Source organism: Strix aluco, chromosome 6 (genome assembly GCF_031877795.1).
Source record: "Strix aluco isolate bStrAlu1 chromosome 6, bStrAlu1.hap1, whole genome shotgun sequence".
Classification (NCBI taxonomy): Eukaryota; Metazoa; Chordata; class Aves; order Strigiformes; family Strigidae; genus Strix; species Strix aluco.
This window is the reverse complement of record NC_133936.1, coordinates 21,147,841-21,206,339: the sequence shown is the minus strand read 5'-3', so window position 1 is coordinate 21,206,339 and position 58,499 is coordinate 21,147,841. Positions and strand designations below refer to the sequence as shown.

The following is a 58,499-nucleotide window of genomic DNA, read 5'->3' as shown; positions in this document are numbered from 1 at the left end:
TTATTTCGCAGGGAAAAGAAGATCAGCAGAATATCTCTTTTGGGTCACCTCTCACTTCCAGCGTAGTTGATTTGGAGGAGGGGGTGGGATGGGCCAATATAATACTATGCTTGATTTAATGATGACATTAAATATTTTCATGGCAGACTAGCCTGGTAGCCTGATGAGTCAAAATTCTGCCTTACCTCCACAAAAAAATTATTATATCTATCAGGTCAAAAATGAGAATGTGTTTTTCCACTTTTAAAAAGAAAGTGCTATAAGAGATATACAAATTCAGAAATGACACAGATACAGCAAAAAATGTATAATTTTGTAATTTATTTATACAATCCACCTGGATTGTTTCTGCTACATTTAATGAGTGTTGTATCAGTTACATCATGGGGCATTGCTTAATTTCAGTTAAATATCATCAAAAATGGAAGTCTGCCACAAATCTAAGACATGGATTTTGAGCTACTAATCTTTCAGGGAAATTACTGCCAAGACTTCGGTTCAGTTCACTTTAAAATTAAGTATTGTTTGCAAATCCAAATTCTAGATATGGGATGTGATTTTTGAATAAAAATTCTTACCATATCTCTGTACCAGTCATGGCATCCTACACTGATTTTGGTGTGATATCTGAATATAAATATAGTCTAAAAATGCTTCACACAATGACACTGAATATCAAATGAAATCAATTTCTTCAGTTATCTATAACTTTGTCTTTCCTTATTATGTGCATGCATTATACATACATATACAAAATGCAGTTCAGAGAATGTCATATACAAGGATTCAGCAGTATTGCACAGACAAAGGTGACAACAATGTCTCATTTATAGGTACTAGAGATTATATGGATGTCTTCCCATGGTCAAAACAGACATTAAATCTGAATCTGTAACCTGAATGTAGGGACTCTGCTCTCCTTGCCACCTACATGTGAGCATGCCTCATGCCTACCCATCAGAGAGTGTAAGGATGTTTCTACACCATTTAGGACAAGTCAGATCACACCTGTCAAGAGTGATCATACCGATAAGGCAACAGGTTTGTCAGAGAGATAGTTGCCATGGCAAACAGGTAGTGAGTTCAGTTTTGTATGAATCAAAAGAAGAGAAATAGCCTCCAAAATAGCTAGGCACTGTCTTCAGTACACTATGCTGGTTTTTAATTCTGCAAATATTATTGAGCCAGTGCTACACAAATCACAGTCATACTGTACACTTCACAGATGCATTTTGATCAAGAGATACTGCAGTTTCAGTAAGTTCTAATATTGATGAGCTACAAAAATACCACATCCTTCTCTAAGCACTTTTCTTAAATATTGCAGACATGTTCTAGAGACAGAGTGCTTGACAACATCTGGAACATAGAATTGGCAAACTATTTAGAAAAAATCATTCTTTTAATTTTATTTTTCTTAAAAAGGAGAAAAGGTATGAAACTGATGCCAAAAAAAAAATTTGAAACAAAATCAGCCATGAACAAGCCAGGTAACAACACTAGTAAAATGCAAACAGCAGTATCAAAACAGGACACTGTAAATTACTTTTTGTGGTGGTGCAACTCCCCTCACCTCCTGGGCCACTGGGCGCTTGGTGCAATTCTCCCTCCGTGGGCCATATACCAACCTAAAATGGATTGTGAAAGGCAACTGATCAGACCTTTAATGCATCCCCTTCGAGCACCCAGCTCCTTCCTCCTCTATCGCTTCGGAACAGTAATGACAATCAATCACCTCCTGACAGCCTAATACATCTATACCCGGGTCATGACCCAAAAGGGGTGATACCAGAACTTCAAAATCTAGCAAGTTCCAGACCTGCACAAATGGTGGAAAGTACCAGAGTGTTTCATCATCCCAGTTGGGCTGAAATGGAAAAGTAGTACCTGATGAAAGTCAGTTATCTTGGACCCTATAGATAGTGACCTTAAGTGAGACCCTTTGAGCTCTCTTGGATCTCCTGAGTTGGGACGCCTCTAAAGACCACCTGCCAACTAAGCCAGCGAAGGGCCAGGGTGAAGTCAGAGTTCTCAAGGCTCAATTATCACCCACTGAGGAATGTTGCTGCATTGTATTTACTCTAAACTCAAGAAGAGGAAAATTTTAACTATAGGCCAGCCTCTTCCAACCACCTCTCTACCTATGTGTTTGACTATGCACATTTGCCTTCAAGAGTGTGTCTACATACTTCACTGGATCCAAACACTTTTGTCTCTGTGTGTGTATATGTTTTGTGTTTATACATATGTACATATATATACACTCTGATTTAGGGTACCTTATAGTAAGTTAGTGTGAATCCTGTCATTCTCGAATCTGAATTAAGTTGCTGTTTTAATTATAACACATTCTATCGAACCATCTTGTTAATCTTTACATTAGTCAATCATTAAGTGCTGCTAAAATTCAACCTTTTGATCCACCTCACACCATTAATAAATCTTGAATTGCTGCTAAATCATAACAGTGACAAACATTTAATCTACAACACTTTTCTAATTTAATGCCTTTTACAGTACATCATAAATATCCGAGAATAGGAATAATACCACTATAGCTGGAAAGAGAAAACCAAGATGGTTCATGCAGTTAGCTACTTTTAGCCCAAACCCCTGATATTCTGCAAACAGAATAGGAATTAAGAATTACAGTACAACACATAAATACACTGTCATTAACTATTAACTACTTTGATTTCAAAGGACATCAGGGGGTCTGTATGTGATACACATACTCGAGATACATAGTCTCTAAAGCAAGTCAACTATATCATAAGGGACAGATGCCATCAAGAGTATCTGTCAGAATAGTAAAAAAAACCAAAAACCCCAGTCTATTCAACAGTCTTGTATTATATTTGCAAAAAATTAACACACAATCCACAAAAAGATGTTTCTGATCAACTCAAACAACTGCAAACCTCCTCTGAAGAAAATGCCTTTTAAATTGCACTAAAATAGTATTGTTGCTTCAGTACTTCTCACATATATTACATTTACTTGGATTACAGATCAAGTAAACTTAAGTAAATAATTCCATAATTTGTGTTGTTCTGTTTGTTTCCCTTCCAAATTCAAATTCCAGAAACAGAATTTGAAGGTCGAACTAACTATTTCTGGCTTCTCTACTGACACTGATTGAAACATGTTCTTGTCCCACAGACTATAATTTACCCATCACTCTCCCCAAGTAAATGATCACCTTGGCACCTCTCTTCCCTGCTTATATCCTCCCTTCCCGCTTCACTCCATAGGAACCAGCTATCTCCTTTCTCATATAATCTGAGACCAATTATTCTCAATGGTATTTAATTTTGAAGTTTGTTGTTTCTATTTCAGATCCAAAGAAGGGGCTTCTGTGACCAAATGACACTTTGCCAACTGTACTAACTGTTCAAAGAAAAGATATCACCTGTACCTACAATTCCAAACTACTACCTGGTAGGTAAGACAGAGTCAGTATTATCAGCAACTTCTGCCTAGTTGCTTCAATAATTCAGAATGAGACAATGAGATGAAGAGATTATTGACCCACTTTACACATCCTATCCAATTACTCTGTGGCATTTGTACAGCCTGCATTGCATAGTTACTTAAGTGATGCCACTGAGATTTGTGCGTAAATAAGTAAAAGACATCACAGGTTAAAACTAATAAAATGCTAGCAAGGGTTAAATTCTGTTTTAATCCTTGGACAGTCGAATCACATGACTGCTACTGAACGTGCTCTTTGCCTCAAGCCTTAAGCTTTGCTTTGTAATATGTTGTGATCTGTAAAGGAATGATGAATAAAATAACTAGGAAATGTTATTTCTTCCCTCATGGTGAAGCAAAGGAAAGAAGGGAGAGTAAGATTCAGTATGCATAGCAGACTATGTAGTGAAGTCAAAGAAGCCAGTGTACAAAGAAGAGTGAAAGCAGTGGCATAAAAAATGCTAATTATTTACTTACTACAGTACTACTCACATTGAAACAGTGAAAATTTCAGATGAAAACAGGACCTTTTTCAGTTTTTAGTTATTTAGTTTTAAAGAAGCTAGCCATTTTCCACAAAGAAAAGCTTTTGTTAAAAATCCAGTCATCCATGAAAACCAGAACACTATCAACCTAGCCTAGTCATTTTTGCAAATTTAATCTTAAATAACAAAATAAATTTTCCAAGTGAAACAATGTTCTAAATAACAAAGCCAACTTCCTCAATTTCTGTTCTATCACTCCACTGAGTTCAAAATGCTAATGTTTTGAGTAAACCCCACATGTGACCAGAAAGTGAGGAAATCACTAAATACATCACAAATTGTACAAGATCATCTATTTACACATATTTATGTGTTTCTAAAACAGAAGCAGATGAGAAGATAGCAGGCAGAACTGGAGGAGGCAGGGAAACAGAAAGTGATAATAAGCCTTTCATGTGGACAGTATGCTCGACCTAACAAGACCTGCAGTAAGATTCTAGTATATCCATTCCTATACTATTTCTGAGTAATAAAAAGGTAACAAATGCAAAAGAAAGGTATGTCACAGAGACAAATGCTCAGTCTCATAAGTTGGCGGTCATACAGATTTTAGCATCATATGGATTTTAGCATCAGCACTCTACTCATTTACAAAGTCAGATAAAAAATATGGAAAACTTAAGACTAATAAAACATCAATTTTCTGTCTTCCAGTTCTCATGAAACTTTGCATTTTTGTTCTGAACAAGACTGGAAACTAGCAGGAGTAAATGAAGCACTACTCGTGTTATTTATCAAGCTGACACAAAAAGCACTGAAATCTGATAAAATTTTCTTAGTATCTTTCTTATTACTGCCATAGAGAGGCAAGAGATTCAGAAAAAGAAAACAAAACTGAACTGCAAGTAGGTCTTCATTAGGAAACCAGGTTGCATTTTAACTCACTAGAATCACTGATGACACTAGCTGTGAACAGGCAGCATAGGTAGGGGGGAGTAAAATTTTCAAAGATCTCACCATGTCTTTTGAGTTTACCCTGGTTTACCATGTGATCCTGAAATTTTTATTCTCTGTCAGCAAAGGACAGCTCAAATCTAGAAAACAGTACAAGCTAAGTATAAACCGCTGCCATGACACTAAACATCATTTTCATGTTTAGTCTCCATATTACCAGTTGTGATGTCAGCATTTTACCACTTACCCTCATAGTTCTGACTAAGGGTTAAATAATAACGTTTTGAGATGAAGACAGGAACTACTAGCCTGTTTATGCATCACTTTAGCAAACTGAATGGCTTACTGGAGACATGGTATGACTAACATGAGGTGAAGGAAGGAAACAGCTTTATGTCACCACATTTCAAATGAATCTCATGGTTAAAAAGATGGCATGATCCTGTTCTTTTCATGGTGACCAATCCTGTGTAAAGTTACCCTACAAAGGAGACCAAATTATGGAAACCACTAGGTCAATCCTCGTTAAATATCAGTCTTATTTTGATTCCATGGGTTACATTTTCAGTGAAGAATCTCCTTAAAAATTACTCATCCAGAGTCTGAGAGTAAAATTAAATCAAAGGAAAAATAGAATTATAATAGGTGAATAACTAATAAAAAAAAATTGTTACTTCATGGCAAGATACAATAAGGATACTCTAACATTCTTTTTGACTTGCCTAATCCTAGGAAAATCCTGCTAATTTGTTTTTATAGACCATCACTCTGCAGTACAGCAAGCAGAGTTTGTGCATAAACAAGATGACCTAGTTTTCAACATCTGCAAGTCTTAGCTTGAAGCTTGTTTGTTACTCGAAAAGGCAATTAAAATTTAAACAAGTGTGAAAGAACAAACTTATTTTCCTTCAATTTCTCTGAAGGAACAGTTATGCATTAACTAATATTCAGTACAAAGTCACATCAGAATTCAAAATAACAGAGGATAATTAACAGTCACATTCTTTAAGAATAAAACAAATCACAGATACTAAAATATATGCAGAAATATACAATAACAGTAGAGGTAAACATTTCAGGAGACTTGACTGGGTAATTCTTTTCAAATCATAAACGGTGTAAAGGAAGTGTAATTCCACAGAATATCCTTCAAGTAAGAAGTAAGCTCTAAGCTGATGAACAAAGTGACCTATATATTTTTGTATGGAATTCATTAAAAATCCAGGCACTAGACTTGCAACAGAGAAACACTTCACGTGAAAGGTGACTTTTAAACATCAGTAAGTATTTACAATGGCAAACTTATTCCTGATTTCTTCTATTTGTAATTTTTTTTTCATTGCATTTACATCTGTTATTATTTAGCTATGCATTTCAGGATGGATTTACTGCTACTTATTGAACATGTTATTTATTACAAGCTGAAAAGCGATACACAAACCAAAACAATTTCTGTTCCAAAGAGCTTGTAAACCAGGCAAACACAGGGAAAAACTGTCAAAGGATCAAGGGGCACTACAGCACCCATTTTTCATGGAAGCTAAAGAACCCAAGTAATTTATACCTCTCAGTGTCCTGAAAAAAGTTCTGAAGACAAAGGTGCCAGAACATGTTGTATGTTATACTAACAAACTATTCTGAGTAAATTCAGCTCCATTCCTGTCACTGCTCCCAAGGATGGCTTTTTAGTTAAATCACAAATGCTGAAGTCTGAAGAACTGTATTCTGTTACCAGCTCCTCTACAGAACTTCAGACCTCTGGCCAAGGCTGTTACATATTTTCTTTACTTCATTCTACATTAAGAATCCAAAAGTCACCACTTACACAAATGTACTTTAACATCTACATAAACAAGTGTTTTAGACTTGTCCCATGAATCTACTTTTTTTATCTCAGGCAAACAAAGTAATCTGATGACAAAATCTGGCATCGTACAGACAAGTGCATGTGACTATAAACACTTGAGATTTCTGCTTCCATAGACTATGGCATTCATAAAAGAAATAATGGATAAATTAAAGATGAAGAATGGGAAATAGAGTAGTCACAGGAAATTAATTCTCCTCTAAAATGAAGTATATGTTGCCATTCTTTGTGAACTTACATTTAAAAGCTCAAAGATTATTCAAGATACAAATAAATTATCTGACTATATGAATATCTGATCTCATGTGCATTAAAAGAACAAAGAAGAATAGAACTAAGGTTGCCATTAGTGCAGAAATGTCAGTAGTAGTATTTCCTCACTGTACATTTGTGTAGCTTCTGATCCTTATATTTCTCTTAAATTCACTCTTCAAATTGTCCCGATTTCTTTATTTTAATTACAAACTTCTTTGACCTTTTTCTCTTACCAATATAAAGTATTTTCAAAGGATGAAAGAGAACAGCCATGTAAATATATGCTGGTTACTTCAACACTGATCCTGGGTAAAATCACAGAATGGAAGGTAAAGACTGCAATAAGTTTAGAATTAGAGATGCTAGAATAACGGATGAGCATCAGAACAGCTTTAGAACTAAGTCTTGGCAAACACCACTTTTTTCTGAATATAGGTTTATTTGATCAAAGTAACTGTGCTGACATCAAATGCCTTGCAGGAGCCTTTTAAAAGGCTTATATGACATACTGAGACAACAACAACAAAAAAAAATCAGTAGTATTAAAAAAAATCTTTATAGGGTCTGAAATCGATTATATCTATGTAAATTACAGGTATCCAAAGGTAAACGTAAATGAGATGCTACTAATAGAAGGGAGCATCCCCATTCAGATGTGGCTGGTTTTGGTGAACAGTAACAGAGGCATCTTTATCATAGACTGGAACATGGTCTTGCATCACATTCTGGCATACTTGAGAAGAAAAGAAAATTCTAAAAGTTGACAAACTGAAAGTTAGCAGAAAAAAACAAAGAGTCAAGGAACAATTTTAGATCTTAAATAATAAAGAGTGAAAACTGCACTTCATGTACTAATCACTTTACCCAACTGAATACTGAAGCAATATGATTATCATCTGCATATGCTTACATGCAAGAGAGATGCCTTTTACATTTTTAAGACATAAAGGGTTATAATATGGTTTGCACACTATTGTCTTCAATAAAATGATCTAGAAATAGATGTAAAGCCCAATACAGAATCTTGGAAATCTTGTAGAGTACTTGCATACAGAAAGTTTGAGCTACAGCTCTATAAAATCACCTCTTTTCTTTAAGTATGATTTATATACCTTCTTTTAATCTCATGAGGAGGAGTTATTAGAATTATTAGTATAATAGTAGATAAAATACTAGAATCAAAATCTCATCAAGAAATACAAAATGACAAGAATTAGAAGTTTTTTAAAAAAATAAAAATCATACAAACTTCCCCTCAGATTCACTGTATTATCAGCACCTGAAATTACATACACTGGAATTCAAATTGCCTGATTCCAATATCCTTTTTACCATTAGTACAGCTTTATGTCTTAAAGGATATTCCTTTAAATCACACATGTCGTGTTATCGAAGAATTCTGCCTTAGTATGACTTATGTTTGAATTACTTCTTTCTACTGTTCCCTCATTCTCTTACGTAATTCATTTGCTTACGGTACCATCTGACGGAAGATTACAGGTTAGCATCCTGAGACCTATTAGCCAGCAGGCTGTTTCCCTTCTAGGACAGCACCTCTGGGCAGTCTGGCAAGCCAGTTCTCTCCATCCTGATTCTCCCCCAGACAGGGAGACAAAGTGATTCATCCCTCCTGGCAGATAAGCTGCTGACATTTCCATCTCTGGTTACAGGGTTAGTTGACAGATTGCTGACATGATCCTTTTATTTTCTTCCTATTCTCTTTACATTAGAGCTGGGAACTTTAGCAGGTGAACACCACTTTCTGCTACAGTCTGAAGACACCACATGGAGTCAACTTTACTAGTAGTTTCAGAGTATAAAAGGTTAAGCATGTATATTAAAAATCTACATTGCAAAACTCAGTTTGACAAAAAATTAGAAGGTCCTGAGAAAAAAAGGCATCACCAGTCATATGACATATTAATTTCACACACAGATGCTATTTATAAAGGAAAGCAAAAAATTTTGCAAAGATTTCTTAAGATACTGAAAAAACACTTATGAGGAGGTGAACAGATCTTGCTCCATTAAAAAAAAAAAAAATCAGACCTCTTTTTTAACTTTAGTGACATGCAGTTAAATTCTATAAGCTAAAGAATTTTAAACTCAGAATTTCCAAAAGGAAATGCTCCCTTTCAAAGCAAACAACCGATTTAAGTAACTTCAGGGGTGTAAGAGTCAGATCCCAAAGTTCTATCTAGCTATAAAAAAAGCATATGTTATAAATTTTAATGATGCTTGGCAGCTCCATAAATTTTAACCAAGTTAATCTTGAGGTTGCTCAACTGTACAACGCACAAAAACTATACTTTTATATAGCATTACACAAATAAATCTTCCTAGGACTGGAACTTTACAAGCCCTACAGGATATGGAGAGAGGGAGGACAGGCTTAGATACAGTGTTAGAATAAAAATAGACTACTAGTGCTCTAAGAAGGGGGAAAGTAATCACTAACCACTCTAAGACATGGACCTATAAACTTCCGACGCTACTAGACTACATTACATGGCACACAAAACCATGGAAAGCCATTTGTTTAGTCACTGTTTACTAAAAACTCACTAAATTGTGATTGTGTTTTAATGTTCAAGAAAAAATCCTAAATTTTGCATCATGATTGTATTATTTCTAAATTATTAGGACACATTATAAAGGTAAAAGCTGACAGGATATTTAGCTCTGGATTCTCTCTTCTTTGCCCTCAACCACCACCAGACATACATCTTTGAGCTCTGCTCACTGCTTTTTTGCTGTTGCCTCTCTCTCAGAAACAGCTTGCAAATTTTTTAATGTTGATGTGATGTGCTTCTTTAAAAATGCTAAGCTGGAAAATTTACATGTAGAAATAAACACTAAGTACTTCTAAGGTGGAATAACTATTTGGTCACATTCTCCAGCCTCCAGAATGCTTGCTACTATAAGATTTTTGCTGAATAATTTCAAAGTACATAGGAACTAATTCTAATGCTGTATTTTAGATTTGACTGGTACCTGTCATCAACCTGATAAATAAAGAAGAAAAGATACCCTAGAGAAGATACCCTAAAGAAGCAGAAACAAAATAATCTTTCACTGGAGTCCAAATATCCACAAATAAGAAATTAAGACTATACAAATAATTCTTTATTGTATTAACATTGATCAAACATTTCTTGTGCCTTTAAATGATACTTTAAACACACTTCTTTCCTCCTAATTCAAAAACTTGAAGCTGCAAAAGAAACAATTCAAATATGACCCATTATAAATACCCTTCTTCTATTCACTATTAATGATTTAAATCACCTACTAGCTTCTGAAATTTCTAAGAGACAACAAAAAAATTTCTTCAGATAATCATACCAGAGAATGGAAATATTTCTTATCAGCATGTTTTCGGTGACAATAAGAGTGATGCTGAAAATTTGCCTCTTTCACCCAGTTTCCTGGACAATAATGTAGAAATCACTAAATAGATGGGGAACATTTGAAAGGGAAAGTGATTAAGCATTTCTTTTCAAAGTCTGTAGGACAAGAATTACTCAAAATAGGAAGGATACCTCAGATTTATAAACATAGAAGTTAGTGTAAGCCAAAGCACACTGGTAAAAGGATTAAAAAATAACAATAAAACAGAGTACACTATATATAACACCAGCATCAGAGCTCTAAAACATTGGGTATATATTTATTTTTAATGATTTATAGAACAGTTCTGAAAAGGTATCAACTAAACAGATGGAGGATATAGCTAAAAATTACCTCTACAGCTCCCAAAAGAGGAAAGTCTTGAAAGGAGGACTCATTTATCTGTCCAGGGCTTTTGATCTTATCATTTATTGATTTTCTTTCAGAAGAAAAGAGAATTTTTTTATAAGTTTCCCTTGAAAACCACTATGCAATATATTTGGCAAGGTATGTCCCTGAGTCACACTGATATATCTGAACCTGAGTTGAGTTAGATGCAGACCGCTTTAAATATGGTGTAAGGGAAAATGGACCCGTTGAAAAAAATTACAAAAAGATTCAAGTTTTGCAGGATCTGAGTAAGAGTCCCTAAGTAAGCTGTAATAGTATTATAACATATTAGAAGTATATTCTCCTTTGCTGTCATGAAGGAGCTGGAATAAGTAATATTCTATCATGAAGTGGAGAACTACAAAGACAATTTGAAGGATTTCTCCATCTAATCATCCACGGTTTAGCACTTCAGGGAAAATACGTGAGAAGTCTGACTGACTTGCTATTATAGAATACCTTTAGTATCATGAAAAAAAATTCTGAATCAACGAGACTTCAAAAAGCTATGTTTCTTATTATTGTTGCATCTCTGAATGATAAAGGCAAAATAAAAATGAAGTCATGTAAGCCGTGAAGAAAGTTTTCATAATTTTGCTAAATATTTCCTCCCAGTATTCCTAAATCAGACAAGAAGAAAAAAGAAGTCCCTTATTTTCCAGTTAGGTTAAAATACTTCTTTGGAAGATAAGAAAAAAAAATAAAACCAAAACATAATTCAAAATCTGTGTTATCTAAGTTGATACTCTGTGGCCTTAAAATAATTTTAATTAAGTTAGTACGGAAGTTCTACAGAGATTTCAAATCTAATTGTCTCCTCCCCAACTTCAACATAAAAAATGTACTTTTTGTAACATATGTATATTATCATCAAATACAACTTTATAGTACTTCTGATATTTAATAAAAGCTTTATATTATTTGACCACTGTTTAAGACACATTTTCAGAATTTTGTGTGAATACTTTCTAATACTTTTAAAAAAATATTTAAATTCTAGTTTGCTGTGGGGACATCTGCAAAGATAAAATATTCTGTTACATTCTTATTCCGCATTTTTGTGTTCATGATTTTGCAAATCAAAAAATGCTACTCCCCTTTAAGACACAGATAACCCTTTTGGAAGGGTCAGCATATTTAGTCATTTATATCAAGAAAACATTTAGTTAAATTACTGAATTAAACAATAAAATATCTGAAATGTTTTCATATGACATCATCTACAAAATAATTGAAAAATTAATATAATTAAATGTTGAAAAGTCCTTACAATTGTATTGTCCTGGTGTGCCCTTAACTTTCTAGTTAGTTGTTCTAGTGCAGTAAATAGCACAAAGCTACAGTGGCACCAGTGTTTCATTCCTGTTATATCTAAATTCTATTTCCTGAAAGAAGGATGCTTACCCACTGCAAATAGGTTCATAAGGTCTATTCACTCAATGTATTTAAGTTAACTTGGTACTGAAAAGGGAAACAGTTTCTTCATGAAATTTTCTGACTGCTTATATACTTGACCTCTTCCAGGGTAAGTGCCTTTTCCTTCTGTCTTATTTACATGAATATACAGCCAACCATTTTAAGATTTTACATGCATATCAGTACCCACAGAAAGCATGCTCTGTCTGCTGGCTTACCAAAAGGACAGCTAGGCCTATTTACAGTGAAAAACAAAATAATGCTCAAAACAATACATTGCTTTTTTCCAAAGAATATATCATCACAAACAAAAAGCACCATTTTGCATACAGATTTGTCTGACAAGGATAGTTAAAAACCCAAAACGTTCTGCAGCATCCTAATAGAAGACAAAAATCACTGCTTAAATTTTAACATATTCCAAGAATTCACAGAATTACAACATGCTCACTTCCTCCTCTGCTAGCTAACATTCCCTTTTTTCTGTTTCTTAGACCTGAACAAGTACTGCTTGCACAGTTAAAAAAGTCTCTGTAAAAAAAGTCATTAGTGATAGCCTCTGAAATAAACCAAAATTAACTTACTCTGCTGAAGCACATCATGAGCTGCATCACCTCTACATATCCTTCAACTCCTTCTTCCTTGGTGTATTTGTTCCTCGGCAGTTTTAATGGCAGAAGGTGAATGGCACTCAGCAATGGACTTGCCAGAACTTCACTATTCATGACATAGCACCTAATCGGACGGTAGAAAAGAGTTGGTTTGAATAATTTAAGTTTAAAAAAAAGGGGGGGGGGGGGGGGAGAAGACAATATTATCTTGCAAAACAAAAGCAATATTTGATTCCCACCAACTTCCAGATTGGAATTCTACCTGCTTGTGAACGGAGACTATTTCTGGTGAAACAGAAAGATTCATTCACTACACATTTTAGAATTAACTGTACTGAAATGGGACACAACTATTGAAGGGTAAACTAGATGAGTGAAATCTTATTAAAATTATAGAATCAAGATTTGAATCTAGTTAAATTCCATATTGATCAAAATTATGAACATGAATTTATTGCTCAGCAGTCCACCAAGTTTCTAGTTTCTAAAGTCTTGCCAATCACTGCTGGCAAATTTAGAAACTAGAATCAACAAGAGCATTGATCCCAATAGACTAAAGACCCAGCTACACCAAGACATGCAGGGAATTTGATACTTGTAAGACCTTCTCTGTGTCTGCAGAGGTGGACATTCCATTGCACTATAAACTACTGTTTTCAGGTGCTTGCATAAACTAAGTTGATTTCTTTGTTTTTACAGCATATCATGGTTTTTACTTAAAAACAATTCTCCAGCTCCCTCCCTGCTCCTCCCCCCAAAATAATCACCTCCTATATTTTACCTAATTTTTTGACAGGAAAGCAAGAAGGATTGTCCTGATTCAAAATGTCTTTCAGCTTATTTTGAGAAGAAAGACTTTAAAACACAAAGCTGAATTTGGCAGAAACCGAACATCTTTTTCTATTTTATAAAATGAAGACCTGCAAGTAAATGCAATTTGTGGTCAAAAGAGACACAATGTTTCCTTCAAATGCATGGTAGGATAGCTCAAAGTGCCTGTAAAATGTGCTCACTGATGCAAATGCTTAAAACATTATCTACTGCCAGTAGCTGCACCACTGGCATTGGATTACAAGTGCAGAAAATTTCGATCTACTATAGCAGAAAACCAACACTTTATACATGCTTATAAGTAGGCAGAAAAGCCTAGCAAAAAAGAATAAAAGCATTTTTAATAAATATAATGGTAAAAATCAGGTTTTAGATAAAAATTCTCATACACTATAAAATCTTATCTCAGAGTTGGTGCTGATGAAAACATTTAACAAAATCATGTTTACTATAGGTTTTTACACACCTCTAAGAATGGGCCTTCAAAATCTGAAAAAGAGACCACCTGAGATCTACAGGCTTGAAAGCAAGCTTGAAACCATGCTATAGTGGCCACCTAGCTGTTAGGACTAGTATAGTTCTCAGGTTTTAATTTTTCAATGCATTAAATATCTCAGATTGTCTGTAAATATTTCCATCAAAGCTGCTTATATTAAGTGAAAATAGGGTTGTGCAAACATTTTATTAGGCCATTCTTTCTTTTTACTCTCACACCTCAGTGCCAGGTGAACATTTCCCATCAACTGCTGACAGACTGGACCTATGAAAGCTGAAATTGGAAAATTTCTTTTATGGATCTGTACAGAGCAGTAAAGCCATGGTGAGAAAGATACCAGAATCCACTGCTCTAAGCACAACTCAGTAAGTTTATGCAAATGAAGCACATGAGCACACTGTGCTCATGCACACTGCTGCTCCAACGATGGATTTCACCAGTTTCTTTCTGCATTTCAATCTCACTAAGCACAACTGCCTGAGATTTATGTACATATACAGACATGGTGATATTTTTTTTCCACCATATTATCTGAAGGTGAGACAAATCACAGAATCGTTTAGGCTCGAAGGCACCTCTTGAGATCATCTAGTCCAACCCCCTTGCACAAGCAAGGTCATCCAGACCAGGTTGTGCAGGACCATGTTCAGATGGCTTTTGAATATCTCCACAGATGGAGACTCCACAACCTCTCTGGGCAACTTGTTTCAGTGTTTGACTATCCTCACAGTAAAAAAGGTTTTTCTTTTGTTCAGAGGGAATTTCAAATGGTTTAATTTGTGCCTGTTGCCTCTTGTCCTATCAGTAGGCAGTACTGACAAGAGTCTAGCTCCCTCTTCTTCATTTTCTCCCAGCAGGTACACATAACAAGATCCCCGCTGAGCCTTCTCTTCTCCAGATTGAAAGTCCCAGTTCTCTCGGCCTCTCTTCATATGACAGATGCTTCAGTCCTTTGATGATCTTTGTGGTCCTTCTGTGGACACACTCCAGGATGTTCACGTATTTCTCATGCTGGGGAGCCCAGAAGTGGACATGGTACTCCAGATATGACCTCACCAATGCTGAGTACAGAGGAAAAGGATCACCTGCCTCTACCTGCTCGTAGTGCTTTTCCTAATGCAGCCCAGTATGCTGCTAGCTTTTTTTGCTGTGAGGGCACTTTTCTGGCTCATGCTCAACCTATTGTCCACCAGGACCCCAAAATCCCACTCTGCAGAGCCACTTTCCAGCCACCTGGTCCCAGCATGTACTGGCAGGACTTGGCAGTGCCCTTTGTGAAACATCATAAGATTCCTCTCTGCCCAATTCTCCAGCCTATCCAGGTCCATCTGAATGGCAGCACAACCACTTGGTGTACAGTATTGTGTAGTAACTCCTCACCATTTCTGTATTGTCTACAAATTTGCTGAGGGCGTACTCTGTTGCATCATCAGGTTATTAACAAAGAGGTTGAACAGTACCAGCCCCAGTGTCAGTCCCTGGGGTACACACCAATCAGTGACTTGCCTTCAACTGAACTTTGTACGATAATGTTATTCTCAGCAATTAACATAAGAACTTTGGGGTTTTTTTTGCTTAAAACTTTTTTTTTCTTGGTTCAACAAATTTCAAAAATATTAATACATATGCTATCAATTAAATAACTTGTGAGTACAGTTCTTCTATTTGATCATCTGCAACCAAAAGAACTTTCTGCAGCAAAATGGAGAGGAAATCTGAGTACTACAAAGCCTAAGAGCACATGGATTTAAAATAGAGACTATCTAAAGACAGGTTTAAGTCATGGTGTCCTCAATCAGTGGCACTAATTTCTAAAGATGTTTTTACACTATGTTATCTTTGAACTATTAACAATACTATGCATATCTTATCACCATTTCCTTTTTGACAGAACTAGGTCTCCATAAACATGTACAGATCTGGAAGCAGAATAAAAGTGTTTGAAAACAAACACTGCAAATGTTGGGCAGCATATAAAAACTAAAACATTATCATTGTTTTTACCATTATTTGCCTTCTATTATATAAAGAGGTTATGCTGGATTTTCTTTTTGATTAGCATCACAACAGGAAGCCAAAATTGTAAGACCCTTTTCTTCTGAAAGCAAAGTTGCTGTTAAATTCTGTCATGAACCACTTTTTCCACTTAGAACTGCTAGTAAAGCATGTGGGGAACATGCTTGAATTCCGACTCTATGGCAAGGGTCCTGTAGCTTATGAGACCAAAAAGTCTTACTATTGATAATCCCACATTTTAGTTCATTTAGTTCAAGCACAGTCACTGATGTACTTTTCAAGACCATTATCCAGAGGAATACTTGAAGTTATTGATATCACATTTCTGGTATCAGGATTTTCTGCAGATAAGTTCAGGTGCTCCAACACCATCAAGGTCTATGTTACTAGAGTTTTAACTCCAACGAGTGCCCTTTAGACCAAAGAGATCTAAAAGTAAGTTCAACTGAAAAAAAAACCCAAAACCAAACGCCACTACAATCACCAACACCATTCACTGGTCCTTCTTGTTGGGGATGTGAGGGAGAAATTAAGCAGCAAGCCAAGAAATATCCTTGTAAAAATATGTATTTTGTAAATTCTCCATGCCTTAAGTGCTGTCAGACAGCTCAGGGAGGACCAAACTCAGAAACTGGATTACACTAGGTCAGCTTCTACAATACTAAGCAGAGTTCTGCTATTAAGGATGCACTACTCAAAAAGTCCTTCATCTAGCTTAAGCCATAGAGCATTTTATTTAGTTGAGTCCAATGTATGCATTCAGTAGGGTAAAAGTAATGTGTGAACTATAATCCTAAAGCCAAGGCTGCCCAATAACTAGATTCACATTGTATAAATTGATTCCTTGCTATTTATAGATGTTAAGTGATGTGATCAATACTGTAGCATGCATTTAGCACATGTATCTAGCTGGGTGTTATTCTCTGCCCACTCAAAGTATTTATATCTATGCATGTACTAGATGTGTTACAGTACTTCATTAAATGACTTAACACCTTAAAAGCTGCTGTTATTTTAAAGAAAATAAAATTCTCAGAAACAGCTATTCAAAACAAAGCCCACAAAAAAAAAAAAAGTGTTTTTAAACTGTATTATGTTAGATATCGTCTTAGTAGATTATGTTCATCTTCAGTAAAATAAATATTTGCTTACATTTTTAAACCTCAATTAAAAAAAATGTAATGCAGTGGAATGTATTAAAACACCCAGATAGCTGCAAAATATCTATGTAATTAGTGATCGAAATATCTTACAATTTGAGAAGAAAAAAAAAGAATGAAATAACTTTTTTTAAAAAAATGTATGCGAATACATACACAAAATACAAATTAAAGACAGGTGAAAAATAACACTGAAAAGAACATTGCTCATGTATAATACCTACTAAGAGAGTTTTAAGCCTGTTTCGCCTTATTTGTAAAGAAGCTGTTGAGGCTGTTCCACCTAAAATTAGACCTACTATATCAGTTCTGTTTTAATTCTTGGCTGCGACATTCTTTCAGCCTGCCCCTACACTGCACTCTTGTGAGCTAGTGTGGTAATGCAATAGCTCAAGATGACTTGTTTCAATACTATGCGGTTTCTTCAATACAGAGATGCACAATGGGAAAGGAGTGACATAGCAGTTGCACGCATGGGAGAGAACTCCTTGGCCTTAATTGGCTGCTCCTGGAGGATTCAGCGAAAAAAACGGATTTAACGCACCTGCAAGCACTCTTTTCTGGACTGGCACTATACGTCAGGACTGCTAATTATTTATTTTGCAAATAAAACTGGCAGAAGATAAAGCAGTCAGACAAGCTTTTAATATATTATGTTTCAAAAATAATTATTCATAGAATCATCATGGAAAAAAAGTATTTTGATTTTAAGTGGAAATAACCTGCTGTGACTCATTATGCAATTCCACCTCTTGGCTGTAGCAGGAATCAAGATACTCAACTCCTTCACAGCAATATGTGTTTCTTCACTTTAAGGAGATCTATGCTTACCCTGCCTATAATGACTGTGACCACGTCAGTGCACTTCTGAACCAAATCTGGTGAACTGTACCAGTAACCTGCTGACTGTTACTTGGATCATGCAGACATTTCCAATTTTATAATCAGTTGTGCTTATGTTTTTAAGGTAGCACCAGTAGTCTTAAAATAATCTTTAAAAGCATTTAAATAATATGGTATCTCTACTGCTATGCCAGGAAATCAACATTTGGAAAGCAAGGCCGTTCAGCTATTTTTCAGTTACACAAAGTACATGCTTATTTGCATATGTTATGTTAGTAAAAACATCTAGTGAGGAAAAGAGGAAAGGAATTGATGCAGGATCATCTTAAATAGTTAGAACTACAACAGCAGTAATCCATAACTATATCTGACAATGGAAACTCTGAATGCAGTCCTTTCTGCAATGTCACCAAGGGTTGCTGCAGAATAACAATGTCATTAATCCAAAATTGAAAGAAGAGAGCGTCTGGAAACTAAAAGCCCAGCCTGCAGCATCTCTGGTGTTAAATTTCTAATGTTAAAATTTATTTACAGGATTGTATTTCTCAGCCATAAATCATATTCTCTCAATCCTCTTTTCTGCCTCCCACCCAGCTGCACCTCCACCCACCCTACTTCAAGGCTGTACTGTTTGTGCAAGGTAATGTTCATTGCTGCATATAGTAAAATGATTCTACCTTCTGTTATCCAACAGTACTTCTTTTTCACTCTATATCATTAATAGTTAGTCATAGAGCTATTATTCATTCTCTGAACTCCTAAAATGAAGTATCACTGATAGGTTTATATCCTTAGCAACCGCACATAATATGGAGAACTGTATTTTGCTCAGCTGTATCATCACATGTTCCTATTTCTGCTTGCAAACAGACTCTTGTTGTTGTTAAAGAATGTGTGTCAACAACAGGCTTCAACAAGACATTTCATACCAGTTAATATTTAAAACATGTCTTTACCTCTCCAGCAATGTCACTAGTTTGAGTTACTTCAGTCTTTCAGCCCAGAAGTAGATCCCTCTGCCAGCTAGTACTAAGACAAGTACCTATTAAGCCTTGGTTCTAGTAAGAAAATATACATATGCATTTATATCCCTGGTTTTGCCTTAAATAATACTGCCTTTTTATACGTAAAAGCATGGCAGATATGTTAGATTGCCTAAAATGTTTAATCACATAGTGAAAATTATTCCCATAAACATAAATGCTGCTTTTTGTTTTAAAACTTCATATTTACTGTGTTTTACTCAAATTATTTACTATATTTTACTCAATTTTACTCCATGGGCCCAGCAGAGAGTGCCCCAAATAGAGGATGTAAGACTGAAGTTCTTTATAGAAATGAAATTGTTTCAACAGTCACAATCAGATTTTATATTCACTAGGAAAAAAGTGCAGGATATACAAGGACTTTAAAAAATAATGTTTCTAACTTTAGATACATATTTTCATTAGCATACTTTCATATTATAAAGGAAGGTATGTTGGAAGGCTACTTTTGTTATACTAAGTATGAACTGGATTCAGTGAAGTCAGCTGGTCTTTCAACATAGACCCAACCTGAACAGACCCTCTATCATCTATAATTTATCCCTTTCCTAAGACAGTAACAATGTTCAGAAATGATGAGAAGCATAAGGTCAGAGAATACTACAGTGGCAGGAGTACTTAGAAGTGACATCTCTGTATATTCTCCATTTAATAAGGAAAATATGTCTACTGTTCAAATCCCATATCTTTTTTTCTGGATGTTTTTTGCCTAATATTAGCAGCAGACTTCTTACAATTCTACATTCCTTTTAGACTGAACATGCTTCAAAAGCACTACGAGGAAGCCAAAAAGCCCAAACTTAATATAACTAATATCTCAGTACACAAGGGGAACTTCTGTTCATGTGGTACTATAGCAAAATCTTGTTCCATGCACTGACCTATCTGATATGACCTGCTTTCCTTTTCCATATATACAACCATGTTAATAAAAAAATCACTTTAAAAATCACTTATGCAGTTCTTCATTACAAAATACTACCATTTCACTCCATTTGGTCCTCTGTTATTTTTTTTTCCCAGAGCCGCAATTTCTTAAACCCTTCCAAAAGAAAGTCAGAGCCACTGCATCTTACAGTCACTAATACTTTACCCCCAAACCAGACCAAAAGAATGATTTCAATTTTGAATAAGGGAGGTGAGAACTGCAGGGACCACTGTTATTCCCTCAGGCTCCAAAGACAGACAGAAAAAGTCCATTACCCATTTTCTCCAAGGATATTATCAACTCAAACATCACAAGGAGATTTTCTGTAGGTCTTCTGAAGGAAGGCAGAAATGGGGGAGCAGGTAAGGCAGTGTTTCTTGAGGAGCAGAGGGTAAAGTCAGGTTTCTGAAAGGATAGTAGTAATAGCAATATGGGACCAAAATATATGGGGAAGTACATAACACAAACCAGAGTGTGTCTGTATGTACTACTTTTTTTATAGCACAGAAGATTAAAGGACAGAGGGGACAAATTAAATAAATACAACTATCATATTACGTCACCCCTACTTCTATCAAAGATGTTCTCAGGTAAATTATGCACCTTGTATGCCAAGCTCAGTACATGCCTCTTCAGTAACTCGCCTAGAGAAAGTATGTTTTCATCCTTGAGAGGGAGATGGTATTTTGTAATAACTTCACCTGAATTTGTCTGTTGAAAAAAGGTATGTGTATATGTCATGCATATATCCACACAGCTGCACACACAGTTCTCAACATTTCCTTTACTTCCCCCCATTGAAAATGCTACTTTGAGTGTGAAAAAAAGTCTCTTTTGTCAGTTATCTGTCCTGAAAATAGAAAAAGATCAGGTTTATTAGCAAATACTTTACTGTTATAATTATATGCAGTTATCCATTGCTTTAGTTAGTTGTTATTGCCAATGGAGATGATTCTTAGTCTTTCCTCAGTGACGTTGTATTTGTCACTATTCTGGGCATTAATCCAAATCCAAAGATAGGAATGAAAATTATAGGCTCTTCCTACATAGCTTTCCTTTTTAGCAACTTTATGCAGGCACCACATTAGCAACTTCTTACTTCTCTCAGATTTCTTCCTACATAAGTCACTCTCCAAATGGAACAAAAGTGAAATAAATTCAGCTTACTGCTATAAGGGAATTTTATTCTTTAACTTCTTACTGGAAATACACATCTTTTTTTCAAATTCAAATAAAGCTAACAGGTTTTTGTGGTTGTTTCTTGTAGCATTTTCTATGGTATCTATCACACTAATATGTGAAGAAAAATGTTAATGGAATTTTCTTCACAATAGTTCTGTAAAATGGAAAATAACATCATCCTCATTTTAGCAACAGGGAACTCGTGCATAGAGAAAGTGTACTTCACGTTCAACATAGGAGAAGATTAATGCTGAAATCAGGAATACCCTTCTGAAAATATAATCTCTCATTCCTAACTCTTTCAGTGTTTTGGACAATATTGCTATATATTTTTACTGCTGTTCCATGATGCTAATTAAATGGAATGCTGAATGCAACTTTTTGATTTGATTTTATTCATCATACTACCTTAATGAGTAGGAGTCCCAGTCATGGGTCAGGATTCATTCTGACAAATGTTAACAAACTAACGAGTTGGAAATGCTAAAAATACTAAGTATTAACTAACTGAAAAAAAATAGGTAACCAAATTTAATTCACTCCTAGTCTGAATTAATTGACAGCAAGTCTATTTTAAAGCGGGAGACAGAACTAAGGTGTCACTGATACCATCTGTCATTTATGCTTTGACACAGAGGAGGTATTTATAAGGCACATCCACATCCTACTGCTACTGGAAAATCTCTGCATTCGATTATATGGAGCCCCTACATAGCAGTAGGGGTATATTTGACTAAATGTTGCTCTCTATATATTAACCAAATCCCTTGGATCATACCAAGTAGAAACGTTAACAGATTTACTGTTTCACTGAACTTTAAACGGACTTTAAATGGGCATATTGACAACACAGTGGAAATCTGCTAGACTAATTTTTTCTTTCCTCTTGAGACTCTTACTCTTTCTTCACTTCTCTTTATTTATAATAATGAAAAAATAAGGAAACCATATTTGCATGTAGTTCTTCAACCTCACTCTAAAATAAAATCAAGAACTGTTGCCAAAAACTTCTTGGCTGCCTTTCACGATGAAATGTATTCATTTAGGGTTAAAATGAGCAATCAGATATGATCACAAATTGAATGGTGATTGGGAAGCACTTAATCACCTAACTAAAATAAAACGTTACGAGTGGCAAATCAGAAAATACTTCTGAAAGAAAAATCTGAGAGGCTGCAAACACAATCAAAAGAGAAACTAAATGGCAGGGAAGTCATCAGCAAAACAGCATTTGACAAGCCCAAGTGCCTCCTACTTATTTTTGTCCTACCATTTTAAAATCGTCACTTCTCACAGTTCATTTCTAGTTTTCTCCCTCTTTCTTCCTTCCCCTTGCCAGCCCTTTTGGCGAAACAAAAACTACCTGTTCTTCTACTCCTCAGAACACAGTCTTTCACTTACTAACCCCCTCCAAACTTGCATTACTGTAGAACCTACTACAAAGTTTTACACCTACAAACAATTCTGTCAGATATACAAGTAGTAAAACCACACAAGAAGCGTAACAAAATAATCCACTACATCCTACAGGCGTATGTAATTGGTTAGCTCTTATGCTATATTCATAGAACACCACAGAGTGTTTAGGAGTTACACCACTGACTTCACTTTGTCCAGTTTCTCATCATTAATTTTCTATCCATAAATCAGATTTTAAAGTAACAAACAATCAAAAGCTTACGGGGAGGTTCACAGTTTCCATACTGTGCATAACAAAAATGTTCACTCACTTGGTACATCACAAATAAACTATAATCTCTTTATTGCCTGTAACTTTACACTGTTATCATCTTAAACTTATGTAGCTTCATTCAAACACCAACTTTCTTCATCAGATTAGGAACATCTTATCTCCTCACTCTCTGCACAGAAACAAAGAGAAACGCGAGTTTGCAAATGATCAAGACTCATAAATGGACAGACAGTTGTAAGGAATGCCAGGTTACTAAGATTGTTAGGAACCAGCCAACAAAAGACAGAAGGAGTTTGACTAATCTGACACAACTATCACTTACTGTACTTAATTTTTGTCATGTTTTTATAATATGACACTCTCTTTTAAGAAAAAGAATTGGAACGGTATCACTCGATTTTATTTTGCATCCCTGACAACTCTTTCCAAGCGTGTCACAATGCCCACGACGGATTCTGAGTTCAGGCGCTGTTTTCACCATTTCCTTCCCATTGTCGCTGTGTGTTGAAAACTTTTCCACTAGTGGCCGTCTAAGCAGTTACCGAAGTAAGCGTGAGCCCCGAGGCTGACCCCCGGTCTCGGCGGTGACGGGCCCTGCCGGCAGCACCGCGCGAGGCCCCCTACTGCCCCCTAGTGGCGGCGGGACAAAGCGCGGCGCTTGCGAGGGGCCGCCCCACCGCCGGCGGGGCGGGGCGGGGCGGGGGGTGCCAGGCAGGAGCCGGGAGGGTCGCGGTCACGCCGAGTGCCCGAGCCCAGCGAGAAGCTGTGCGCCTTAACCCTTGCTGGGTGAGTTCATCACCATATAGCTTAGGAATGAGCTGTAGGAGTATACATCCGAGTACGAACTAGTCAGCTCTGCAAAGAGAAATTAAAAACCTTAGCAAAGGACTTCAGGAAAGAATTAATATTGTTTATTAGGGATACAGGGGATATGCATATCAAAACTTGAGGAGAAAGAGTCTTTTTATACTCAAAGTACATTGTGTTCTTAACTAGAAGAAAAATACTGAGTCAATTGACCTTAGTTTTCCAAATAAGCCCATAACTTACCATATTAAAGGCAGCATTTTTTAAGCTACTCTTAAGTATACATTCAGTTCACCATCCACTTCAGAAAACACAGAAGAGATATTCCCTAAAAAGCAAGGAACTCATGCCCTCGATTAGTATTCATTCTGAGAGGCATTCAAGGATTAAAGCACAGAAGAGCAGGGCCAAAGCAGCAAGCACTAGTAACAGAAATTAATATAGTAACACCAATTTTAATCCTTTGAAAACAAAAGCACATAAATAGTAATAAAGCAACTTGTCTTCTGTCTAAGATGTGTTAAGACACTGGAGAAATACTATAGTAAAAGCTCTAGGATGACACATGGCTTTACACCATCAGCAACTCGTGAACTTCCAGCAGAATACCAGCACTTGTAGCATCACCATCTTCTGCTACAGCTCAGAAAGAGAACTGAACCAATCAAGGAAACCAACTGGTAACCACAATGCCATTACACTCAGCATAAATCAAAACTAAGCACGTAGCAGAGAAACTTGGCACATTTCACAAAAACACCCTTTACAGATGAATACATGCCAAATGCGTGTCTCTGTCCTTTCATTCTCTGAACACTGAATGCCTTCAGGCTAGCTGCTGGCTAGCCCCTTATTAGTCACTTGCACCTTACTCTCTTGCCTCCAGGTCTCCTACTTGTCTTTATTATGTCTATATTCTTTAATCTAAAATAGTTCTGTAGCATTATTTTTTTTTATATTTATAATCCTGCAGTCAGAAGAAAAATTTAAATAAAAAGCCTGAAGATCACACAGTCCAACTCCTCATGACAACACCAATTTATCTGGTGTTGCACATTCAGTAAGTAACTTGTGATATACACTGTACATTATAATTCCTTTAAACATTATCAGGACACCAATCTCTACCATCTAGGAAACAAAAAGAATTCTGACATTAAGAGCTTATGGTAACATAAACATGTATGAAGAACAGAGATTGTAACAAAATAAAACTGTAAGATCCAGGATAAGAAGAAGAAGATAGTAGCTACTAAAAGCTGAAGCCTCTAACAGAGAAGCAGAGTACGCCAGCCTACTTAACCCAAGGCTGCAGCCCAATACCATTGTCTCCATTTAGTCAATACTGAACGGGCACATAACTGAGAAAGCTGGTTTTATTATGGTGACATCTTCAGGCAGCTACCTAAATTAGTTCTTATATGTCTTCATGAATTAAAATTGCTTTAATATTTTTTCCTGGCAGCTAGTCAACTTTCCCCACCAGCTACGAGCATAAAAATTTATCCACTGAATATGAGACATATTGAGATAAGTTTGTTTATACTTTTTTGGTAGACCTAGCTGAAAACACTGAAAAAAAAAATGTTGCCTTGGCTTTTGAGAGATGAAAACTATTGCAGAAGAAACTGTAAAAGTTTTCAAGAACATTACTTTTCTACAAACCTGGCTGGTTTGTGGAAACCAGTGCCTGTTAACATTTACTTCCAGCTCCAGATAAAACTGATAATTTTAGTATGAAATAGCAAAGTAAAATGGGAGGAAAAAATTCTAAACTGATTGACATCTTGCCTCACTAGTTTGTCATTGCAGAATGTAACTTGTCAAGCCCAACACTCTTTCAAATGGTTCCCAAGTTCACCCCAGTTTATCAAGTCCTCAGAGATACAGACCTAGTTTCTCTCTTATGCCTTGCTCACTGCTACCCGACTATACAGTTTGTTCTTCCACATTCCTGGCACCAGGCTCAGTGAAAGCTGGCACACTTACTCTGGGGGATAGGAGGAGAGGGCAAGATTTTTTTCATACTTACTCTTCCCCCAGATATTTTCTGCATTCCTGGAAGCAAAATGTGATAGGTTTTAGGCATTTGTGGAAAAGTTCTGTTTGTGAAAATTTCACAATCAGTTCACAGTTCAAAGAACCCTTTTTTAGGGTCTTTCTTTCCCCACTTGCAGGTTTTATATTAAGTTCTATATTACAACTGTAGAAATAGCAAACTTTCCTATAACCCAACAGCCCTACTAAATAAAGTTTGTAAACTTCTTTGTAGTGTTAAATCTGTGCCCTCAATGCCCTCCTTCAAATGTTCGGATCATAGTGCAGGGGTACAGAAACCCAAGTTTCTTGTAGACCAGACAACATCTTCAATCTTTCTCACAATTTACAGATATCTATGTACCCAACGCTCAGACGGAGAGGGAATTAGCCAGGTGCAACAATCCCTAAGAAAGATTTACACCTACATTAATAACATAATTTTGTAACTGTACTACATTGTATCTTTACATAGGCAACAAGTTTGAGACACATGGCATAACAATTTCACTGCTATTGTTACCATTTGTAAGAAAGTCAGATCAGACTGAGGATGAAAGGTTTTTTTCAAGTGGTGAAGGGCCACACTTGGCCTATTTTCTCCTCCCTTTCAAATCTTCAAGCGGCACAAGAGGTGATACCCAGACCTGCTACAGCAACACTTCAAGAAAATCCCAATTTTTATAACTTCCTCCTCACTCAAATTCTAACTCATACCCAGGTAAACAATCAAGCAGACATAACTGGCTTCTGTTTTCAGCTTCTCTTTTTTTCCCCTAATGTAGATAGTCTAGCAGGTAGAAGTGTGATATTAACTTCAATCCTAAAACCTTAGTTAAGCACAAGCACAGTTAGCTGCACTCACACGCTGTTCACTTAGCAATCTGCACATGAAGTAAGCATTTATTTTCTTATTTACTTTCTCAATTATAGTAAATAATCCACAGTAGAGCTACTGGGAGTCAAAAATACACAAAGGGAGGGAAAAAAAAAAATCCAAGTTCCAAGAAAGGTGAAAGAAACATTTAGGAAAGCAAATAATTAGTTTTTTGACACATACAGTTTACCCGAGTGTAACACTAGACAGCTCCCAATTCACAGTCATGAGTTCTTAGCGCAGCTCTCCCACACCAGCATGCCTGCCCTCTGGGCTTCATTGTGGCTATTTTGAATCAGAAGAATTTTGGTTTTGATTTTCCCAGATACAGATACCATGAATTAATGAGTTGGAGAGAAATGACGAGTTTACATTTCAAACTCGACATAAAAAAAATTCATATGTAAAGCTTCAAATTCTCATATTTAGCTGTGTTTGAAATTTAAATTAAATAAACAGTACATTAATTGTCACAACCAACTAGTAAGGCAGATCCAGTTGTAGTTCAAGAATTTTTCCCCTCCAGATGCTTCTTTAGACCACAACTGTGCAGGACATGTTATACATGAAGCAGAAAATTTTCATTATCACAAAAGGCTGAAGAGCCAGGATCCATAATGAGAACCATCATCAAAAGTTTACCAACACTGCCTACCCAAGATTTATCACTTATATGTTTAAGACTCTATGTCATATTTTCCTCATAGGAGAGGAAAAGCTGTACTGATAACTTCCAGCTCAGTTAGCATTTGTCCACTAACTTCACAAAGACTACAGGTTCTTATGAAGGTCAGGTTAGAACTTTTAGAGAGCAAACCAACGTTTTCCTCAAACCATAATTCTTTTAGGTAGTTTCTGTAATGCTCTATATACTCCTCCTGGAGACCAGGTGCTTGGTCTTTATTAAGCTCATCAGCTTAGCAATACAAGCAGACTGCTTACAGTTGGAACATCAGGAGGTTGCATTCCCCTGTAGTGCTGACCATCCTTGCAGGGGTGCCTGATTAAGCTGAAAAATTTTCAGTCTAACTTGCTCAGACACATCACAAAGGCTTATTTCCCAGTAAAATCTTTTAAAAAATTGCTCCATAATGACTCTTACTGACAGACTATTAGGTATCTTACAGCTAAATTAATTTACCATTGAAAACATAGTTCTTTTAAAATATGTTTGCCTCATGGACAAAGACACTACTAAAAAGTAAAATGTTATTGACCTTTTCAGGAAGGACTAACAAGTCTGACATTAAAGTGTCATGTGATTATAACAATCATTCTCTACCAACAATATGGGGTATTTTTTCCTGTTTTATTCATTAATTTAAAAAAAGAGATAAAAGCAAAAGAAATCTCTCTTTTGTTTGTCAATTCATATCACATGGCTTTTCTTTTTCTAGGCTTGCTCTGTGTCTAATCTTTCTTCCATCTTTTATCTCATATGTATTCAGATGATCTAGATCATATCCTTGGAGTACACAAAGAGCCTATAGTATTGAGTTTTCTCTGGGTTTTGAATGCCTTGTTTGCTTTAATATATTTAAAGCTTGTGAAAGATGACTAGTTTTACTGGCTTTAGAAATTTAGTTCTCAAGCAGTAACACTAGCAAATCAAAAGCTGTAACAGTGCTGGCTTCTCCACAAAGCTCTGCTAATAGCTCAATCCAATCTCATCCTATTACTTATTATGGTTTCTACTACCTTGCCCAGTGGAGATGTCAGGCATATTGGTATGTAGCTTCCTGGATCACTCCTGGAGTCCTTTCAGGCAGTCATATTTATGTCACATTGGCCATTTTCCAATACCGCTTAGTACCACTGATATTAAGCAAAACCAGCACTCCCCTTTCCCCAGCTACAAATTTATGATTCCAAGATGAATGCATCTGATCATCCCAAATTATATCTTACCTTTCCATTCACTCTATTGATAATTCAGTTTAAGGCATATTCTCTGTCTGGTCCTCCATATGGGAAGAGTTCTGCTGTGGAAATCTTCCCAGGATACCCTCCAGTGAACAAAAATCCCCTCCTTACTTTCTCTGTTCTGGTTTCATCATGATTGGTCTTCCCACCCAACCTTAATTCTGCGTGGATCCTCAGGGTTCTCTTGCAGGATTTCTGCTCGTAAATATTAGAGTCACTACTACCGATTCCTTTTTGCTGGTTGTTGCTCTAACTCATTTTAGCCTGCCTTAATGTGTTTCCACATTTCACAAAGATTTATGATGCTTTCTGTTTTCTTTTTTGGACACAACTTCATGTCCTTCTTTTTGGAAGATGCCTCCATTTTTTTTTTCCCAGTAATTGCCCTACCCCTGTGGTTTAATTGTATTAGCATTCTTCAGAGCTTGGCCCTCCACTGCACCCACAGGCATAAACAATTGTACAAAGTGTCCTGCAGCTAACTCCCAAAGAACATAATGCAAACACTGGATTATGGACTTTCAGTGCACCCTGTAATTTTATTCACAATGCACTACTAGTCTCATTGCTAAGATTAAAACCAGTATTAAGCTTTTCATACAATAACCACATCCCAAAGCACAGCGAGGAGCACAGAGCAATCCAAGTGATCAAAGACTACTCTCATACTGCAGGAAAAAGACCCTCTACACGATCTTTTGGGAAGTGCTAATTCCTTTCCCTAATTCACTGCTAGTATACTGAATTAAAGCTTTTAAGTTTACAAACATGGCTCGGAATCATGCCAGTATGACTGATACAAGTAAAATTCTAGGACTCTTAAATAAGTGGGTGCCACATTCAGGCACCGGCCCACTCACATATTAAGAGATGCATGGTGGGAGCTTGACTTGATTTGTGTCAAATAAATGCCTGAAGAATGTACCTGATTAATAACAAGGACATACAGGAGAAAGCATTTGCACAAAACAGAAATTATTTTCTAAGGTAACAAATGCACACTCCAAACTAAAATTAAAACAAAATCGCAGCTCTCAGAGGGACCACTATAGAGCATGTGGGTGTTAGGTAAAAAGGCTTTGTGAGGGAGTTGCTGCAGTACTTAAACATACTGAGTCTGATAGAATACTGTCATGAAAACCTACTATATGCTTTATTACACTCTACTTCAAAACAGCTTAATTCCCTGTTTTTACACAGAATTCTTTGTACAGTCCAATAAAAATAATGTTGCTACTTGCTCTGCACCTTAGGCCTCTAAACTTTTCTCTGCTGAGTCATGTCATCTGACTGGTCACACAAGAGTACATGTCAGCTTGTAGCTTGTCATGGAGTTGATTAGAGATTTTTTTGGAAGGAGCTGAAGCTAATGTGCTTAAGCTATTGAACAAAAATGTCATGTGTGCTCTTTATGTGCACTTCGTTCTCCATATTAAATCATATGCATCGTAGATCTTTAAAGACAACGTTACTGCTGCATGGCACATGCACTCCTTTAATCACTGCAGTTTACCCTATCAAAGAATGATCAAATGTAAGAGTTCTCAAGACTATAGAAAGGAAATTAGCATGCTCTTTTCTTCTGCATTTAGTTGTCATATCTCAGGTTTTTTTCCGCATAATTAATCTCGTTGAAAATTTTGGGTCTACATTCTACTGATGGGGCCCTCCAGTAACTGAAGTAGGTTCCCAAAGTTACCTTTTGACTCTTCTGGGCCCTAAATTTTACATCCAGCAATACGTCACAAAATTAATGACTGTCTGCAATTTTTTATTATTGCTTACTGCTTCCTACATGTTTTTGTTTAAAATGTACCTTTCTCTGTGTGACTTGTTCTATGTTTACAAAGCATGTTTCTGCTGGAGACTGCCTGGTCTCAGCTCAGGATAACTGAGGTATCTAGACTCTCAACTTTCAGCACTTTTGTTTTGCATCTTCTAATCAGTTTGGCCTCTTCCTATACTTTCACACCAGTATGTTCTTTATCTGACTTATGCCCCTTTTGCTGACTTAGCACTCTAATGTACAGTAGCTTGCCCCCCCGAGAAGAAAAAACGATGACTGCAGTAGCCAGGCCTTGTCAATAATGTTGATATTGAAAAGCAACAACAAATAACCAACCATGACACTGGAGACGCGTTTTGCTACACACCCTACACAGAGAGCTTTCATCGTGCATTCAGGATAAACAAGTATTTTGTAAACTCGGGGTCTCACAAATACAAGGCAGAACCGCGTACTTTCTGGAGAGTTTCAAACGCCGCACCGACCGGACGAGGTGCCGCCGCCGCCCCCTCCCGCCAGGGCGTCCCCCGCCGCCTCCTCACAGCCCCGCGGCAGCGCCCTCCCGCCCGCGGCCCCGGCGCTCCGCCCAAGCCCCGGCACTCCGCCCAGCACCTGGCCTCGATTCAGCAGGTCTCGCTGCAGACACTGAGCCCAAAAGCTCCCACCTTTCCCAAACCCGCGGAGCTGCCGCGGGACCCTTCCCCTCCCGTCTGACAGGAGCTCCCGCCGCTGCCCGCCTGCCACCGCGCCTCTCTGCTCCCTGCCTTGCCTCTCCCGGGGCCCGGGGGCTCAGGCAGCCGAGGCGGCCCGCAGCACCTCAGCGGCGCCGTGAGGGAAGCGCCGCGTCTCCCCGGCGGCAGCCAGCGATGGACCGCGGCGGGCCGGAGCCGCCGCCGGCCGCTGCCCACCAGGTACCGGGGCTGCGATCAGCGGCGGCAGGGAGGGGTGAGGCGGGGGCTCTCCGCGGCTCAGGCAAACCTGCCGGTATTCACCTGACTTCTCTTCCCTCGGCCCGTCGCCGCGGGACGTTAAGAGGGGATGGGGGGAGTGAGCGCTTGGGGAGCGCCGCGGCTGGTTTTGGCGGGCTTTATAGCGACCAGCTGCGTGGAGCGCCCGGGCGGCTCGGCTCGGCTCGGCTCCGCTCCGCTCCCCGGCTATGCTGAGGAGCTGAGAGCAGCTGTGGCTTTTTCATCCCTGTTCAGTTTCCCCGCTAACTCGTCTGAGGAAGAAAGGCTCATCAGTTTCCCTTTAACTCGTATGAGGAAGAAAGGCTCATAGGTACCACGCAGGAAAAAAAAAATGCAATCAGAGGGGCCTTATTCTTGTGAGGTCGGGGAACTGTGGGTGCTTAGCACGGCTAAAATTTATTGTCGCTTGAGGGCCAGAACTTGAGCACTCTGTCTCTGGGTGAGCCTGCCGCTATCAGCACGATCGCGGGTGGCCCTGGCTGGCCCGTGGCTTGCAGCCGGTCCCTGGGAGAGGACCCTACGAGAGGCAAACACATCCCGTTCGTCTCTTCCGCAGCCTTCCAGGTTGCATAGCTTGCTAGCACACCTCCCAACGGGCATTCCCCTCCACCTGCTGTCCAAGTGCACCTGCAAGAGCGCTTGTCTTCACACAGGAGCCATTTCACCACGGTCACAATCTCTGTTGCCCTTCCTTGTCCTTTTTGCCAATTCAGATGTGTCTCTAGCAAGTGGGGAACTGACCAGGGCTCATGGCAGAATCTTTGAGCTGTACGATGCACATTGTGTTCATTTTCTTGTAACAGCTGAAAAGAGGGAACTGGACTGTTCTAGTTCAGTGCAATTTCACATGTATTGTGCTGTAAGTAGCAGAGAGCATTAAAATTTCGGGAGAGAATAACAGTGATGCTTGTGCTCAAATCAGTAGTGAAATAAAATGTAACACCTGTAAATCTGGATGAGAAACAGCTGAGGGAGAATATTGCCTATAAAACCCTATGTGATAGGGAGAAGGTAAGTAGGAAATAGTTGGTACAAAAATTTTTGGGATACCAAGTGGACATATTTAATGATAGATCCAGAACAAAGAAAAGTACATGTCTCTTCATATGATGCATAATTAAGATGTGGCACTCATTGCCATATGACATTCCAGATGCTAGAAAATATACATGGTTTCAAAAAAAGGGCAAATTCAAGGAGCAATCTATTAAGGGGTGTGATGCACTAAGAACATATCTGCCTCAGGAAGTCCAGGATATGCCAACTGATGAAAGCTGGGACAGGATGGTTATTTGCTAACTGTTTTTCATGTTCTTGTACTCTTCCCTAGGCGGCTTCTGTGGCCACTCTCAGGAATGGGATGCAAGGTTATACTGGTCTTTGATCTGAGCCAGTATTACTCTTCTTATGTTAGTACTGCTTAAGGATTAAAGGTTCCACTTACATATATAGTCCTCCTTGAGGAACTCTTATGCTTATACCACTATCTACAGATGACTTAGATTTATTGGTCATTTAATTTTTTTCCAGAAGTACTTGTGACAAGCATCTGAGTCTGTACTACCTGCTATATATGTTAGATAGGCTCCTGCATCCATGAAATAGTGATTTTATTTTCATGGTAAGCATACAATGTTTTGCTTTTGTAGAACACAGGTGGGCATTTTCTTCATTAAATGCATGTTCTTCTTTTGAATTGCAAGACTTCATTTAAAATAATGGCCTTCTAATGAATGATTCTGAATTGTTCTCTGACAGCAGAGTGGTGATCTGAGGAGAAAACCACTGCATGCTTATGAAGAGATGCTTTTTGAAGTTAAGAGCTTTAATTTTTGAAGCTACTGGCTACAAATTTTGCTTTGAACTTTGGTTTGTACCAGACCTTCCCACAGAAACTTTCTGGGACTAGCCAATTTTACAGTGTCATTAACTATTTATAATGAGTTAACCACTGGATGACACAGAAATATTTAAAATGCTGGATAAAACCTTGAATTAGAGCATCTTCAGATGTTGGCATACTTTACTAGTAACTTGAAATTGATTTCATTCCCCTGATTCAGGGAGCAGTTGTATTGGCCAAAATATTTTCAGAAATACTTGATTCACATTTCTGCCTTTGGAACATGACTAAAAAGCTCTTTGTTTAACAGTCTACCTCTGAGTTTATATACATTTCTGTCCTTCTACTTTTTTTTTTTTTTTCAGAGAATAATTAATTATAGAAGATTATGGGTCAGACTTATACAGGAATTAGATGCCTAACACCCCTTTGATTTCTCACTGAAAAAAATGGGATTTAGTTACCAAAATACCTCTGCAAATCTGAGTCTATGACTTTTTTTTTTTTTTATCTTAAATAGACTATGTGTAAAATCCTTGTTCTTACGTATTTTTCTCATGTATAATGTTATTGTCTTCCTGAAATAGGTAGAAACAGATGACCAAACAGCCCTCGTTACTAAGCCCAGGAATAAAAGAGGAAACAGTGATCTTGCTTCAGCTGGATTTAACATTATCAACTCTATCATAGGATCAGGTATTATAGGTAAGTATAGTTTTCTTCGCTATCCTGTGTTCAGCCTTCTTTATACATGCATGACTATCCAGTTTGGCGAATAACACTGTCATCTTACTTTCTGCTGCTGTTCCTAAAGATTTGTCTCTATTTGTATTTGCTTCGTATGTAAAAATGCAGTGGTGTCAGCTGAGATCACGTCTCACAGTCAGAAATACCCTACAGCCTCTTTCCCATAATGATCAGAGAGAACTGGCTGCGCAGGTGCTGACTGAACTTCACACATAGGCAACCCTTTGTCACTGAAAATGATCTTTCTGAGGTTATTAAGCATGATGGTCCAATTTGAGAGATTGATAGCATTTTTTTGAATCAGAATATTTCTTTATTTTGGTTATCACAAGTATTTGAAAATGTTCTTCTATAATTTCTTCTTTTCTTATTTACAGGATTGCCATATTCAATGAAGGAAGCTGGTTTTCCACTAGGAGTACTGCTTTTATTTGGGGTTGCCTATATCACAGGTACTCTAAAAGCAGTTTCTGTTGTAAAGTGAACATTAGTCTTGTAACGTTTAGCTGATCTTGAGCTTAATGGTATTTTAAGCAAGTATATGTATGGCAATAAAAATAACAAATTTTTTCCTTACCTTACTAATCCCTTGAGCAGATTAGTAAAAGTAGAGAATTATACTGTACAACATACAAAGCTGCTTTTTGTGTGCATTTTATTTTTGTAAAGCCTAGTATCTTAGGCTAGGTCAAGGTGACATTTGGAAGAATAGCTCTTATTTGTGCCTCATAATCACCTGTTTTAGTCCACTGTTTTTACCCTAATTAAGAGACTGATCCTTGAGTGGGTTGCATATCACTTTTTTAAAATACACCACAGAATGAGAACCTTTGGTCATACTATGATTTTGAATATTTTATTTAATTATCGTTCATCAAAAAAATAATGGATTTATCTTCAAAAAGGGACAAGTTTTGAAATCAGACGGTAGATAAACTTAAATGTAAGTAAATCCATTGACAACAAAGGAGAATTTTTGTAAAGAGTCTGTGGATTCAAGTCTTAAAATGACAAATCACATCAACATGAGTGGCACAAATTCTGCTGTGGCTATATGCTGAGCAACAGTTGATGCTTTTCATTGCTTAAAATATCATTTAAGGGTCTGCATAAATGATCAAGGTTTGTCTGGAGAGCAATATAACGTAAGAAATGTGTTTCTTATGAATGGGAAATTTTCTGGATGGCTGATGGCAAAATACATTAATGAAATCATCATAAACATAGCTCAGAAATTCAGTTACTTTTCTGCAGGAAATCTGATTTGTCCTTTGAGTTTCTACGTATTTTGAAGACTTTATAGCCCAGAACCTGTGAATTAAACTCAGCATTTTATTATGTTAAAGGTGTGTCTCAACATATCTTGCATGAGCAAATTATAAGTATAGTTACAACTTTTTGACTTGTGGCATTTAAAGTACAGGCTAAGTATGTAACATTAGCATTTATTTTCCATAGCTTTTACTGAGTAATTGGTGAATAGCTGTTATTTAGCAGTTCTCGCTGTATTTCATTTTGGGGTATGTTTTTAAATTATACTGGGTTTAGTCCTACATTGACAAATACAATTCTAGGTCGTTTAACAATAAATCTTTTTCAAGTTTTGTGGGTCTAAGATCCCTTACAAAGACTTAATATTTCTTGTACAAGATCAGCTCAGTATGCAACATAATTGATAAAGAACAACTCTATTTCTATTTTTGTCGCCTCCCAATTATAGTGTGAGTATATACTGTGTAAAAATTGCATATGCTCATGGTAATCTCTGCATTGGCTTTCACATTAACAAATGGTATAAATTTTCTTTGTAAAGACTGTGAAAATGTCATCATTTAAGTAATTCCCAGAAGATAATAAACACCAATACTATTCACAGAAATGAACTGTTCCTATCGCAGCATAGATTACAAGCTAAGTGAAAGCCAGATGAGGAATAGACAAGGTCTAGCTACTGTCTGTCAGGACATCTGCACCAAGGTAATAAATTCTGTGCTGTAACTAATATGGACTTGAAAATCGCATGGTGCTCAAATGAATACTAAAGCATAACTTGATAAAACAGCAATATTTCAAAACATTCTTTTAAAAGTTGAGGTTCAATCTGGGAGTAATTCCGCCTGTGACATCAGCTGTCTCGAGGCACATTCCTTCGTGGTTTTCCAGATAAATCACTTTGTGCATGTTTTATTTTACAAGTATTCAATAAAAATGTTTATAATATTTTTATTGTAAACGATGGAGAAGACATAAAATGCTAACCAGGCTTTATCTTTCACAAACTTTGATAAATAGCTGAGTAAAATGATTGAGAGTTCTAGCACCATGACACAGGCAATCCTCACATGTTACCTCCTTTCAGGATATAATCAAATGCTCCATCCATTCAGGAGCCATCTGCATTATTAATTGAATTTTCCTTTTTTGGTGCTTGTGACAGTTCTCATTCCCTTTGGCCATACTGGAAACCAATGAAAATGAGTCTGTTTCTGCTCTCCCTAATCAGGAAAGCTGGAATTCCCTTCCAATATGAACCTATAACTCCTGGGTTTGGTGGATTGAGATCCTTTGTGAGATTTCTCATCCCTGATCTTCCCAGTGACACTGTTTTCCTTTTTACAGACATTTTTTTTTTTTAAGGAGTAAATAAGATGAACAGTAACCAACCACAAGTTGATTCATACTGTCTTTAACAGTAATTTTATATTTTAACAGATTATTCCATTATATTACTGATCAAAGGAGGAAACCTCTCCAGTACCAACACCTATCAAGAGCTGGTCAGAAAAACATATGGTCTTGTAGGTTATCTAATTCTTTCAACTCTTCAATTTTTATATCCATTTATTGGTAAGATCACAAAAAATAGAAATCTTTAAGGTTTATAAATAACAAGCTTTTTCACATTACCTCATTCTTTCACTGGTTAAATATTAAGACCTCTGTAAAGTAATATACTGTGTATGCCTCTTTCCTATAAAAAAAAATACTTGGTGTGTTCTGAAGAATGACTGAGGAAGAATTCATTGAATTGGAGGATGAGAATAATAGAAATTAACTGAAGTGTAATAGCAGAGAAATTCATGATCACACACTTAAAAACTAATGACAAAAGTAGCTATGAGAAATACCAAAGAAGAGATTCTGTTCTAGAATGAGTAGCAAAGCACAAGGTTGATGTCTCTGAAACAAAAGCAAAATACGACTTTAGGAGTATATTGAATTAATATTTTTCCAAAGATGTAGTATTAGAAGCCACTGATCAGATCTTGCTTGAATATTATGTTCTGTCATTGCTCTTCAAAAGTGTTAATTCAGCCTCATACCTAATGAGCTACTAGAAAATTGGGCAGTCAAGACCTCTTTGAAAAAGAAATAGTGAAATAACAAACGGGTAGAAGAATCTGGGCAGGAATTAATTAGACCAGAATTTTAAAATAAAGTGATATTCTGAATTTGTCCCCTACAGTGCTAACATAATTAAATAAAATCTTAAATAAACTTGATATTTTCACACATGGGGCTGCAAGAGGTGGTGACTTGAGATACCAAGAGTCTGGACTCAGTGACCACAGAGTCCTAGATCAAAATCCCTACTTTAGGAATAATCAGTCTGAATTGATTACAGGTAGCTGAGATTTTTAAGGGAGTCAAGTTACTGTTACTGCAGCTAAAAATGTTAAACATGCTGACTTAAAAAAGAGTATAATTACTACTTCATAGAGAATATGGCAAAGAATTGTAAAGATCTCAGTCCTTACCAGTTATGTGTATGTATGTGCTTGAATTGATTTCTGTCAGTAGTGTAATGACTTACTATTTCACAACAGTGAATATTTATGCGTTAAGGTTGGTACCTATATGTATGCTGTCTAAATGGTGAAGACCACATGAGTATATAAATATATTTTGTGTGTATGTATACATACCCATGCACACATACACACTTATAGTGTAGAATAAGATAAGAATGAAGTATGAATGTTAAGGCCACAGTTCTTACTAATGAGAGGAAGGAATGGAAGTCCATATCTGATATCTTCATCTATTTTCTTCTCCTTTCTTCCAGCGTAAAGATTTTGCTAACTTTTTATATGAGGTAGGAAGTCCTGTGCACTTGATTGCAGGACTGATTATTAGGCTAACACAGGAACTTTGCTAAAGAGAAATAAGAATTTGAAAATTAACTGACAAAGAATTGCTGTCGGAAACATAATTTTAAAAAGCCTTTTTTCCCTCTTCTGAAGTAAGTTTATGTGGCAAGTCAGCACAACAGCCTTGCTTATCAGACTGGATTCTTGCTTAGATTGTACCTGTTTAAAAAAAAAAAAAGATAAAAAGTAAAGGGGAGCATTAAAGAATTTTTTTTTCAGTGTAAAACTTAAAAGTTGTTGGTGCTAGCCAGAATTCAAGAGGGATGGTGGCACATAATCCTGAAGTCTACAGAATACGTGTATTAAATGTTTATCAAATATTTCATATTTGACGTCTACTAACCAAAAAATTTATTTTCTTTCAGCTATGATCAGTTACAACATAATAACAGGAGACACTTTAACTAAAGTTTTTCAGAGAATTCCTGGAGGTAAGATGCATTTAACAGGGAAAATGTGTTAGGTAGGAGTATAGCGTAAGTATTTAGGGATTACCTGTTACTTTGCTTCTAAATGACTCTTAAATATAGTTCCAGTTAAGAACTTGAAGCATATTTGTATGAGTGGGTTTTTGTGGTTTTTCGTGTTTTTTTAATGTCTTTCTCAAATAAAAGTCCTTGGTTATCATTGGACTCAGTGTCAGTGAAGAGATCTCTTGCTTCAATGAAATACTAAGCAAATAGGAAGAGTCTTCCACAGTGGTCTATTTACAAGGTCATCATATTTTGTCATCTGTTTTAGATATTTCCTATAATAATCATTTGAATACTGAAACTGTACTTTATCTAGTGAATAATTCTGAATGATTTACAAATAGTATAATGGATTTAATGCTTACTTAAGCATATCTGTAATAGTTGGTCATGAATTGCAATGTAACTTTCAGTTCTCTTAGATGTTCTCTTCAAAACCAGGTGTGGCATTTTGAGCGTTTTAACTCATGCACTTGTTACCCTTCCCCTGCTGTAAGTTTTTACAGCAGAATCAGTGGACATTTGCCATCTGCTTTAGCACAAAGCCAGCTAAGTTAAAACATTCTTCACTGGGAAATTAAAAAGAACATGTCTACAATGAAGTGGAAATTAGTATTTGTATATACTGTTTGATTTCTACAGGAGGACTACAATTTTCAGTAGGGGAAGCCTGCAAGGTGTGATTCAGTTTTAACTGTCACACTCTTGTTCTGTGAATACCTGACCAGGTTGATAGTGACAGTGAATAACTAATAATCTCTGTACAATATGACGTCAGTAATAGGAGGAGCCCCCAACATGGCACATTTTTTCACTTAAGTGGTAGGAATGTCTGCCTGGAAAGAGGTGGAAAAGCATTATAATCTCCCAAAGAATAGAGGGAACTGAACACAGACCTTCCATGTCAATTGCCAGTCACTTCCCAGCCATAAGTACTCAGCAAGCTTTCATTCAAGCCCATGATTCATGGTAGTCTGACTGAAACTGAGGTATGTTTTATTTTCTGTTGTCATTGGCTGGAAAAAAACACCAGTTGTACAAATAAATCCCACGGATTGCAAGGAATTTTATAACATTATAGTTGCCTTCACATGGTAATCTGTATTTTGCAAGTGGAAGCCAGCTGACAACAAGAAAGGAGGTACTCAAACCTCAAAATTAACTTATTTTAGGATCATTCTGTAAGAATTTGTTTATCTTCAACAGCACAGTAATTGATGTCAACACACAGTGTCAAAAAATCCTCAAGAGTATATGGCAGAAAGAAGTAGTAGAATGTTTTACTTGCAGTCTGCCAACATTGACCCAGGCATAATGAAAGAAATTAGTATTAATCTATATGTAGAAATGCCAGACTTCCCAAGTTTGGTATAATATATCCCATATGTTATGCATTTGCTTTGAATTTGCAGAATTCTTGTGATTATGCACATGCTGTGTATGGCTTCCTCAAGGTTAGGTTAGTGCTTAGTCTTTATTTCAGTGTTACTTGGCATGAGTAAAGAGATAGAAGCCTAGTCAACATCAGAGTTAGGTACTCCTAGCTTTTCAAATGTATCTAATCTGTTCCTCATGTCAGTCTCTTAGAGAAATAAATTATTTTCTTTTTTGCTTTAGTTGGACCGGATAACGTCCTTACTGACCGTCACTTCATAATTCTCCTTACCACCATCATCTTTACCTTGCCTATATCTTTATATCGAGACATAGCAAAACTGGGAAAGGTATAACAGTAGTTTACTTTTCTGTATGTCATTAAGAAAATAAGTGTCAGTCATAACAATGTATTTGAACTCAAATACATCTGGCTAGAGCATGTTAAATATTTTAGAAGTTCAGACTGTCTTCTGTTCCGAGAAATATCGGAAAACTTGGAATAGTTTAAGCAAAACTTTGGTCTCCATGTGAATTGCTGGAATTTTGCCATCTACTGCTAACAGAGATAAAATCTTGTAAAGCACTAGGTGATACAGGCTTGATCTTGAAATGCTGAGCGCCATTGATTAGAAATGTTTAAATGGGAATAGCACTTAAAATTAGACAAATTGTTCCAGTTGTTGCAATTGGCTAGTTACTCAAAAAGAATAACAAAAGATGATGATATGGGAAAAGCTTTCTAATGATGAATATTCGATGTGATATTTAGAAGTTTACTTGGTTGTTAATTATTCTTTAAAAAAAAAAAAGTGCCTTATGCTGCTAAGAGGACAACCTTTCAGCAGCTTACTGAAGTTGTGTTTTTACCTTTACAGGTATCTCTTATTTCTCTGATTTTAACCATTGTCATCCTGATTATTGTGATGGTGAGAACAGTAACATTCAGTCCACAAGTGTAAGTATTCTTACACACTTGTCACAAATTGAATTTTTGATCATATGTAATCTGTTATTTCACTATTACATATATCTGTGTAGTTTTGGAACGTGGCTGTTTGGGGAGAGACATAATTGAAAAAAATAAATCTGTATTAACAGTAATACAGAATGAACTGCTAAAACTTACTTTATCCTTTTTTTTTTCTTCTATTGCACATAAGGAAATTTAGAAAAAGTCTCAAAAAAACACTACAGATTAATTGGAAATTGCTGGTGATATGGATAACAGCAGGTGACTCCTGAATGGACATGTAAGGTTGTTTGTCGTTTGAGAAGGCTTTGATTTTGTCCATTATTGTCAGATGGCCTATATTTGCAATCTTAAAACAGATAGTATCTTAGGAATATTTCTTTTTCTGTTAATATAATGATTTCATAATAAAAGTTAAATACAAATAATGAAAGGAAAAAAGAGAACACAACAATAAAAACTTTATTCTGTCATTTGAGAAAACCACAATATAAGCATGCAAAACTTTTCCAGCACTTATACTCTGAAAGTATTTAACGTTGGAGTATTCTAGACAATTTAGTACACAGGAATATGTGTTGTGGCAATATTTTTATAATTATACTGCAAGAAAGTGTTATGAAGATATATTAAGATATATAATAAAGACGACAAGCTATTTCTGAATATGTTTGTTTATTGGAGTAGTTTTATATGGTATTTCTAAAGTTTCTGTAAGAAGTGGATTCTTCCACCATGATTGTTTCAGCAGTGTTATACATAATTATTCATTTGTCTTACTGCTACGATATGTGGGTTAATTGCAGGGTGTTCATGTTTAATGCTAGGAAGATGGCTAGAATAGGAGTACATGATGTCGTCAATCATCCATAAAATGATGCACTCAGAACAGTATGGGACCTCCCCCCCCATCTTTCTGAAGCAGCATGTTTCTCATACTGTGTGTCAAAGGGGTATTTGGAAGGGCAATCTTAAAATCCTCTGTCAAAAAAGGAAGAAGCTGTATGTAATGGTTACTGATGACCTTGTTACTATGGTAACATACCTTCTCAACAGTTTTGATACACTGAAAAATACAAAATGCATGGGTTTCTTTTTCTTACAATAAGTAATGTTGGGTTTTGAGTGATTCTTGGAAGTTTTCCTTTTTAGTTCTTCAGAGACTTCCATTTTTGCCTTTACACTTGCTGTTTTTAAAAATGCATCTGGCAAGTTAATAAACTGTTAATCAGAATTTTCTCACAAACATTGTATCAATGTCTTTACTATTTTTACTATTTTTATTTTACAGTTAGAAATAGATACATACTTTATTGAAACCCTCTTCTAATATTTTGTTAATGGTAGTATGAGAATAAAGAGCACTAATATATTTTAATATGGGTCCCATCGTAGTATTATAACAAGTGAAACAAGTAAATAATGCATTTACTGTGAATGCTTATTAAAATATAATAAAAGTTGGAGTTTTCAAAGAGATTTTAAATCATGATTATGAAACAGTCCTCAGATCTGTCATATCTGAAAAGAATTTGTACAATCCTAGATAAAGGCTTGATGGGGCCAAGAAAGACTATTTAATCCCTACCATTGTTACATGGCACAACTGATTGTATGGCTGTCATTGATGACAGGTGATTGTCTAGTTTGTTCTTGGCAATTCCATGATTTCCCATTCCAGTTCTTAACTAGCCTTTTCTTATGAATTCTTCCTAAATGTGTATCGTATGTCTCAGTGCATTTCAAGTTGGTTGCTTCTTGGCCTAACCACAGTGGATATGGACAGCAAACTGTCCAGTCTTTTTCAAATGCTTAAAAAACACCTGTAAAGAGCTGTAGCTTTTTCCCCTTTGGTGATTCTTTCTATAGACTAAACAAACACCAGTTCCTTTAGTTTTTCTCTTCTTGTCATTTCCTGTGCTACTGATCATTCTCAATGGCTGCTTAAGTTCTCTGCAAATTGAAATGAGATCATGGTGCCCCAACTGCCTGTGGTATTCCCAATGGGAAGCAGAGAAGAGAGATTGATGTATTTTACATGCAAAGTATCTTGAGGTCTCTTCCAGCTGTATCTTTTGGGGGTTCCCACACTCTTGTTTATGTAACCTAGTTTGATTGTTTGCCTCTGGAAAATAGCACGACACTGTGGATGTGCCCAGAGTTTGCAATCTCATAGAAGCACCAAGCCCTTCTTTGCAGAACTGTAAGCTGGCAATTTTTCCTTTCTTTTACTCTGTTCTCATGAAGTTTGGGGTTTATTTTGCTTGTTCCCCCCCTGCCCTGTTCTCATGAAGCCTTTTTTTCCCAGCATAACTGTAGAGTTTGTCATTACAGAATTGAATACTGCTTTATCAGATGATTTCTCCATTTACCAACATATTTATGATTTTTCTTTTTTCACCCTGTTCTCTAGCATGCTTGTGTTAACTGCACGTTTCATGCTTTCTATTAAGGATGCTTCTTACTTTTTGTTCAATCATTCAAGTTACTGCTGCTTACATTCGAAAGTGCTGGACTCAGGTCAGGTTCCACTGGAATCCTGTTCAGGTATCTTCCCACTTTGATAATTACTCTCTGAGTAGTAATGAGTTTTCACTTACCTTTAGATTTTTCAAAGTGAAGATTACTTCCCTTTGGGAAGTACAAGAAGATTATCCAGGGATGATAAAACTGGTTTTTTGCCTAAATGCAATTCATGTACTAGTTGAAAATTATATCTATTATTTGGACAACTGAGAATATTATCTTTCCTAGAAACCTTCTGCAGTGTGTTTGACCATAAGCAAAACAACAACATTGTTACTGTTTTTAATGATTTGATGTGCTTGAAACTGTAGGCTGAAAAATGGCAATTTTAAGTCTTTGCAATGTTGCATTTTTACTTTATTCTTTTTTTTTTTAGTTGCTTTGGGAGTGGAGTGGGTTGTCCAGGGACATTATAGGAATGTTATTTTCTTGTTACTTCTCAGGGAAAAAAAAAAAGTATTTAAGATGAGGAATTATTTAATTTTTTCTCTTATGACACACATGAAACTGAGGTACCTTTTTTTTTTTTTGATTAATATCATCCATATACTTATTGTTGCCTGAAGAACATAATGAACCTGCAGATAAAATCCAGTGTTCTGGACCCAGACTTTAGTCTCAATAGTTTAAGATGTTGGATGAAAATACCTTTTGATGATCCATTCTTTACTTTATTTCCACCTGTTTATAGATGGGAATTTTTCTACTGTGATCAAAAACAATGGGTTAGAATTATCTCAAACTGTAAATGTGCAGTATGTTAATACTGCATAAAATAACTTAATGCTTCAAAGCTGAAACTAACATTCATTGCTGTAAAAAGCAATATTTTATGTAGCTTATAAAGATGGATCATTTTAATTTGGTGTTCTTTTGGAAAGAATGTCATGATGTCAGTGTCTGCATAATACAGAAATCTCTAGGAAAATCTTCAAGAGCATCTGCTACACATAAATAGGATGTGAGAATTACTCAACTGGCAGCTGATCACAGGGATGAAACACCAAGTGTTCAGGAAAATAACTTGAAAGTAGAAAGTTTTATTCTTTCCTTCATATAAATAATCCAATAGTAAGCAAAGATAAACTTTGATGAAATTAAAAAATAAAACCTAAACTACTGTATATTTACAGAACTGCTCAGTAGATCATTAAGGAAGAAAGAGGAATTAAAGCAGCTGTAACTAAGTGGGGATGACATAGAGCTTTGCCTCATCTGTTTTTCTTTAACAATCAAGATGATTTTGATTAATGTAAAATTCAAGGCTGATGTGAGCATTACTCATTTTCTTTCCATTATATTGGTTGAAGTAATATTCAGCATCTAAAGCTTCTTAAGTATCTTTAAACTTTTAAAGTTCAAACAAAAACTAAAAAGGTATTTTACCTTAGAATTGAATTTAAATTTTACAGTTAGTTTTCTAATGTCTAAATCATTGAATTAAACCTGTATTAACCTGCTATGTGTTCCTGGATTATTTTGATAACTGCTGATTTGCACCTAAACTTGGTGGTTTATTATTGATCTTCAGGGCAAAACAATAGAAGTCTTTTGCTCATTCCAACATGTAGCTCCCTGTCAAACATATGACTTTGCTTCTTCTCTAGAAACTAACTTTTTTCCAGTCAGTGTTTCATACCTGCAAGCTGGGTTGAGATCAGGGATGTACGTTTCTCCTGTCCTCCCTAAAGATACTTTGCTTGTGATGCACTCTGTTGCTGTATTTTATTTGGCAGCATTTCTACATAAATGACAGAAGAGATTTTTGTATAACATGGATCTTAAGATGGGGAATGTTATACTGGAAATGTTTCATAAGAAGTAGGAGATATGCTGCTTTAGACTGCCAAATCTGTCCAACTTTTACTCATGATCTGGATGTGAAATGCCTTTTACCCCGTTAGGAGGTCTTAACCTTTGCCTGGTTCATTTTTTTTTTCGTTTTCCCCTGTTCTTATGTAGGTAAACATAAGTATTTAAAACTTACTTGAACTCACTAACATGTTTGTTATGCTATACTTTCCCTTAAGTATAGTTAAGATTGAGTAGAGTCATAGTTTCTTAACCTCTAGGCTTTCTTCATTGCTAGGCTTCACTACCTTCCTACAGACAGTTTTAATTGTCAGTCTGTCTTGCTGTTGTCTTACTTTCAGCTGAGATTTTTTTCTGTCTGGGATCTCCCTTGGATGTCTTTTTGTTCAATCTTTTGTTCCAAAAATCACAGTTGTATTACTTCTCGGCTTTTACTTTGTGATACAACTTCTACTATACAGTACAGTTCTCAACAAATGCATTTAGTGTCACAGATGTATTTCTTCTGTTAACTTTCATTGTGTTTCATCTAACTACTTCTCCTTCTTCTCCAGCATGAAAAAAACTTTGCGTTCATGCAGGTACAGGCTGTGGTGTTATACACTGAGAGGAGCAGTAAGCTAGCTGGTTTTGTCATTCATGGATATTTGCACCTATTGCTATTCTTGTATGAGCAGCAGTTAAAATCTTCCCCTAATAATTCTTAGCAAGACTGTAGGTCAAACTGGTCAGAAGAAAGGTTCTTCTCAAAAAAAAAAAAAAAAAATTCCATCTTGAGCAGTAGCAGAAAGATAGAAAAAGCAGAACAGGTATAGTGTTAGCTGGTGTTCCTGTGATAGACTCCTTCAGCCGATGTATACATCTGGCTACACAGACACACATATTTATATGAATATGTGTTTACATTGATACTTGGTACTTGATATTTCCATTAGGTGCCCTTTGTCTTGAGTCATTTTAAGCGATTATTCACTGTGTGGCTCTTCCATAACTAACAGCTACTGTTTCCTCACACAATTTTCTCTTTCCGAGTCTGAAGTCTTACTTTATATTGACACTTTCATGTCACCTGCAGCCTTTTCCAGGAGCTTTACATAAGTCTCTATGTCCTGCAGGCTAGACTTGGGGGTGATTTGTTGTTGATAGGGTCAGAACTCTAGAGCTGTTGACTCTTAGTTGTAAACACTAAGAAATGAAATTTCTTACTGTGTTGCTTCTTAGTTTATATCTCACATCTGTGTGAGATCCCTCTAGTCCCAAGGTATGAAAATATTTTTCAGAACACATGCAGCAGTATATAACTTACTGTAAGAAATAGTCATATGTGCCAATGTGCATTGTATGACACTGCAATCCGCTGGCAGTGTTCAAATCATTGATCTGAAATTCTTCATGCTTTCTGCAACTAGAATGGAAGGAATTTATCTTATGTTGCTAAATAAGCAGGATTTTGTTCTTTTGGGTTTTTCTCCCCCCGAAATAATACTCCTAATCTGATTCATCATTCATCCATATTTTGGTCTGTTGCATATTGCTAGTGCATAAGCTAACACTATGCAGGGGGAAAACTAGCTCCTTTGATATTTTTACTTCTTTTAAATTTATTATTTGGCCCTTTATTAAAAATATTTTAACTGAAATTCATATGCTTTCTACATTCCATTTTTTAAATCCCTGTTTATAGAAGCTTATAATATAGCTATACTGTTGCACAGGATGTACAATTTTCACAGAAGTTAAATGTGTTTTAGACAAAAACATTCTTTATTTCTGTGCATTTTAAATTTTTTTTGTTGATAGTGTATTAGATAATCTAAGTGTTAATTATTACTAGAAGAAGGGGTATGGAGACTTACAAGTACTGTTGTCAAAGCATAATATGAAACAAATTTTCATGCTGTATGTTTGATATCAAAGCTGACCTCTAGTGGTTACAGAATGGAACAATTGTAATGCTGGCTTTCTATATTCTATTTTATGTTGGATTATTGATTTTTTTTTTTTTTTCCCCTCAAACAGATACAAATGCTTTCCTGAAAAATAATACATTCAAAATTATGAATATGAGTTGGCCACAGATATCCCTAGTGATTTGAAATCAATAGCATCAATTAAGGGAGGCTACTTTATATAAGGAACTACAGCAGCTATAGTGGGTCAGAGCTCCTATTTCACAAGCGAAATGCCAGATACTCTATTTCACCTACGTGCTGAGTCTGAGAATATTTTAGGAGGGCCGTATTTATCTGCTTAAGACTAGAAGCAGTATGTTACAGTGGCCAAGACGATATACTGCATCTAAGGACAAAAAAACTGAACTTGATTTTGATGGTCAGGTTCTGTTCACTTCAAAGTTAAGCTTAGCAATCACAGCTTAAGAGCTGAAAAGGTGCTCTATGTCTGAACTGAATGTGCATTAGATGCTGTAAATCTGGGGGGGTTTTAATATAGAAAAGGAAGGATTGACTATTTGAGCCCTCAAGAAGTAGTGGTATGAGTTCTGAAAGGGGAAACAGCAACATCTTTTTTTGTCTTTTTTTTTTTTTCTTTTTAGGGGGTAGGGGTGGAGTTTGAACATCTTAAAGCAATGAAACCTACCATAGCATGTGCCACTATGGCTGTCAAAACCAGCTACTTATCACTAGATAGCGGGAGAGACAAAGCTGCCATTGTCACCTTCACAGAACTGGTATGAGTGCTGTACTGCTTTCTAGGGCAGTAGGAAAATAACAGCTAAGGCCTCAGGTGGCAGCAGCTTTCCCTTCTGAATAAAAACAGAGCAATCAAAGTTAGCAGCACAAAGTTAACTTTTTAAGAGCAAGCTTCTCTGTACTGTTCCTTTGGCTGTGCTTTAGTATTACAAATATAATGTTCAACTGGCTTGTGAATTTCATTTTATATTTTTAGCAAATTGTAGTTCTGGAAAAGGATGTTTCATGTCCTTCCCCTTTCCGTCATTTTGGGTCTTTATTCACAGAGGAAGTTCATGCATCAGATGGATTTTAACAAAGTCTTTGGGTGGTTTTCTGTGGTCCTCCTCTAGGAATTGCAAGTACCACAGGCCCAAAATTGTGGGCATGTCATAGAGGAGCAGATGCGGGCGATATTACATTCTTGCCTGATTATAAAAGTCTCCATATACTCTCACACTTTATTACTCCTTTGGTAACTAGCAGAATCCCTTTACTATGAGGAATAGTTGGAACAGGTGTAAAGAAAGGCAAACTGCCTCGTTTGATTTCTAGCCTACAAAAAAAGTATCTCTAGACTGCATGGATTACATGTGCAAATTCAAAGGAAGAAATTGCCTCTAAATAGGTAGAAGAGATTTTGGGTTGAGATAACCTTACTCGGAATCAGTAACAGCTTTTACCTTCCCTGTTGCTGTTTCTTGGTATATGATGACTTGAAAAGTTTATTTACAAAACTAGTCACTGAAGCAGGCTGACATTTCTGTAACCAGTTTTTACAGCCAAAAATACTTTAACCAAAACAAGGGAGGTGGGAAGGGTATCTCTGTTGTTTCAACTTATTGTTGATGAACACTGTGGTCTACTTCAGAGAGTTCTGGAGATCTGACTAGCAGTTCTGTATTACAGCGTAGAATTTTAAGTTATTTTTAGTAGCTGGTAGTGGAAAAGAGGATAATCTTTAAAACAAATGTCTGTTTTAGACCCAAATCAGAAAATGCATGGATATTTGCAAAATCAAATGCAGTACAAGCTGTTGGGGTGATGTCATTTGGTAAGTAATTTTTGTTGTATTCTCAATATTCAGATCAACTGTAAGAAATTATTTAATATTTCGGACCTAGAAGTTGCGGGTTTTTTAATTGTATTTTTTTTATATTCATGTTAAGCTCGTTTAGAAAAGAATAAAATTGACTTCGAGTCATCCATATAGATTTAATTGTTATGATTTAAGACATTATCCCCATCCATTGCCCATCTGGCCCTAGAGGCTATGGCCGCTGTAGCAGAGACAGCAGTGTGGCACGTGAATCCAGCTCAACTGTCCAGGTCATCTTAAAACACCTGCACCAATAGGTTTAGTCTAATTGATAAACTGAGGAGGCAGAGATTGTTCTGCATTTTCTTGGATAACCTCTAACGGAAAAATCTTAGACTGCAATGCATATATTCACTAGAGAAGGCCTGTTGCTTCCCATTTCTCACAATGAACCATTCAGGTGAGTCTCCACTCACTTCCATTATCCTTATTCTAAAATCTGTTCCTGCCTGCAGGATCTGATATATTATTTCTTGTTAATGCTGTGATAATCTGAGGCCTCCCAATGCTTGCTGCTGCCTAAAATGGTTGTCATAGGAAGTCTGAAAGTAGCAAATGGCTCTAAGGATTAAAAAAAAAAATATCTTAGTACTGCTGTTGAGTTCTTAAGCAAAATAAGAGCAGAAAGAGGAAATAGAGGTGGAATGGAGGTGTGAAGGGTGGGAAACAGCATGGCATTTTAGGGTAATGTAATCAGAATCATCTCGGGATGAATATAAACCTTCATCAAATCAAACAAGTAAGTAAAAGTTCAAGCCATTTATCTTTATCACTCATTGCAGGAGTAATGTCTGTATTTTATAATTAGTGGATTCAAACTGTGCTGTGTCTCTCCTACCTTGGCATATACACTCCATAAGTTTATTTTATATGCATGAATTCATACATTTGCTTTAACTGTCATGTGTGTTTCAGCATTCATCTGCAACCATAACAGCTTTTTAATATATGGGTCTCTGGAAGAACCCACATTAAAGAACTGGTCTCAAGTCACACACGTGTCTGTCTCACTCGCTGTTGTTATCAGTGTAGTGTTCGCTGCGTGTGGATATATGACTTTTACAGGATACACAGAAGGTAAACTGTTTGATCCTGCAATTTTGGTGCTTGCTGTAATGCTTACATTTCCGCCTTTCTGTCTGACTTCTGCTGTTAATATTTTAGTGATTGTAAAAATGCCAAAATCATACTATGTTTGGACAGAAATAGTTAGGATATTCCTTGTAGTTACTTGACAAGCAAAACATGATACAAAGATGTCAGCTATGTGCTCATAGGTGTCAGATTCCCATGTGTAAGTCTCACTGGTGAAAGTCTCCTATGAGTACTTCCACAATCAAAATACTTCTGAGGACTAAACATCTATAGTTTAGCCATGTGGTCCACTAGCAGAGAGAAGTAAAAATAAAAATTGCCTTGATTTTTCTACAGGGTGCCTGTCATGTTTTTCTGTACATTCTCATGTATCTTTTCCTGTCTGTGCTAATAAAACATCCTAGCTCTGACTTGGAGATATTTCCTATCTTTACAACATCTGTTCTGCTGTAACTAATCCTACTGTCACCTCTGTGGGTATATGAATATATGTATAAATATATATAATCAATGTTACATCATACTATTTAAGATCATTTTGTTGAAGTGGAGAAGGTGCTTTCAGAAGAACAAGGCATAAATTTGTTCAGTGCATTAGCTTCTTCAGGAAAAATATGCATTTCATAAGCAAGTACTTATTTAATAGTGCTGTTCCAAATTGTAGACGGCTTCCAAGCTTTTTCCTCTCCTGATGAGCAGCATCATGTAGTTGAGAACAGAGGAATTGTAGGATGGGGGTTAGTGCTTGATTTGTCCTTCTTTCTTGCCTCCAGTGCTGTTTATGCAGAGTAACTTACTGTCCTAGATGCAACTGTAGCTAGACTAAGTGCAAACTGGCTGAGATATTTCAAGTATAGAAATCTCTGACTGCAGCTCTCCCTCAGTATATAATTTTACTGTAAACAGGTTCCATTTAACCTTCTGACTCTGTTGTCAAAATCTTTTGGCTGTTTTCTCTAATGTACACCTTACTGCTTCTTCAGTGTCATTGTGATCCTAAGAGTAGTAAATCGTAAGACAGTACAGTGATCGGGTAGAAAAGACCTGATAGATCATCTGACTACTGGCTTCCAGTGCCTCTTGTGCCTCAGAAATCATTATTCCAGATTCTTTGTGGTAAACGCTAAGCAAGATGATGATTTGAACACTCTAGCAACGCTTTTGTTGTTAGATGTAAGGAGATTTGCTAGTAACAATCTGTATGTTTATAAGGGGCTTTCGGGGTCAGAATATTTTAAATTCTTCACTGTAGCTTACGAGCTATGATTAGGTACCATCAGGGAAATGCAGTTCTCCAGAGGTAACTCCCTGGTCTTCCTTGTGTAATTGTTGTTCTAGGAATTACATTTTTAAAGGAAATGTATCTTTTACATACCAGCTTTCTTTCTGAATGTCACATACTTATTTAAACAAACACCAGCATCTCATACAAAATCTGTGCCAAGGGGAAGATAACAGATGACAAACTCTAATGTGTATATGTTAAAATATTTTTGAAAGATAAATGCTACTTGAAATAAAAACACTGCTACTAGCAGGATAAGGTGAAAGTTCCTCCTGGATGTGATTTGTGACTGTAGCTACAGTTTCTTAATATGTGTTAGGAGAGGGGATCAGAAAGTCTCAACTACTCCAGTAACTTACACTTCATTTTGCAAATAGACAAATGACATGAAGTTCAAACTAATTGATGTTTTGCTATGCCTCAGGAGATATATTTGAAAACTACTGTAGAGATGACAACCTTGCTACATTTGGAAGGTTTTGTTATGGAGTTACTGTAATTCTGACCTTCCCCCTTGAATGTTTTGTGACCAGAGAGGTAAGAATTTATTACATTCTCCCTTTAACAATCGTGATATATATTAATAATATTCTCACATTATTAATATACACTGTAGCTGAAGTCAGTGGTTGATCTGTAATAAATATCAACATATCCTATCCTGCTACATGCAGTGACTATGGAGTACTAGTTGTACTGTTTAGATTCTGGCAATATACTGTTGTATTACATTTATTATAATATTATCCAATATTATATTAACAATTACTTAATAATATCAGGACTGCTTAGAATTCCAAGTTTGGCATAAATGTCACTGTTGTTATTATGTTGAGAATAGCTGAAAATAGCATATTTATGCTTACTAGTTTTGCTTTGTGAAAATATCTCCATCTAGGAAATCCATCGTTCAATAAATAATTGTAGATGGTTTTTATTCTGTAGCGAGTAAATGAGAAGAAAATAAGTATACCCTAAATCCTGCAGGTATAACTTAAGTCAGTCTTGCAAGTGTTCTGCAATGCTTGTTATGAGTTATTTTTGGTAGTGGATGAAGAGGTTTTGAAGCAAGATAGATAAAGTTCAGTCAGTGTATTCTCACACATTCTTTTAGTCTCCTAAGGTTAGAAGATTTGGAATAAGCTGTTTGTTAACATAAAGACCAAAATCAAGGTTTAAAATTGTGATTCTGTTTCAGGTGATTGCCAATGTGTTTTTCCATGGGAACCTCTCAACAGTTTTCCATATTGTTGTGACAGTAGTTATCATTGCTGTGGCGACTGGTGTATCATTAGTGTATGATTGCCTTGGAATAGTTTTAGAGCTAAATGTAAGTGAACCTGTATACTCTCTTATTTAATAAATCACTTTTTTATAAAACAGAACTCTGAAAAATCCACAGCTCTACTGAAAGTCTTACATAATTTGACATAGTAGTCAGTAGAAATGTTGGTAGGAAAAAAAAAAGAATTATTCACCGCTTCAAAATCAGATAATTAAAGGAGGAAGGAAGTTCAGGAAGTAAAGTTCATATGGTTGGGGAGGCCTTTAAGAACAGTTTTGGAGATATGGCGAGTGGCTATGACTTACCAAATGTGTTTAAACTGCAGTGGAAATCACTAAATTACTCATCCTGACTGTATTGCAGGACTGAATCTAGCACTTCTGTCTCTAATCCCTCCTTCTGATGAAATTGGCAAATTACTAAATACTGGGGCAGGTCCTAATGACTGTCTTGAGCCAAAGGGGCAAAATCCAAAGAGGCAGGGGGGGAAAGGGGGGGGATGGAGAGAAAGAAAGAACCAGTAGTAGTGAGACCACAGAGATAGTAACTGGAATTTTTCCCTGCTTTGGACTTAACAGGGAGAAAAACTGAGTAATTTCATAACTTGAGCATGTGATTTTTTAGGAGGAAACTGCTTTGTTTGCCAGTAAACATTCCTGTGTCTGGTGTCACCTCGTTGCAGAGATGAAGGCAGGCCATACAAGGCATTTACTGCTTCGAACCAGTTTTAACACATTTATGTAACTTCTCTGGTTGGCTGGAACTGCCATGTAGTCTACTTGAGTCCTAGACTACTAGTTAGCAAAGTATGCTTACCAGATGAAGTCAGTCTGCTTTGGCACCGAATGTACATTTAATCAAAGGAAATGTTAAAAAAAATTCCCATCTATGTTTATCATAGAATCATAGAATTGTTTGGTTGGAAGGGACCTTAAAGGTCATCTAGTTTCAAACCCCTGCCATGGGCAGGGACACCTTCCACGAGAACAGGTTGCTCAAAGCCCCGTCCAACCTGGCCTGAAACACTGCCAGGGAGGGGGCAGCCACAGCTTCTCTGGGCAACCTGTTCCAGAGTCTCACCACCCTCACAGTAAAGAATTTCTTCCTTATATCTCATCTAAATCTTCCCTCTTTCAGTTTAAAAACATTACCCATTGTCCTATCCCTACACTCCCTGATAAAGAGTCCCTCCCCATCTTTCCTGTAGCTCCCTTTAAGTACTGGAAGGCTGCTATAAGGTGACCCCGGAGCCTTCTCTTCTTCAGGCTGAACAACCCCAACTCTCGCAGCCTGTCCTCACAGGGGAGGTGCTCCAGCCCTTTGATCATCTTCATGGCCTCCTCTGGACCCGCTCGAGCAGGTTCATGTCCTTCTTATGTTGGGGGCCCCAGATCTGGACACAGTGCTCCAGGTGGGGTCTCACGAGAGTGGAGTAGAGGGTGAGAATTCCCTCCCTCGACCTGCTGGCCACACTTCTCTTGATGCAGCCCAGGACACGGTTGGCTTTCTGGGCTGTGAGTGCACATTGCTGGCTGACAGTCAGTTTTCCATCCACTACTACCCCCAAGTCCTTCTCTGCAGGGCTGCTCTCAATCCATTCTCTACCCAGCCTGTATTTCTGTTTGGGATTGCCCTGACCCATGTGTAGGACCTTACACTTGGCCTTGTTGAACTTCATGAGGTTCACATGGGCCCATGTTTGTTTATGATAAACATTGTTTGTCTTAACAGTTTACCTTTAATTTCAGGTTAGCTATTTTTAATAAGTAAAGAAGATGTGGAAATACCATACTCCAGGATATAACAGTTAGAAAGCAGAGAAAGCTTTTTAAGGGCAGCCTTTGCTTCTTTATAGAAATATTTTAGAATAGCCTCCTTACATCCCTCTCCATGAATTCATTGACAATTTCAAGCCATATATTGCATGCTTACTGATGAAACAAAACGGAGGGATTTGTTCTTTATGCTACATGGTACATGTACTTGTATGTACATTATGATACATGTACACTGTTCTGATCCACAGTGCAGTTTATCTGGTAACCAAGCAGTAGTGAGTGATTTTGTAGCAGTGATTTAGCAGGTCATGCTTGCACTAATATTATAGAACAGGTCTGAATAATCAGATAAGCTCTGCGGTTACCCTCTATTTAAAATAATTACTTACATAGTTTCTTCTCAGTTAATCCTTTCCAAATTATAACTAGCTCAAAATAAAAATATTCCTATTGGTTTGGTTGGGATGCAGGTTTCCATTAAAATTTCTCATTTGTGTCATCTGTTCGCAATTTCTTTTCCGTCTTTTTTCCCTCTGTTTTTATGTTGCCAGTGCAGAAGATTCACCTCTGTGTGTATATACACACCAATAGAAGTATTTAAATGTGTACACACATGCACACATGCCTATTCTGGCCAGATATCAGAATACTGCTATAATGAACCTAATTCACTGTATGTGCCCATATATGTCTATGTATCTATATGTGTTTTACATCTATTACATGGTATAATATGTTAAGAATAAATTTACACTAGAGGACTGCCAGTGAGTCTTTCTAGCATGAATAAATATGTGTGATTCCTATTTGGAATGAAATTGTTTTAAAATAATCACTCAAAAGCAAACATTTCATGAATGCAATATTTTTACCCAGAGAGGCCTCAGCAATTACTCCATAGCCAAGCTGATGACTTGATTCAGTTACAAATAGAAGTTGGTAGCCAGACATTTGAGTGGGTAGTTCATCTCTTGTGGATTTTTTTTTTTCCTTTTTAGGAGAGAATTTGACAATACAGCTGTAAGATTTTTCAGTCTTGATATCCACCAGTAGAGAAAAATGAATAGGCAGAGTCTTTACATGTGAAGGAAGGATGATCTGTCCTCTCTCTCAGCAGGCTTTCTGTCCAGCAGAAGAGCAGTCCTTCGGCTTTTAACCACAGATGGCATTTGCTGCTATTTCTCTGACTGCTTACTTTTTCTTTGCTTTCTGGTTTAAAAACAAAACACAAGCCATCGTGTTTGCCCTGTGGTAGTTCCCCAGGGAAACCATTCAGTCATATGGGAATCAAGGGTCCACAGATTTTGCTGTGCTATTCTTTTACAGGCTGCTCGTTTGTGTTGCTTCACATGCTTTAGTGTCTTGGTTCTTATGAAGAAGATAGTTTGTGCATGTACCTATTTTGTTGTCTGTACTGATCACTCTTAACACGTTCTACCGTAAAAATAAACAAAAGTTTGTACAAACAATGATGCAAAGATAATCAGTAGGCTGGATTACTACCTCACCACAATTAAGTTGAAACATCGTGTTGTTAAGTATGTGCCAAAGTAAACATTCAAAATTTCTGCATAAAAATGCTCACTTTGGCATGTAACTTATATGCAGTGGGTTTACTATAAAAAGCTTTTAAGCAGGTGCTTTTTATCTGTCCCTATCTAAGAGAGCATTTAAGGAGGACCTGTATTTTTAATAAAAGGGCAGGTTCTACTCTCTCAAGGGGACCTTTGCTTCCATAGGGAAGTCAACCTAAATTGGGTTACAAATGTAGGAATTGATCAGAATTCTTTGAACTGCTACATGATGTTTCCACTTTTTTTAAGGCAGTATTGTATCTAGACTCCTACGTGGAATGATCTTAAATATTGTAAGTTAGAGTATTGCAGAACTATTATGTTTGGACTTTTACTGTACTTCTGAAGCTGAGAAACTGATGGTAATTAGATTTAATAGTACTTGCAACATACAATATTATTCTGTATGAGCAAAGTGAAAACATTTGAAATAATTCAGATTGATTCAAATAGTTTTACAGATATTTTTGCAGGTTATTTCTGACTTTAAAAAGAAAGTTTTCCATATAGCAACACTGGAAAAAGCCTCTATTCTCTGGCTTTACTGTTGCATTAATCTAATCACAGCCATTTAAAAATTTAGGTTTTTGTTCTTCACATCTAGATATACATGCTTATGAGGGTTTTTTCTGTTGTTGTTTCCCACACACAGGGAGTTCTGAGTGCTACCCCACTTGTTTTTATCATCCCAACAGCGTGTTATCTAAGGCTGTCCAAAGAGCGATGGAACCATTCAGATAACCTCATATCCTGCCTGATTCTTGCTGTCGGTGTGCTAGTGATGACAGTAGGGTTTGTTTTGACTATTTTGCATCCCCAGGAATGTAGCCATGGAAAAGAAATGTTCTACTGCTTCCCTAGTAATGTTTCTTTTCACAACAGTACACTTCCACCATAGGTAGCACGTCAATCTGCAGGCTAGATCAGGCACATCTTGCAGCAAGCCATACATGCCAGTTTAAAGGAGAGTGGGAAAATGAGCTTTTATGTTTTGATATGCACTATGAATTTTAAACTATATAACTGTATTTACATACTTGGTTTTATGCTGCCATCCTTTTCCAGATAAGACTTAAGTTTTAGCTGTTGAAACAAATTCTCAGAGGTGCCTTTCGGTAGACATTACTTGGGTAACTTGCAAACCTATCAAAAAAGGCTGCGTTTTTTTAACTTAGTCTGCAATGCTGTTTAAAAGCTATAAATGAAGTGTTTATGAATGTAAACATCTCCCATGTTTCATTGCTGTCATTTAGTTTTTATTAATTTTATAATCTTTTGATGTGTATTTATTAGCACACTAGTATGGGCTTTCAGTATACTGAAAAAAAAAAAGGTGTGTCTGTGTCTCTCTCTGTGTATTAAACTTATGCTGTTAAGTTGAAAGACCCCTATTAATTCTGTCTTTGATTTTGCAATAACTGTCCTTTAGTGCTGAAAGCATCCCTTGGATTGGCTCTTGAGTCAAGGACAATTTTGTATTCTGACTAAACTGTAATTGATACAATTCAAGTGTAACTGTTACAATTTGTGGTCTTTTAATTAAAAGATGCGGCACAAATAAATCCACACTGGTGAATTTAAAAAGATTCAAGTAAACTGTCTTTGTAAAAATTTCAAGGTTGACAGAGAAGAAAATGAAATGCATAACAAACACAGCTTGATTCTTACGTTTATAACCCTATTTATTTTTTCTGTAACTGGATTGAACCATTGCTATATGCCAAACATGAGAAAATTCTGTAAGAAAACATTCTGAATGTGGTTATCATTCTAGTCCTCTGATTCTTTTCAATATATGGCTATTGATTTCATCATGGTTTGTTACATTTTGGTGATTTGTTGTGTTCTCCAAAATTCATTTAACATTAAAGATTCATGTATGTGTATATATATGTACATATATACATATGTATATATAAAAATACAGATACACACATGCCTATAGAATATGAGTAATCTAAAGTTGAGAATGAGTAACATGAGTATACTCTATATCAGTGTTGGGATTTTGAAAATGTTTTGTTACCAAATCAAACTGTGTACTCTGAATTAGTTTTTGCGTTATTGTGGTCACTGTGGTTCCTTTTTCCAGCCATTCCTTGACAACTAGATGTGTAATGCTACTCCATTCTTATGGTGCTAAATGAGGTGGTGATGGGTTTTGTCTTCACTTCATGCTGCGTGACAAAACTATTTCATTCAAGACTTTTAGCGAAATAGATCTTTAAGCAGTGGTCACTAGATGGTGATAATACTCATGAGAATAACTTTTTAAAAGCGATGCTTTCATAATAAATGTTTTCAGTATTGTTGGGGTTTTTGGGATGATGGGGTTTTTGTGTTTAAGTTGTAAAGCTAT

The 58,499-nt window shown here is 36.5% G+C and overlaps 1 protein-coding gene across 1 annotated transcript; it reads left to right on the top strand.

The window, feature by feature from the left end:
* Window positions 1–33,534: 33,534 nt before the first annotated feature.
* On the top strand, window positions 33,535–57,587 carry SLC38A11 (solute carrier family 38 member 11). Its single transcript, XM_074828277.1, has 11 exons — window positions 33,535–33,983; window positions 34,403–34,477; window positions 36,738–36,872; window positions 38,542–38,607; window positions 40,267–40,373; window positions 40,902–40,981; window positions 49,008–49,078; window positions 50,039–50,200; window positions 51,928–52,040; window positions 52,702–52,833; window positions 56,793–57,587. Exons 2-11 carry the CDS (start codon window positions 34,417–34,419, stop codon window positions 57,036–57,038), a joined length of 1,173 nt encoding a protein of 390 aa, XP_074684378.1. The 5' UTR covers window positions 33,535–33,983; window positions 34,403–34,416; the 3' UTR covers window positions 57,039–57,587.
* The last annotated feature ends 912 nt before the right edge of the window (window positions 57,588–58,499 follow it).

Bases quoted from the DNA above. Each gene is read 5' to 3' on its own strand.
- SLC38A11 (XM_074828277.1), top strand. From the start codon at position 34,417: ATGAAGGAAGCTGGTTTTCCACTAGGAGTACTGCTTTTATTTGGGGTT. The intron at 36,873-38,541 runs GTAAGATCACAA...ATTTTCTTTCAG, and splicing joins ATTTTTATATCCATTTATTG to CTATGATCAGTTACAACATA. The intron at 38,608-40,266 runs GTAAGATGCATT...TTTTTGCTTTAG, and splicing joins TTTTCAGAGAATTCCTGGAG to TTGGACCGGATAACGTCCTT.